The sequence below is a fragment of the Crassostrea angulata genome, chromosome 9 (genome assembly GCF_025612915.1).
Source record: "Crassostrea angulata isolate pt1a10 chromosome 9, ASM2561291v2, whole genome shotgun sequence".
NCBI classification, from domain to species: Eukaryota; Metazoa; Mollusca; class Bivalvia; order Ostreida; family Ostreidae; genus Magallana; species Magallana angulata.
In genome coordinates, this window is record NC_069119.1 from 2,252,250 (window position 1) to 2,324,338 (window position 72,089).

Below are 72,089 nucleotides of genomic sequence, written 5' to 3' on the forward strand. Positions count from 1 at the left end.
CTAAACACAAGAAAGACATCACCGAGTTCTCTTGCTCAATTTGCAATAGGTCAAACACGAGACTGAGGGGCGTAAGTTCCAAAGGCTTAACTTGGCGAAGAAGTAAGAATGAAGCTGGAAAGTGAGTTACGAAATTCTAACAGACTCCACCAGTAGTGCCCCCATCGTCAACCGGGGTCCCAGACCTAACCACTCGGGACAAAATGGACTTGCCTGTAACCATCACGGCGCTTCATGGGTATAGCGTGCGTCACGAACAATTCAACCAACGTCATGTCATTTGAAGTAGAGTGGTTTGTAGTAGTGACAGACTTCCAACCGTCTACTGACATCGATCTGGATGTTAAAACTATTTATTAGGTATTCCTAGAATTATTACCGTTCTGTAAAATGTGTTAATGACAATGTATTTTTCCTGGCCACTGCCTTTTTTAAAAATAAATATCCTTGGATGTAAATGATTATACTATGCTATAGACTAAAAATAGGGAGTGAAAATTAAAGATTATATAGCTTGCCTTGTCATCTAACTCCTGACGCGCATGAATGGGTAAACAAGTCCCATCAACTGATGTGTCACTTGGTCTCCTTGATTTCGCAGCTTCAGACTGCCATTTCTCGGACTAGTCGCCTCGCCATCTATGAGATTGATCAACCCAATATATTTCCGTAGTGAGTCAGTAACTAACCTAATAAGTAATAGTATCATATGATACAATATAATTTGATACAACATTTTATCATATCTTCTGATACAATATCATGTAACATAGTAAAATATTATCTAATACAATATCATGGTATACATATTATATCATAAAATACAATATTATATATTACAAAATCATATAAAACTATTTCATGTGATATGATAATTAATCTTACAAACCAATATCATATTATACAATATCGTATGATACGATATAATGTAATATTAAATATCATATAATACAATTTCATGTGATATAATATACAATAGAAACTTATATCATATTATACAATATCATATGATACAATATTATGTAATATACAATATCGTATCATACAATTCAATATTATATATTGCAATATCATATGTAAAAGAATCATGTGATAAAATAATGAATTAATAATACAATATCATATCATACAATATCATTTCATAATATATAGAAAAAAAAATGATACAATATTATATCGTATCGTATCAAATCCTATACTTTTTACAACATAACATATGATTTTCTATTGTATTATATTTAACAATAGTGATTATATCATACAATCATCAGTTAATTATATCATTTAACAACAAACACAACTATCTCTCAAGCAAGTTTAAGTAAGGTAGGATATTTTTTCAGCATTTTTGATAATAGAGATCAGGCTCTGCATCTGAAGCTACCTCTGAGTTACATTAATATTATAGTTCAATCAACTATGCAAGCTATTATCTATAAAACATGTGACCTCATCCAGCATCCAAAACCAATGGCTCAGATTCAGCATTCAAGCCTAGTGGTGCATCAGTATCATAAGACACAGCATTCTTGTAAGTTTGGTGAAGTTAGAACAAGTAATAAATAAGATATCATCATCAGAGGTCACCTGTTTCAAAAACTTTAACCAGCTCTAAAAACTTTAACCTCCTCTAACATCCAAAACTTATAGCTCAGAGCCTGTCTGGTGCATCAGTATCATAAGACACACCATCCATGCAAGTTTAGTAAAGTTAGACCAGCAACAACTATTGCTATCAAAGGACACCTGCAACAAAAACTTTAACCTGCTCTAAAAACCTTAACCTCCTCCAGCATCTGAAATTTAGGACCCAGATTCAGCATCCAAGTCTTTAGAGTCCATAAGTAGGTCCAGATGCATCATCCATGCAAGTGTCGTAAAAATAGGACAAGTAGTAACTTACATGTAGATACGGGATCTGTAACAAAAACTTTAACCAGGTCCGGACGCCGATACCGACGTCGACGCCGGGGGTCTTAGCATACGCTCCCCCTGACTTCGTCTCAGTGAGCTAAAAACGTCAGTCATTCGACCTACCGGAAGATTGGTTTTGCTAAAAAGGACGTTGTATCGACCGTAGAACTTTCAAAATGATGACTTTAATCTTGCTTTATCAACTTGTTTGTCAGTAGCCTGCTTCGCATTAGAAATTGTTCATGCGCAAAGCATGCCCTTACGTATCAACTGCTATACAAAACATAGGTAATCACAGATTACAAAGCTCACCGAGACGAGACGTCACCCTTATGAGACTTCACCTTTTTGAGACCACCTTTATCATATCAAATGAAAATCATACTTTATGATCTTGGATATTCATGGATTCTGTTTTGACACAATATCGTATATCATCTGTTAAAAAATTGTATGATAATCATATGTTCATATGTTAATCAATACAATAATATAAAATTAAATATTGCATCCTATCATATTTACAACATATATCATATAATACAATAAAATACCATAATAAACAATGATGAGATATGATATCGTAACGTATGATATGACATTGTATTGTGTTATACATAATTGTATTTGATCACATAATACAATATCATAATATATAAAACAATGTAGTATTATATTACAATATCATATTACATAATACATCATAACATTGAAACATATGATATTATATTGTATAATATAGTATGATTTTGTATGATACTGTATCATTTTTGAACCATAATATGATATTGTATCATATGATACAATATAATTTGATACAACATTGTATCGTATCAAATGATATAATATTATGTAATAAAGTAAAATATATTAATAATATTAATAATACAATTATCAATATTAATAATACAACATTTTACAATACATATTGTATCATATGATACAATAATATATTTTACAATATCATATATGCAATACATTTCATGTGATGTGATAATATATCATATTATAAACCAATATCATATATAACAATATTGTATGATACAATATTATATAATATTTCAGTATCATATTATACAATTTCATGTGATATAATTCTATATTACAGAAACTAATATCATATTATACAATATCATATGATACAATATTATAGAAGGTACAATATTGTATCATAGGATACAATATTATATTTTGCAATATCTTATGTAATAGTATCATGTGATAAAATAATAAATACAATAAATACAATATAATATTATACAATATTGTATCATAAAATACAATACTATACATAACGATATCATGTTACAATATCATAACATAAAATATCAAAAAAATTGATACAATATCATATCGTATCATACAACTTTTTATCATATTACATATGATATTATATTGTATCATATTAAACAATATTGTTTTATACCATACAATTCTCTATCATAGGAATCATGTTATATCATTTATCAACAAACACATCTATCTATCGAGCAGGTTTGAGTGAGGTAGGAGATTTCTTTAGCATCCTTGATAATGGAGATCAGGCTCTGCATCTGAAGCAAACTCTACGTTTCATTTATAATATAGTTAAATCAACTATGCAAGCTATCATCTATAAAACATGTGACCTGTTCCAAAAAAACTAAACCTCATCCAGCATCCGAAACCTATGGCTCAGAATCAGCATTCAAGCCTGTCAGGTGCATCAGTATACATAAGACGCATCTCCATGCAAGTTTGGTGAAGTTCAGACCAGTAATAACTAAGATATCATCATCAGAGGGCACTAGCAATTAAAATTTTAACCTGCTCCAGCTTCCGCAACCTATGGCTCAGATTCAACATCCATGCCTGTCAGGTGCATCTGTATCATAAGACACACCATCCATTCAAGTTTGGTGAAGTTAGGACCTGTCATAACTAAGATTTATTTTTTAGCATCCTTGATAATGGAGATCAAGCTCTGCATTTGAAGTTTCCTCTGTGATTCATTTATATTACAGTTAAATCAACTATGCAAGTTTGAAATAGTACTATTATCAATTAAACATGTGACCTGTTCCAAAAAACTTTACCATATCCAGCATCTGAAATCTATGGCTCAGACTCAGCATTCAGGCCCGTCAGGTGCATCAGATTCATAAGACGCATCATCCATGGAAGTCTGGTGTAGTTAGGACAAGTAATAACTAATATATAATTATCAGAGGGCACCTGTTTCAAAAACTTTAACCAGCTCTAAAAACCTTAACCTCCTCCAACATCCGAAACCTATGGCTCAGATTCAGCATTCAAGCCTGTCTGGTGCATTAGTATCATAAGACACACCATCCATGGAAGTCTGGTGAAGTAAGGACAAGTAGTAACTAAGATATACTCATCAGAGGGCACCTGCAACAAAAACTTTAACCAGCTCTAAAAACCTTAACCTCCTTCAGCATCTGTAACCTATAGCTCAGATTCAGCATCCAAGCCTGCCTGGTGCATCAGTATCATAAGACACACCATCAATGCTAGTTTGATGAAGTATGGACCAGTAGTAACTTAGATATTGCTATCAAAGGGCACCTGCAACAAAAACTTTAACCTGCTCCAAAAACCTTAACCTCCTCCAGCATCCGAAACCTATAGCTCGATTCAGCACTCAAGCCTGTCGGGTGCATCAGTATCATAAGACACACCATCCATGCAAGTTTGGTGAAGTACGCGGACCTGCAGTAACTTAGATATTGCTATCAAAGGGCACCTGCAACAAAAACTTTAACCTGGTCCAACAACCTTAATCTCCTCCAGCATCTGAAATTTAGGACTCAGATTCAGCATCCAAGTCTTTCAAGTCCATAAGTAGGTCCAGATGCATCATCCATGCAAGTCTGGTGAAGATAGGACAAGTAATAGCTTAGATACAGGACCTGCAACAAAAACTTTAACCAGGTCCGGACGCCGACGCCGAGGGTATATTATAAGCTCCCCCTGACTTCGTCTCGGTGAGCTAAAAATGTCATATGCAGGTGATGGGGGTATACTGCTACATAAGTAAGGAAAGGATACGTTAGAAAAATTGAATTTAGAATTGTGGGTTACCTTCGATATTTTTTTTATCTTTCTAATATAATTAAATTGTGTAATTGCCAAGTACATGTAAATCGAAAGATTATCATGTCAATGAAACTAAAACAACAGAATCGGTGTCACATTCTAAGAGGAACATCAACTCGAAAAAAACAGTTGGCATTTAACAGCAGGATACAAAGAACAACAATACATATCCGGATTTGTATGAGAAAAAAAACCCCGATACTATAATTACCAAAAAATCGGACCAAGCAGCTTTAAGCAATTAAAAGACCTTTGGATATTGATTTTAAGCTACACTTACCCAGCATAAGTGATCAAATTGCTCTGATGATTTGTCAGACCTTGAACGAAATCAGTCTGAAATCGGGAGGGGGCATATTATTTAACAAACAACACTCTAAAGCTATCTTTTTTTAATTTTAAATGGAAAGAGAACGCTTGTGCATTCCTATTCATTATTCAACCAGTCATGGTCAATAACGTGACGTTAAAACCCCCCACAAATTTAAAGCCCAAGGCATGAATAAAAAGACAAGTTTAACTTTGTTTAGCATAGTGAATGACTGACATGAATGACTAACTTGTTCATATTATTTAACAAAACGCAAGCTTCATTTGTAACCTACGCATGCAGAGATGATTTGCCAAGGAAATAGGCCAGTTTAAAAATCGGAGGAAGGAATAGGATAAATCCATAGCTATTTTAAGCGGTAAGACAGTTTTACTATATCAAATAGTTTGTTTAAGGTCATTTCATGCATATATTTTACAATTCTATTTGTGTGCCATCTCAATGATATGCTATGAGAATTCAAGCAATGCAATGAGATCTATATGCTATGCTATGAGAAATCGAAATTAAGGACCTAATGATATGATATGCTGTGCTATGCTATGGTATGCAATGAGATTTCAACAAAATCACCTCCATACACAGAAGAGTTCCACATATTTAGAGGTAAAATGATAAAAAGCCAAAGTTTACCACTAATCTGCAATTTATAAGAGCATTAAATATTTCAAATAAAAACATTTATATTTATAATCAAAAATAACTTTTGTATCTTAAAAATAACTTTTCTGGAAAAAGTTGATCAAGCACAGTCCAGTTTCGAGAAAATAATCAATTAATTAAACAATAATTAACAAAAACAGCAAATGGGCGTTCTCATATCGCCAATGGGAGTACTTAAATAGTGTTAATTGTCAACTTGAAATCAAATATTTATACTATCATACATCCGAAACTAAAACTTATCGTGTATTACTTCCTTAAAAATAATCATGTGTAAAGATTTTGCAGTCCATAAACGTTAGATGTATACATGTAACTTACATCCGCATTGAATATCAAATACCACAGCATAGTCATGTCATCACATTTTGGAGAAAAAAGTAACGTTTTCTGTAGGTTTTTAATATTGCCTAAAATATAACATGAAAAAACAGATTTCTGGGAACAGCCCTTAATGTTTTATACAAACAGTTTTAATAGTACTCTGCATTTGTAGATCATTTTAAATTTAGAAAAAATACATAAAAACAAAGCCTGATTTATTAAGGTGAATAAAGAGCGTATCCCAAATATCAATTTTTTGATATACAGGTGTAAGTTCTTTATATGAATATCTACATAAATGTGTATATTATAAATCAGGCAGCTAACTGTTTACTGGCGTAAAATGAGAAAAAACTGATGCTTTGACAACATACTAAAATACAATTTATTCTAATCAGCTGGTAATGGTTCCTCGGTATGATCTCTGCATAATGTTTGAATTATGCAATGTCTTTTGTTAAGATTCTTAGCATTTTCTCGAGTCATATATATATATATATATATATATATATATATATATATATATGTGTGTGTGTGTGTGTGTGTGTGTGTGTGTGTGTGTGTGTGTGTGTGTGTGTGTGTGTGTGTGTGTGTGTGTGTGTGTGATCCAAAAAGAGTGAAAGGTTATATCACACAGAATAAATAATCCAAAAAAAAAAAAATGCACAGTTTCAAAGTTTTTATTTTTTAAGTGAATATCTTACTTATTTTATACTTATAGCTATATGTGGTTTCTACTCTTTTTTCATCTATGCTAAAGCAGTAAGACCTTCATGTATAGCTACCAGTGTGATGCATGCTTTAAAGTAAAATAAGATTAAAATCCAGCTGGATAGCTACGTGGTGATAATATAATTTTATGAAAAAATGTTAAAATTTTACATATGCTTTTCTAAATGTATTTAAAATAAATAATGTAAATATTTATTTTTCTTGTTCATTTTAAAAAATAATTTTCGTAGCAGATGTTATTTTTACGTACATTTACATATCCTACATGTTAATTGAATCATAAAGTGATATTCAACTATGTACTAGATATATCTAACTTTATTCATTATAACTTATGGACAGAAGAAGCAAGGGAGAAAACATGGTTTAAAAACAAACAAAATTCTGTTTTCTATGATAACTGTGTTTTATTACAGTAACAGAAACAAACACATTTGCTAGGGTCATAGATACCTTCAGGGTAACTGTGATGACTGCTCTTTTGCAGGGCAAAATGACATTGTTTGGTGAAACATGACTTAGCATTAACTGTTTAAACTACCTACGCCATTAGTTTTCTAAGTATACTTAAATTTTGCCAATATTGATCAATGGTCCCTGCAAGAGAGCAGTACCACCCTTACAGTAAAGGGGTCTATCTATGAGGTGTATTGAAAACCTACTCCCTCTAAATCCATTTCATAATTTGAAATTACTAATTATTGGTTTAATGATAATTCTTGCAGTTAATCATTTGCATTTATTATAACTTAATTACGTTTATTGATCTTTTTTTTCATTAAACAAAATATGGATTCATGGCGATTATGATTTTATTCGTATCAAACTGACACATTAAATATCATAAAAAAATTAAAAATCATATAATAAATCCAAAAATTGAAATGAATAAATCTACTATTTACTTATATGATATATATCATATGTTAAATTTAATCCAGGCTATATGACATTGCATTCATCTAAAGTTTTGGATTTGTTAATGATGCAAAATAATCAATCTTATGAGTCTAAAATATATTCAACATTCTGGGATGTATTCATCATTAAGAAGCAAATACAGACCAGTTGAAGTAATAGGGTCGGGGACAGGGGTTAACTCCAAGGGAGGGAGGGTGAAAACTAATTTTAAGAGGTAATTAGCACATTAAGGGGAAGGGTGTGGGGTGTCTTTAGGTATCTTAATTACATGCACTTACACTGGGAATTATATGAAATAGGGTGTCCCAGAAATTGGCAATGTAAAGTCGTCACCTTTCACAGTAGTTCAAATAGTTTGCAGTTACTGCTATAAGACATATCTAATTTAAAATACCATGTTAAATGTCAACGTACACTTGCCTCGAAAGTATATATCTTTACCACACTTCGCACTTGTATACAACAGAGTTTATGACTACTGTGCGCATTCCTCCAATACATGTTCAAGGATACACCTATACACTTATGAAAAAAAAAATCAATCATTTTTTTCTGAGACAACGACCGTCACCGCTGTTCTGAGGCCCTTGTACATGTACCAATATTTTGATCTATTTCTAAATTATTTTAAAATATTTTTTTAAAAATGAAATAACTTCAAAACAGACAGTATCGTGTATTAGATTCCTCAAATTTGCATGTTCTGATTTTAGTCAACACCTGTCATAGTCGTAAAAGCGCTTACTGTTACGTTATTATCAGTCTGGATGGAACAATCTGAAACAAAAATGATGCAACATTTGAACAGTGTTCGAACTGAATCATGCGTTCGTAAATTGTTTCTCGTGTTAATAATTTTCCGTGAATCTAACTTTCGATGCCGTTAATCAGCTCACTAAACATCACTTTCAAAGAAGTACAAAATAAGGGATTGTAGATTTTTACGTGTAATACTTGCTCTCGTAGTTTATACTCATAATATCATGAGTTCTTCATCTTGACGACCGCAGAACCCTAGACAGTATATATATGCTGTAGATTAAATAGGCTAATTGGCCCAGTTTTATTTTGCTGTTTGGGATTTTTTCCTAATCGTTTTGCTGTTGAAATATGTTCATGTTTTAAAAATTCATTGCTAGCAAAAATTTTGATTGCAACATTACAGACTACATGTGCTACTGGGATGCTGACCAAATCTTGATTCTTGCCATTGCAATGTGAAAGTCACAATTGATCTAGGCTAACCTATGAAATTGATTAAGAAGTTGTGAGAAAAACTGAACAAGTACTTTCTAACAATTGATAATAGGCTAGTTTAGTTTTCATCTGGGCTGCTATATATTTTCCTTGATTTTTAAATGCTAATTTTAAGCATAAATATAAAAATAACTAGCTTGAAAGATCCATCATAAATGTGATAAATAAATTTAGCTTTAGTTGTAAATTGCACTGCATGAAGAAATACATAAACAAAATTTTACAGCTTAAGTAAATGAACGTAAATGTTTAATAAAAAGCAAGGTTACCTTTACTTTAAATTTACACACAGTAAAGATGTAAAGGTCATTTTTAATAATCTTTACAAAATCTTAAATATATAAAGGCTATCTTTACTGGAAAGTAAAGATGTAAAGGTCATATTTAACAATCTTTACACAAACTTAAATTTATAAAGGTTACCTTTATATGATGGTAAAGATGTAATGGTCACATTTAATATTCTTTACATAGACTTAAATTCTTAAAGGTCTTATCCTGAGTATGACCTTTCTCATAAAGGTTCATAAATGTTACCTTTCTATAAAGATGTAAAGGTCATATATTTAATATTCTTTACATAGACTTAATTTCATAAAGGTCTTATACTGAGTATGACCTTTTTCATACTTATTTTTGAACCTTACTTATTCCTTATAAGCTCTTATTCAAATTATCAATCCTATTACTAATCATGTACTGCTATTGTATGTGTAAATTAACTTTAACAACAATCAATTTTCAATAACAATGAAAGTTTTTAATAAACAGAAGCAAATTAAAAGTTATTCTGTGCAATTTTTATATTATAATTGACAAAATTTGCATAATATAATAGTTCATATCAAAATAAAAAACAATGGATATATTTATTTTAAAATATTAACGTGAAGCATTGAAACTTTAAGTGTTTTATAAAAAATTCAACATCTAATAAAAAGTCATGATGCATAATAAATGAAACACTATAAAAATGTAGAGTATGCACCTTGTGCAAGTGAGTGCATTTTTTGCGCATGATATGGCTTTATATATCAATACTGCATGTGCTCGACTTCACAAGTTTTTGCTGTGTAGAATGATGATGAGATAAGTGTATACCTATGTGTCCAGCTTCACACAAAATTGCATGTACTCGACTTCACAAGTTTTTGCTGTGTGGAATGATGATGAGATAAGTGTATACCTATGTGTCCAGCTTCACACAAAATTGCATGTGCTCGACTTCACAAGTTTTTGTTATGCATATAAAAATGAGGTGACTATGAACCTGTTACAATGTGTAAAGCTTCACAAAATATTGTATGTGCACAACCTCTGATTCTATACTATATATATACAACAAAATTTCAATGGATATTATAAACAATGGGCAAATAATTTTGATATTTGTGTACAAATCTAGTTGTCAGACAAAAAATGGACATCTTTAATCTACATAAAAAAAAAACATCAGCATAAAGCATATATATCTTTCTGACAAACACAAACAAGCATGTTAAACCAAAAAAAAACTACAAGTTAATAAAAAATAGCATATAGAAAACTTCACAAACTGAACTTCATATTCAAAATCCATTGTACAAATGAAATGCATTTCAAAATTACATACAATAATTTGTAGCATTAATTGTTATACAACTCTATAACACTAATAACCATAATGAAATAAATATGATTTGTAGTGGTGAAAAAAAAAACTAAAACAGTATTAAAACATGCTTGAGCCTGAAATCCAATACAATTCAAAATAAAAATCTCTCTCTTGGTATAACAACAATTCCGTTAACACCTTGAAAATTCTGATATGCATGAACAAATTTGGATTTTATTCTCTGAATTGGAATGAAGCTAGCAGGTCCCCCATTCTCATATACATCTGCTTTCCAAATTTCAATAGGTTTACCATAATAATTTTGTAAAGATTCATTAACAGGTGAAAACCATTTAAACCTTGCAAGACAATGAACATGTGATACTCCCTCAATGAGATCATTATGTAGAATTATGTCTCTCCTTTCAAAGGGGAGACATATTGTTTTTGTCGACTTTCTTTTTATTCTTCTTCTTATTAAGGTCTTCCGTTTCCAACGGAAGACCTTATTGTTTTTCTTCGGTTTTTTTTTCTCATTCTTCTCCTTTTTTTTCTTACCGATTTTGTGTCAGCGATTACTCAGAAACTCTTTGATCAATTTTGATGAAATTTTCAGATCTTATTGATATTAATTTAAACTTGATCGGAAATTTTTTTGGTTGATGACGTCATTTCCGTTTTTGAAATATCGACGTTTTCTTGATTTTCAGAGGGACGGCTTGTCCAAGAGAGTTATGAAAAACTATAAAAGATATTTAGTTCAAATTTTCAGGAATGATAGACAAAAGATTGTAGATATGTAATAAGGCATTAATCACTTTCAGGCACAAAAGGCGCTAAAGCTCGGTAGGGCTCGAAAAATGAGATTAAAAAAGTGTTGTGATTTTGCCTGGTTTTCTTAGATTATCTTTTTTCTCACAAATATTTTGTAAAGACATGTAGAAGAAAAAAAATTTATATTTACAAGATCTTTTCTTTGACATCTAGAAAAAGGGGCTGGCCCCTCAAATTAAGGGCCTAGAACCCTTCAAAGTTTTCACTTTATAACTCAAAATTGGTTAAGATTTCAATATGGCTGTCGCTGCAAAAGTTGTTCATTATGATCTTATTAATGTCGTAACAATACTATTTTGTTCGGGTATTGCGTAATATGAGTGTAAAAAGCCAGACTTGTTACCATGTATTTGTGTTTTATTTGGCAAGTAAACGGGGTATTTGTGCGTATAACTGACATAAAGGATACCAGTTTATATACGGAAAGTGTTTAAACATTTTAGTTATTTTCTAGTGAAACACATTATGGATGAAAGAACTGTTTCTATGCAATTCATTTGAGTCGCATTTTAAATCTAGCTGTATTCCGAGCTGTGTATGTGAACAGTTACGTATCCACTCTTGCCCGCAGCCGAGGAAGTAGGTCACGACTGGACTAGCGAGCGGGTCTGCCGTTATCAAATACACAAGATTTGTGTCTTGCTGTAATGCACACATGAATTTTTATATGTAGCTGCAAACACAAAACTTCCGATTTTAGTGATTTTAATAGAAAATAAAAAAAGATTATACCTTTACCTACTACCATAGACAGTGTACTAGCTTGCATTCGGAAAGTGTTGAAACATTTTAATTCTTTTCAGGGGAAACACATTATGGGTAAAAGAATTACTTCTATGCAATGTATTTGAGTAGCATTTAAAATCTAGCTAGCTGTTTTCCGAGCTTCATGTATGTAAACAATTATACGTATCCGATCCTTGCCCGCGGCCGAGGAAATGGGTCGCGGCTGGACTAGCGAGCGGTCTACCGTTATCCAATACACAAGATATGCGCCTTACTGTAATACACACACGGGTTTATTTATTTTGCTGCAAACACAAAGAATTCAGATTTAAACGATATTAAAGAGTGAATGGAAAAAGATTATACCATTACCTACGAAGTATAGCTTTTTTGCTCTCGTAATAAAAAAAAATTAGATTGTATGACTGTCATTGAACAAGGGGCGTTCTTTGTGATCTTGTCTATGTCATGAAATAGTTTTATTGTTGGAAAATAAAATTTAGTTATCAAACTGCAAACATTTCAAACCCACCACGTTGAGTGTACATTTTCATCACACGGGCCAAGGAGAAGCCGCGCTAGTGGACAGCCGATTCGCTGTATGACACATGCTTCTCGTGTTTATACGTTATCACACATTTCAATGCTCTTTGATTCGTTGTTATTTTCATTTCCAATGATATCGGTTAACGATGCATCAAACCATTGATTTAAATCATAGTTCGTAAAATAAAGGAAAAAATCTGCCATCAATTAATATAATACGTTTTACAGTCGTAAGATTTGAAATGTAAATGAATTCACCTGTTTCTATTTGTGACATTTTGCTGCTGAGAATTAAATGCATTACACTACAAATTTCAACAAAATATTGGCGATATTCACATAAGTATCTGTAATCTATGATAATGTGATTCTTCATTTGTCTAACAAAGTATTAGAATTTTTTATGAGTTGAGAGAGAGAGAGAGAGAGAGAGAGAGAGTTAAGCAGGATGTAGTAAGTAAAAGTTAAAATATATTTAAAAAGCGTTTGAGATAAGGCAGCTTAAGAAGTACAATTTTACATGCTTGCGGTAGGTGCGGGCACGTTAAAACTAACCATTTTATAGAAGTTGAAAAATTATTTACATTCAGGCCGTAAAATAATAAGGGTCACAATATTGGTATAATAACCTCTTCTCAATGGTGGTCAGATTCATTAAAAAGCATACTCATTGCTGATTTTATTAATTTATAATTAATCAAATTTTATTTTTTTTTTGATTCTGAAAGAATATGTGAGTTATAAAAAGTTTATGTACATGTGCATTCATTGTAAATATTTTGATTGTATTCGGATAGTTAAAAATCGAGTAGAGAACACATGGTTAAAAATACTACTTAGTAGATTAATTATCTAATACAAATCGAATGGGCTTTAAAATTTGCATATTCAAGCACACTTAAATAGTTAATACATAAATTATATATATATCTTAATAAAACCGTCTGTATGCTGTATTATGTATTTGCTGTCTGATTAGGACTATTTTTCCCAAAAAAGAAGCGCTCGGCAATCGCGTAATTTTTTAAACGTTCTGTAAAGTACAACACCTGATTGGAGTACATGCTTATATATGTTTTTTTTAAAAATGTTATCGTTTAACTAAGCGAAATTGTAGATGTCATGGAGTCAATAGGCAAATCAAATTCGCCAACCAGGCAATAGCAGTTATCTAATGCCTATGATTGATAATTTTACACGGTAAATTAATACATGTCAATATGAATTTTAAAGCACTCCCTGCTCCCCTGTTAAAAGCTCCCGTTACCTGCATTCTTTTAATATACGATTTTTGTGCACACAGTTATTCGGAAATGGCTCAAATTTTGTTACACGAGCCCGATAAAAAGATGAAAGGATGACCCCTAAAATTTCTTTCCCAAATATTTCAAGAACGGTCTTAAATTTCAAACACTGGTTGAATAACATATAACTTATTTTGTACAAATTTATGTGCATGAATGACAATGTTCCTGTAACTTAACAAAAAATGACACTTTTTGAAATCTATAAGTTTCTGAATTCATCATTAAAATTAATAATGTTAGATGGCCCATGCAGCAAGTTTTTCTAGTCGAGTCTTTCGTTCAACAGCGAATCGATTGTAATCATTTCAGCGGGGTTTACAACAAGACGGTGAAACGACCACGAATTTTTACAGGTTTGGCTAAAAAGAGATGGATACAAAACACAGGTGCGATTATATCTTGTAGGAGATAAAAAATGATTAATCTATGTTTGCCAAAAATACAATTTTTTATCATAAGAATACTTTAACGTTTATATCCGCCGAATATTTCCATTTCCCTTTATTGTTTGGTGCCTGATTTGAAATAACGTTTCGAGGTATAAAATGTTGAGAAATTTCTTTAAGCTGCATGTTCCGATTTGTCGGCCATTACAGTATCAAATAATTTTCCTTGCAAACCAAATGAATGATCTTACAAAGTTATAGATGTATTTACACGGAATTGCTCTCCCTTCAACGTTAGAAATATTCAAAGTAAATAAAAATAAATTTTGGGCATACAAAAAAACCCTCAAAATACATCATTGGAATGTTTAAAAAAGGAAACCGTTGGGTTTCATCCTTCGAGTGATTGTGTTTATTCATCCTGCATGTTTTGCAATGATTATAAACAATGTAAACATAAAACCTATAAACGAACAAATGTACACTGCTTTATTTTTGTTTAAATAGTCATGCTGTATATTTCATATGTTATAATAGATTATATAAAAAAGACAGATGTCAAAGTCGTAATACAATCATGTTAGCTTCAACGTAAGGGGCCAGTTTAAACACGAGGCGAAATTACGCAAAACCCTTTTATGTCGATTATTTTGTGGATATACACCAAAAATTGTCTAATCCGGCGGAGGGTGGTTCTGAAAAAAAATGGCCGGATTAGGCAACATCCGGTTTAGAGGACATTGTTTGAAATTAATTTTAGTATTTAATGCAGTAGCTCCTGATCGTGTATTCTTGTAAAATTTTCAATTGTTCTGAAATATATTAGATTTCATCGATCTTATCTATACGGTACCAATTTTCATTTTAAATTATTTTTTTGAAACAATAAATCCATAACGGAATACATACGATGGAAATACTTTTTGAATCAAATCATCGTTATTGATAATTTTTCAAACATCCGATCTACCTGTAAAGTGCATGCTTAACCGTAAATTGTTAAACAAAACATTAACAAGTCAACAGGTGGCTGAAACACCTGATGGCGAGAACTGTTATGATACAGGGAAACAATGGATGAATATTAATATAATGAGAATTTTATTTAAAAAAAATAGCATTTTGACAGATCTAGAATAATATGCAACTCTGTACGTGTAGCCATACAACGGGGATAACAGACAATATCGGCAGTCTTACTCTCACAGTATCCTGAATCACGGCCTGAAAAAATGGGGTGAATTATAATCTAATTATCTAATTTTTGCAATTCATAACAAGACTTTACGGTATTAACTGAAATGAGTTGCTAGTTTGGATCTATATTTACAGTTATTTAAATCAATAGCAACGACAGTAAAATTGGTCGATAATTGAGCATTTAAAATATCTCGCAGAAGGCCGACCGATCGATAAGTAGACGGACTACGGGAGATAACTCTCACTAATTATAAGCAGTATGTTTTTTCATTTCGCCGGTTTACAGAATAGACAGGATCGGGATTGCACAATTTTTTTAAAACAAAAATGATGGGAAAATGTCAAGGGGCTGAATAATGTCGCCGGATTGGGCAGCATGCCGTAATACACAACATCCGGATTCAACGAGTTTCAACATGTACATAATTTTTTTTATTTAAATATGGCTTAATTGACCGGGAAAACTACTGCAACGTATATTATTGCACACATACTTAGCATAACCATCGTTTAAAAGCATACAATTATTTTATTGAAAATTGGACCAAGCAGCTTTTACATTAAGATTTACATGTGTAAGACACTTTATTTGTCATGTGCATGATCATGTGCATTAATTATGTTCAATACCCGCTTATTCTCCAAAATGATCTACAATTCCATTCACAACTATGGTCATTCAAAATCACATGAATTAATCAAAATTTTAAATTTTGTGTCGATCTCAACTGTTTTGTATCCAAGAAATCTATTGATTTTATCATGTGTTACGTAATTAGGTATTAACGTTTTTAGGGGGTCAAACTTCATTCAGAAATTACTATTTTTCCTTCGTAAACATTCACAGGATCAAAAACAGATTTCCTACGGAGATTTATAATGGGGAATGTTTACATCTTTTCTCAATTCGGAAGTCTCACGGAATATCTAGCACAATTTTTCAACGTTTTCATCCGGGCTTTATAATGGCCGATGCAATGCAAAATCCCCGTAGACATTCTTTTTTTAGCCGTGTATTGAAACCTGACAAGCTAGAGGGGACGTTACAAAAGGGAAATCTTGGGATTTTTTCATACTATCGAATGAACCTCGTCTGAATCAAGAGATATTTACAAATATCGAATAATTTGAGAAAATGTGTGGCAAAAATATCTTGGGACAGACTTTATGTATAATACGTTTATATATCCCAACAATATAATGATTTTCTCATGCGTTACCTAACTAGGGATATTAGGGGCCAGAGGTAAAATAGTTTAATCTTTTCTATTTCAATTGGAAAAATTTTTTCTATTTGAAAAAGCAACGTAAAAGAACTTATAAAAAGCAATACAGGAAAGCATTAGTTCTTCGCCCCTATTTCCATATCATGTTTTGTTGTCGATAATTAAAGTCGATGACGTCATTTCACCTTCTAAAAATCGGACGGAAGACCTCCTCGTTGCTCGCAACGAGATCGTGTCTAGTTCTTCTTATTCTTATTCTTCTTCATCCAAATTTGTCCAAGCCGTAACTTAAAAACCTTTTGACATTAAGACTTCAAACTTGATACATAGGTAGATGGTATTGAGAAGGAGTGCACGCCACCAAAATGTTTGACCTTGACCTATTTTCTTTTTCAAGGTCAAGCATTTTATAAAAAATAGAGTTTGGACTATAACACAAGATTCCTTAAACATACAAACTTTTAACTTGTATCATAAATAGATGGTATATTGTCCAGTTGAACCTTACCAAAAATTTTGACCTTGACCTTAAAATTTTATTTCAAGGTCAAATCAGAAAAAACTTCATTGTTCACTTCCTAAATATTCTTTGACAGAAGGACTTCAAACTTTACACAAAGAACAATTATAATACACTGACGTGTACTATTGATAAATATTTGACCTTGACCTTGTTTTACTCAAGGTCAACTTGAGAAAAAATAATTAAGTTTTGTCTGGGTGGTAACTTAGATACCTTTTGACATTAAGACTTCAAACTTGGAACATAGGTAGATGGTATTAAAAAGAAGTGCACGCCATCAAAATTTTTGACCTTGACCTATTATCTTCTTCAAGGTCAAGCGTTTTATAAAAAATATAGTCCGGACCATAACACAAGACTCCTTAATCATACAATCTTTTAATTTGTATCATACATAGATGGTATATAGTCCAGTTCAACCTTACCAAAATTTTTGACCTTGACCTAAAATTTTATTTCAAGGTCAAATTAGAAAAAAACTTCATTGTTCACTTCCTAAATATTCTTTGACAGAAGGACTTCAAACTTTACACAAAGAACAATTATAATACACTGAGGTGTACTATTGATAAATATTTGACCTTGACCTTGTTTTACTCAAGGTCAACTTGAGAAAAAATAATTAAATTTTGTCTGGGTGGAAACTTAGATACCTTTTGACATTAAGACTTCAAACTTGGAACGTAGGTAGATGGTATTGAGAAGAAGTGCAAGCCATCAGAATTTTTGACCTTGACCTATTCTTCAAGGTCAAGCGTTTTATAAAAAATATAGTCCGGACCATAACACAAGACTCCTTAATCATGCAATCTTTAAATTTGTATCATACACAGATGGTAGTTAGTCCAGTTCAACCTTACCAAAATTTCTGACCTTGACCTAAAAAAATTATTTCAAGGTCAAATTAGAACAAACTTCATTGTTCACCTCCTAAATATTCTTTGACAGAAGGACTTCAAACTTTACACAAAGAACAATTATAATACACTAAAGTGTACTATTGATTAATATTTGACCTTGACCTTGTTTTACTCAAGGTCAAATTAAGAAAAATAATTAAATTTTGTCTGGGTGGTAACTTGGATACCTTTTGACATTAAGGCTTCAAACTTGGAACATAGGTAGATGGTATTGAGAAGGAGTGCATGCCTCCATAATTTTTTACCTTGATCAATCTTGTGTCTCAAGTTAATTCATTTTCTAAACTGTATCATATATGGATGATATCTAACATATAGCTGACTTCATTCTTTTTCACTTTTTAAATTTGCCCCATATTACAATCCTTGGGGAGAAGGGGAGACATGTGTTTTTTTGTATAAAAAAACAATACCCACTAGTTATTTTCTCAACTTGTCCCGGTCTAGGTTTGAGATTCATATTCTCAAATGATGAAATATGTCCATTTTCACCTACCCCATGGGCAGTGATCATTGAGGAACGATTGCTTCTACCTTTCTTAGTTCCAACAAGATTTTTTTAAAAATTGACACTGTCAGTTGATCTACATGTGTTGCACACTACAAAAGTTTCAACATTCGCATATATAACAGCATACAGATCCTTCAAAAAAGAAATATCTCCATCATTGACAAAGGAATTTCTTAAAGTAGAATGGGAAAAACCTTTAGTAATGAATGCGTCAATTGACCAATCAAAATAGCAAAAATCTACATTTCTAGAAGACAAGTGAAGAAAACTTTCATACTGACACATCTGCATTTCCGCTAATGAACCTCTATCTTTTCCATCAATCATAGACACAATCTTCTTAAAATCTGGTCCAAAGTTTTGAATTACACTTTCCTCACAGTCAATATCAACAACATGCAAAGTTTTTAAAAAAATTCTCATAAGTTGTAGCTCAACAAATCGATTATTAGATGGAATAGCACCTAATATTCCATTTTCTCTTTCAAAACTGAAGAGCCAAAATGCATATACAGGACCAAAATCATACAAACACTTATGTAAATGAGCATGCAAATGCATATGTGGTGTAATAGCCTCTTGACCAAATGCTTTTTCTACAGATTCACAAAATGACAAGAACAACTTGTGTGCTACCTTAACATTGCTTTTGGCTAGTGATCGAGTACACACAATTTTACATGCCAAAACAAATTTCCGCCAATATTCTAAATGATTATCAGGGAGAAGACCTTTAAGTGCATAAACTGAAAATATAATGGTCCAGTTTTTCCACTGGTCAGCATTAAATGAACCATAGCTTGAGGAAAACTTTTGAGGCAATTTGCCAATATCTGAGGGACAAATGACCATTGAAATTTTTTCTTGTATTTCATCAAAATGTTCTGGCAAAAGAAGCTTCTGATCTTTCTATACTGTTAACATGCGTTTTGCTGTTCCCAAAAACAAATTATGCATTGGGTCAATTATCGTCATAGCAATAGGATCAAAATAATCAAGCTCTAAAAGTACTGAATATCTTATCCCATTCTTCTTTTCTATCTCTTCTCTATGGGATTTGGTTTTACATTTCATAATTTCTTTGACCACCTTCATATGGGAATCTTTATCACGTTCCACCCATTCCTTCAAATTAAATCCACCATAATTTTGTTTACCGAAATCTCCTTCAAACCTTTTAGAGCATTTGTTACAGCCAATTGTAGCTGAATGACCAAGAAACCCACACAACTTTCTGCTTGCTGGGATATCACACCCTACACACAAAAGGGCGAGCCTGTATTTTACAGGATCAGAGGGGGATGTATAACTATACAAATAAAAACCATCCCATGCCTCTTGCAACTCATCCATTAAAGGTTCCAAAAAAGTATTTGTATTTACAATCTGGTATTATACCCACTAAAATAATGTTGTTTCTATAAAGCGCTCTTCTCGTGGCAAATTTAAAATTGATAGATAAACAGCACCGACAGAATAATTTGAATATTTAAAAGGTTGAAACCAATCTACATTTAACATAAGTCCAAAATTTCTTCCATTAAAGTTTTTCCAAATATTGCCATTATAAACATCACTTAATACATCTTCAGAAGAACTTTGATTTCTCCAATTATTACATAATTCTTCAAATCCCTTTTTTCTTCACAAGTCTATGTACACTTTCCTTCAGACTTTTGTAACAATATGTTTTCCGTGCTAAAAGACTTGCTTTACCATTAACTGTGACATTATTTAGTAGTATTTCACCACAAGGTTTTCTGAAATGAGCAAGTTCGTGGTTGGGTTGAACTATGTTGCTGCATTTCTTTGAAATATTTCTACCTTCAACTGATTGAATACACTGAGAAAATTCATACAATGTAAAACATTTTGGACATACAACATATTTCTTAAAATTATCTAATTTTAAATGCAATGCATTATTTGCTTGATATACAGTTGATGGAAATTTCCTGTAAAGCTTGTCAAGAAAAGTGGAAGAGAATGAACACAGATAAAACACAGACTTGAGCAACAAAACTATAAAAGATAATGCAAGATCTGAAACAAAAAAAGCTGACTGCCACCTAAAGAGTAGTTTCAATATTGTTTGAACATACAAAGTTTCTTGGTCTTCAGTTTCTATATCTGATGTCGACTCTCCTTCACTGCTTTGAATAATCATTTCTAACAATTCATCATCAAAAACTGTACCTTCACAGACACTTTCAGTGTCGGACGATAACTCATTCCTTTCAAGATCACTTGCGGCACATGCTTCCGTTTCTTCTGTTTCCATAAAGCAGTCAACTGTGGCTCTGGATGTAGACGGAGTGTCCGAGATTTTGGTTGTTTGCACATCTTGATCACTAGCAGCACTCGTCTGGTCATGAATGGGTTTCTTTTTACATGTATGTCTTGCAAAGTACCTGTTTGAAAATTCCTCATTGCAGGGCATACAGAACTTTCTCTTTCGCTTTTGATCATGAAGGTCCATCAAGAAACTAAAAAAAAATCAGCGATAAATTTCAGAACATATGTACATAAAATTTAATTAATCAAACATAAAATAATATTTGCAAGAAAGATTTTTAAGGTACTAGAGCTCTCTTTAAGATGCCCCCTCCCTCGGGTTTATATGTAAACTAGATCTTATATAGTAGTACATGTACTAAGAATGGATAAATTATAGAAAAAAAAATAAAAAATGGATATTAAAAGCATTCAATGGCTATGAAAAGTAGAAGGACAAAAATGACAATTCTTAAACTTTGTTTGCTTTAGGTATAACTGTGTGCCTCAGAAAACTTACACAATGAAAAATTCCTCATTCAGACTTGACAGTTGACATTCCCCATTTCCTCGTTAATTTGTTCTTTGTTGCAACATAAGATTTAAAGTCCTTCATCAATGGGTCCTGGAAAAGGCTTGAAGATAAAGGTGTATCCTCTTGGGCACTGACCGGGGGATTTGGATTTACATCTATACATAGAATTAAGGGATATCATGTTCATAACAATTGAACTTACGTTTAACTGCTAAATTAATGGTTGAAAATTGGATTTAGAATTTTTTTAACACAATGTCATTAATATAAATTAAAGGAACAGAAAAATCTACATATTAGAATGAAATATTTTTAAAATCAATCAATTAAATTACATCATCATTTGTGATTTAAATATTTCTAAAATATACAAACATACCTTTCTTTGTGTTCTGTTTTCTTTCATATCTATCGCAAAAAGTCCCTGGAGATTCATCTGAATCAGACGCTGAAGAGGCACACTTAACTTCTTCCTCAACTTCATGTGTGTGAAATCTCCGACTTCTTCAGGGGTTCAAATTTTTTTTTATCATGGTCAAGTCCAGGACTTAAAGAGTCAATTTTAGGCAAGTCCGAGGAAGAAATTTCCAAGTCCATATTTTCATGATAGATAAAATATATTTACCTAGACATCATTAAATTTATGTTATAATTAATTTTCATTTGTTGCATTGAATGAATAAAGACTATATCTATGAATATATGTTTTATTTTTCCTCCATACACTGTCATATAGTCATACATGAGTATTTCAACACAATACCAGACTGATAGATTATTGGTACAATAACTTTTACAAATAATCACTACTGAATAGACTGGTATCTGTTACAATAAATAGACTGTGCTGTAGGTCACAGCCATGACTCATTGACTGTTTACAGTTTTATCATCAGTGTCATTCTATATAATACATGCATTATTTTCCTGAAATAAGAAACGTCTCAGATTCATCTTCTCTGTTTTTTAACTTATGTCCACTGGAGTGAGGTGTGCCAACAGAGGTTTCAAACCAGTAATCTATGCACTTTCCAGCATGAAATTGGTCAATAGTTGGACCATTTGTCATTAAGCATAATTGATTTTGCAAAGATTCAGTTGTTAATACAGTTCTCAACTTATTTTTAATAACATTGCATATTGAGAATCCCCTCTCACAGCTACTAGTAGATGGAGAAACTCTAAAGAGCCACAGCACAAGTTTTTCTAAGGCTGACATTTGTTTGCCTTCACCAGCTCTCTCTCTGTAACCATTTTTCTTAAAAAGAGAGAATAAACATCTAACATACCATTTGTTCTCAAATGACTAATGTACATTTTCATAGCAGTAAATTGCTCATTTATTCCCAATTTCTCATCTTCAGACAATATATTCTGAAATTGGGGGTGTGAAACTAGCTCCAGCAATTCTTCCATCCCATGCTCAGCTAATTCATACCCCCTACCTAAAGGCCAGTGATGAAAGTTGAAAATATTTAGGAGTGAGAGGGGCTTCTCATACATGTTGCTAAACCTTGATTTGACATAAAAGATAACAATTGGTGCAGGTCTTTATCTTTCCTAAAATCTACAGATTTGAAACCCCTACTCCGCAATTTGATAGTTGTACCAAACATTCTGTTCTCCAAATCTAATTTTGTAATAAACTCTTTCATATGTTTGCCATCAGACTTTTTCAATTGTTCCAGCTGTGCCAAAACAATATCAAAATGTTCAGAAATCTCAAAAATAAGATATTTCTATTCTTGAAAAACTCTTGATAACTTTGCCAATATAGGCAAAAAGTCTAATAGAAAATACAACACTTTGAGGTAGAGCAAAGAGGTGACTTCTGTGTGGTAATCCTTTGCCTTATTGGCATCATCTGCCCTACCATCTCGTACAAAAGTGTTCCAAATGTGCAACAACAGCCTCTAAATTTTTTACTAATGCTTTTAAAGCTCTCTCTTTGCTTGAAAGCAACCTTACGCCCTTGATGTGCCCAAGATGGGCAAAGTCATTGTTAAACAGTTCACTGATCTCTTTTAGTTCTCTTCTGCGCTTTGGGGAAAAAAATAAAATTTGAATACACCCTTAACCGTTGCTTCAAATGTTGATATGTAGCTGATTTTTTATAAGCATCAAGCACAGTTAACTCTAACTTGTGTTCTATACAGTGTATCCCTATCACCTCAGGAACAAACTCTTTGATTTTTTGAAACACTCCAGATTTCGAACCAAAATTTACTGACGCCCCATCAAAATTTGCACATACAAGTTTTGGCCCATCTGTGTCATGTTTTAAGCTATCTTTGTCAAACTGTAAATCTGCCAAAGCAAATGAAATTGCATTCAATACACCTTCAGAATCTGCACTTTTAAGCTCTACAATATTTACGAAAGTAGTAACAGGAATCATTTCTTTAACATCTACATATCTCACATACACAATTTCCTGTTCTAAAACACCTGTATCTGTACTACCATCTGACAAAATACTCATCAAAGGCGAGTTTTTGATTTCTGTGACAAGCTCTTGTTTCATTTGTTTAGTTATCCACCTAATGAATAGCTTACACCCTTTTATATTCATATATTGTTCAGCAATGTCAACTTTATTCTTTCTTTGAATCTCCATTACATAAAGAAAATCACTGAAAGGTTTTCCTTGCTTGGCCACACCATAAGCTGTATTGGAAAGGACAGCATATCTGTTGGCTTGCTCTGGTGTACACTTCTTTTTTATTATGGCCTTTCCTAGTGCTGTGTCAGCTAGTTTGGCTTTTGGTACATCAAACCCCTTGTTCTTCAACCATAATCTGTAAAAATTTCAGTATTATAATAATAAATATTTCATTATTATAATTTGGTTTATTATGTTTACTAATCTAGAACAATAGGTTAATATATTTTAAAATTTAATTACAAGTCACCGTTTAATAACAACCGCCAAACTGTCACCGGACAACAAAGTACACACTACACTGACTGACCTGTGACAAGAAAAATGTTCAGGGGTACTCTCGTGGATTTTTATAGGTTCGATTCTCAGGTTTGTTGTTCCCCTAGTCAGTGCGTTTGACCTGTCCGCTGTAATCGGAAAAATTTTACAAATTGAACAAAACATAGTTTTCGTATCGTCATTGTAATCAAGCCACGGCTTATCATCACGCCAGTGGCTTTGAAATTCACGAACTCTCTTCTTGTCATAGGTTCCGTCTTTGGAATTGTTATTTTGATCACACCCCGAGTCCCCAGCTTCCTGTTCCTTGCGCAGTCTTTTATTTGTCGTTCCTTTTCGAGCATTATTGCTGGTAAAACCAAAATTAAACAAACTCATTCCGTTTGTTTGTCATATGGGAGGAAACATGAGAAATTGCGTAAAAGCAGGTGTCTAACCGCAACGGAAAATAAAGACGGATTGTATTTTCGAAACGTTCGTAATGTTTTATGGGTATATTAACACCAAAAAACCCACATTTTTATTAAATACATTTGAGAATTTGCTTTATTTTTGTTTTACGAACTTTTTTCTTAACTTAAAAAAAAAAATAAACAATGCCAAGTCCAAGGACTTCCGGCGATTCTAAATGCCGAGTCCGGACCCGGAATTTGTTAGCCCGGGACGTCGGGCTTGAGGAATTTTGAACCCCTGCTTCTTTTTAATTTTCTTCTTTTCTTTGATCGCTGCTTCACATGATTGGCTGTCTTTGTCTTACTGATATCTTCTTTCTCCATGCAAACTGTTAAAATAATTTTTTTTAAAGATAATACAATGTCTCAAAATTTAAAATTATTGATATTTCCCCACTTGCATACAACTGTAACATTGTGGATTTCTGATTATTGTCATGATATATACATCTATATATGCTGCCTTTCAAAATACAGATTTAAAATTACAATATTGCAATCGCTACAAGCCACCTACGAAGAATACATATGTATTCTGAAAATTCTTGGGCCAAAATAAAATTATTGTTTGCTTGGAACTGCCTCCTGCAGTGTTTCACTTAAATACTCCCTGCTGATCAAGTTTTCATAAACCAAAAATAAAGCAATTATTTTTTTATTGATTTTTTTTTATTGTACAATGATTACATATAGAGGCGAGTAGTACATTTGTTCATGTTTTTTAGATACTATTAATAGCATTTAATTTCCACTGCTTATGGAGTTTTTTTTTTAAACCAAGTTTTAATTAGGTAAACTTCCAGTGTGAACAAAAAAATATCCATCACTCCCTCATGAGTCTGAAAACACCAAGATGGCAATTCCAAACAAACAATTTTTGTAAGGGCCTTATTTACATAATATCTTTACCACTGCTGCATATCAATGATCAGCATCAGGTTTACATATTAATAATCCTAAATCCTTCCCTATGGTGTTCAGATCTTCATTGATTGTAAGCTTTTAGTGCTGGTATGTTAATGTATGTAATTATATAACTACTATTAACAAGTAAATAAGATGAAAAGTTAATTTCGTTTACAACTGGCAAGTGGTAAATCATTAGCTTTGTGTAATCCATTATCTGCTGATGTTTGTACACTATGGTTAGATTTACTACTGAAATGACAGGTCAAGAATGCTTATCTTTATGAAAGATCACTGGGAGGCTTCATTACAGAGTGAACTGCACAGCATGATTTGTGTATATCTATGCAAATACAAATGCCATGTGCCAAATATGAGTTTTGACACAATGGATACATTCAATTACTTTTAATTAACAAATGAATGTCAAACTTACAATATTTCATGTAGATTTATCAAAACTTCTGAAGTAGCTATATATATAAAGTGCATTTCTTAAAGAGCATTAGTACAGCTAGAGTACAGGGATTTTAAATTTTCTAATTCAACTGTTCAAAATGTAATCATTTGAAAACAATTTTCAAAAGAAATTTATAATTGTACATGTTTTCATAGAAATCAATTTTCAAAATTTTAAATATTCCCTTTAAGATTAAGTTTTGTTTATATAGTATATATTAAATCTTTGACACTGAGTGGTGAAAACACCTCTCTCATGGATCAACAAATATACATCACGTAGTCTATCTGTAAATGTTAGAATGAAATTTAATGAATTTACTGACCTGTTTTGCATATGTTAGGCCTTTGCCAATTATTGGCTAGGACCACAACCTGAATAACCATTGGAATATATTTACCAACCCCCATCCCCTAAAATTACTGGATAATTTAATTTACATTTGACATTTGAAGACATTAAATGTTTAGAGTATTGCACAAGCTTTGCTGAGACCTAAGAGATCTTTTACTTCTATTCTTTCATATTGAGTCGATGTACGTAAACAAATGATTATAGATTTAAATGTATGGTGTCACAGTGAACTCGCTCAATATATTCCGGCAATAAATTTTAGAGTATGGATCAAACATATGTTATGTGTGTACTAGCTATTTCAAGATAAACTGCGATACCTAGCTGCCTCAGATGATTAGTTTTCAAAATTTCTTCTGGCTTCTGCTTAGATATGGAGATTATGTATATACAAGCAAGAGCCAGATTTAGTGTCTTATTTTTCCAATTTTAAGCTATATTTGCAAAGTCAATACATGTACAGTTACTGTCAGTAAACAACAGTAAGGAGGAAATTTAAAAAAATATAGTGCTTTTAAAGTTACAGCCTTGTCATTTTGAACCCAATTAAAAAAGAATAAACAGTTAAAAATCTTTGTAGATACTGCATATTGTCAAACCATCAAATGGGAAAATGGGAAATTATATATCTACATGTACAAACATGGACTTTGGGCAAGGATACAATGTAGGTATTTAGAATGCAAAAATAGAATTTATTTTTTTAATTATGAACCACGAAAAAAAAAATGAAGTCAGAAAACAAATAACAAAAGAAAAATAATATCTATCGCTTACACCTTTCATCAAACTACACACAAATTACATTTTACAGTCTGATCAAATCCCCCCAAAAGTAAAGAATGGTTTTATGGGGAAGCAGATTTATGTATTTTGTAAGAATTTTTTAAAACTTTGAAAATAATTCTCTCTCCTCTCTCCCTTAAAAAATTATTTGATGTCAATTGATAATTGTCAATATATCAGTTAGTTGTCAGTGATGCACGGTATGTGTAATTCTTGCTGCGCTTAAATTACATTACATATATCTTCATGCATATGAGTTTAAGATGGCGAATTTGTACAGAAGCACCCCCATCTCTCTCTTTACCCCCCCCCCCCCCCCCTTCCTTCATCTACTAGCTGCAACATAATGAATTTACAAATAATAACATAGAGACAGGTCGTTACTGATACAACAGAGACACCAACTGAAATACATACAGGAACTACATACCGATGATCTTAAACTGTTCCACTGGCTAACATGTATACACACATAATCTTAGCAAACTGAAAGTTGTATAGGTATAGCCTAACGTGCGAGTACCCATTATTGCCGAAAAAAGCATAAGTTTTCTTTATTATTCTCTTCATGTAAGCTGTCATGTAAAAATTTCTAGGCAAATCTCTGCACTGTCCATTTATTTAATTTGAGGAATAAGTTTTATTTTATTCTCATTAATATCAACTTTTCTTTTCGTTGTCCCTGCATGTGGCCACATGCACACAAAGGAGGAACATGTGCTTCACATGTCTCGGCACAAATGATTACAAATTAAAGATTTGCATTGCTTATTTATTTAAAGCTATTTTAAAATAAGTTTAAGTGTGTCCAGTTAAAGAAATAATGTGTGTGAAAGTTAATAGCAACGCCTGTGATTTACACCGCAAGTGCGTGTGATAAATCTTTGATCCGCCTCAGGTTGCAAACAAAATGGCGTCGTACAAGCAAACAGACGCTCAGTTTTCTTTCTTAAATATTGTGTAGTAGAAATGGTATCTTGCTTATTTTTTTCAAATATAATAACACGGAGGTAAATATTCTTCGAATTTAGACCTAAACAAAAAATGCTCTGTCATCAAAGAGGATTACAAGTCAAACATTCAGTGGCATGTGTCATCCCACGGATAGAATTGAGATACGTTTTCATAGGCTTACGTTTGTTATGGTGAGTTCCGAGATACGTACTTGAAGTAAATTTTCTTCATTCACACCTCTTATAGTGTCTAAGAAATTCTATTATTTATTTTGGTTTGTAGCTAAAAACAACGAATAGATAGCGGAAATCTTGCTATTTTTATAACAATCCTCTGACTCTAACCCCCGCTTTTATATTGTGACTTGACCTTCAAGTCACAATATAAAGACGGGGGTTACAGTCAGAGGAATCTCGGATTATCGGCAATAATGGGTACTCGCACGTTATGTCTAAAAGAATATTCGATTTTCATGCATGTGCACACATTTCTAACAACTTTACTTTAAAAAATACTTACATAAACTTCGATTTCCTTTGTTCTTGACCAGTTGATCGAAATGGCGTGGTGCGTCTCATATTACAACTACGTCAGCATGGTCAGCATCATTAACTTTATCAATAGCGTATTCGATGTTGATCAGAAAGTGTAAAATCGTGAATTTTTACGAATAGGCCTAGCTATTCTGCAGACTTTTAAGATATGGCATTTTGAATAACATACTAAACGATGATCTATTTCCTTTCATAAGCTATTCATAAAATGTGCAATAAGTAAAGTACAAAACTTGGTACGATCTGTCATATCAGTTGCTGATAAAAAAAAAATAGCCAATAGAATCATCCCTCTCAGCATGCACTTTGCGCGGTCAGTTTCTCCGAGAGTTTAAAAAGGAGTTTGGATGTGCGGCTTGACCAAACACAAAGTAAAGATGAATCGAGATTCTGACGCCACAGAAATTGAAGATGAAAGTCTGCATCTTTACTTTTCCGGTGAAGATTCTGCATCCCTGGGGATCTATTCACAAAAAATTGTACGTCTACGATTACACCTTAAACTTACGACAAACGTACGTTTACGTTTATGGTGCTATTCACAAAAGCTGTCGTAAGATAATAACGTTGTCGTACGTCTGTTACAGTCGTAAGTGCATCTAAGTTCTTAATTACCGACAATGCTCATGCGCAGTAGGCATTATGGAAAAATGACGTCACGCTGTATTTTCGCTCATTTACATTCGCGGAACTTTTTTAGCGCTTTTGAGCACAGACATATATAAGAAGTTACTTTTTTTCTTTCCATACGCCTATTCTAATATAATTATATAATATGTTTACAGTTATCGACAGAAAGAAAATCAAAATGTGCCTGACGTTAGAAATGTTTCTTATTATAATAAGATAATTCCCTGTTTTTTAATGTAGTGTGTTATTATATTACTGGGAATAATTCTGTTACAAAAAGAATTATTTTTAACGTCAGACGCATGTGATAATTACAGCAGAATTTGTTTGTAGTAAAACGTGGCATACTTAAAATACTGTTTAAAAAAGTCAGTGTATCACTACACGTACATTCTAAATATGTCGGTTTTTTGTTTTTTTTGGGTTTTTTTTTTGGGGGGGGGGGGGGTTGCTGTTTCGGCGATAATATAGTAACTAAGTATTATCACCCACGTTGGCGTGTCCATTTATAACTTTCCTTTCGATATTGTGAATTTTTTTAAAGGTCGTCTGGAGAATAAATGAAATAAATATATCTGTACTACTATATTGAAATAATAGACTCGAATGTTTGGTCTTTAATTCCGATAAATCAGAAGAGTACTGTCTTTTGTTTAAACATCATAGGTACTTGAAATTACCAATTTGTTTCAATTTTTTCTCAATTAAGCTTCGCTAATTAATAGTCAACGAAAATTTCTCAAAAAAATCCAGAACTCATCTGGATTTTTTTTTATTTTTACAGACTTGCGCGTGCGCAAAAAATTCACCAGCTGTCCACGCTAAATCACGGGAGGCTCTTTAGCATGATTAATTTATGTTTCCACAATATAACATTCCCACGCATAAACTAAGAAATCAAACGATAATACAAATACGTGTCAATATTCATTGGAAATTTGCTATCTATTCTGTTCATATATCTATGATTTCTTACGAGAGAAATTATAAAAAACCAAATATATATCAACTTATAATAGTACTTATTTTTGTCTTCATGATGGCAAAGAAATATTTGGCGCTGTGCAAAAAATCACATATTTCTTAGGAGAGCGTAGATGGATTGTTTTATCGTTAAAATGATAAATGTCCTAAGGACCCGGTGTAACGATAGAATGCGTTCCGTGTATTGTCCTGTAGCAAAGAAATAGGGGAGATAACTCTAACACGTGCATCCCGAGAGTTTGAAACGAATAAAAAACGCTCGTGAAAAAGTGGTGAATTCTTCCATTATATAGAGTGAGTAAATGTCAACAATTCAATACGGTGTTTCAATGTATCTATTTCGTAAATGTTTTTCTATAAAAAAAAAAAACCAATAAGAATTTATTAAGTTAATTAATTGCTGTCATTTGATTTTTATAAAAATTATGACCTAACATGACAAATTTTTTGTGCATAATTTAATTGATTTTGAGATCATGCTTCATTGTATTAAAATTTGGCGGCTGGACCTTGTGAGCTAAAAAGAATTGTGCATAGGTATATATATTTTGGTCTTTTTCATGCGTGTAAAAGTTGTTTCAAATTTTAAAAACAATTGGTTAGAAACAGATTTCTTAAAGGCTGGTTCTACCTTAAATAATTAAGTTTTTTAGGGGGACCAGACTGAGCCCGGGCCCCCAGATCCGTGCATGATATGTAGTACGTTGATTACATTACATACTGATAGTTAATTAGTGTGTTCGCATATGACTCTCGTTTTACTGATTTAATGCATTTGTAGGAATAAAGAAAACTATATTATCAAATAATTTTCGTAGTTTTACCTAATACTGATTTGATATACCCGGAATCGATGGCGCGCAATATATCTCTTTTCCTATCTGTGTAGGGTTTGTAATGGTGATTATCTATTGTATTCTTGAATTATTACAATTGTGCTTCAAGTATGATTAAGAAAAATAAATTACGACCACCATAAATATACGAAGGTTGTTCGGAAATTATTGAGACAAATCGATTATTTTCTTTTTAAGTGACGAATTTTGGTGAAAATTGGCATAGACACTGAAGAAACACCAACACATAATAAAACAAAGTAATATTATAAGAATATTTAATATTCTGTTTACGACAGTAGATAAATAAGTCGGTGGTCGGGGTACCCAGCGCAGCAATGAACTCGGAGATTAAACAACTTAAACATCTACTTTATAAGTGTCCGTAGAATTACAGTTAATAATAAAAGAAATCAAATTAAATATGTTCATTTTGCTATTCTTTGCGACTAACTGTTGATTAAGTTTCACTGATGTTCGAGTTGAAATACAGATATGGTTCACATATATTTACCAAACAATAAAAATCTGACAACGACTTTACATTGAATTTTGACGTCAAGGCGGCGCAACGAAACCCATTAAACTGGTGGAAATCTCTGAAGAAGACCTTTTAAAGCCACGAAATTGCGTAAAATACGATGACAAGACAAGGTATAGAACTTCAGTTCATCATATTTTTGGATTAATTAACAACTTTTGACACACTAACTGTTGTCAACAGTTCTTAAATATGTAAAAAAAAAATGACTGCAGGAGACATTCACAGTAATTAGACTTTCAGGTAAAAATATCTCGATTTTTTCTCTAAAAAACAAGAATGAGAGAAAATGTAAATGATGACATCTTGAAATTAGAACAAAAGATGAGAAACAAAGAATAATTCTTATTTCAGTTCGTTTGTAAGGTGTTTAAAACAAGGAAGCAATAAGAAGCGTGCGTTAAAATAACGTTGCGAAAAGTTTGCAGTTGCGCCGGGTTACTGGAAGAAGGCACGTTGGTCAGCTTACTGGGAATGATCTATTCATGCTATGAACAAGAAACTTTTCACATTGATAAATTCTATCCTGATTTACGTTTTGGTGAAATTCAAGAGTTTATCTTTTTTACTAAAAGAATTAGAGAAAATGTCTCAATAATTTCCGAACAACCCTCGTATTTTGCTACACGGGATACAAAAAGAGCTCTGGCATTGTCGTTTCAAGATAAACCATAGCGCGTTATCAAATAGGAGTTTCTTCTTTTAATTTTGCTTATGGTAAAATGAAGGTAGTCCTAATATAGAACTGCCATAACTTAACTAAAAACATATCAATTATAGACTTACGTCAACCCAATAGTAGACGTAAACTTAGGACTGTTTTTTGACGTAACGTCAAACGTACGACATTTTGTGAATAACTAAAATCTTTTTAAAAAAATCTTACGTCAAACTTCCGTCTACGATTAAACGTACGATTTTTTGTGAATTGATCTCCAGTTATCTGGAACTCCAAAGGTAAGCTCTTGTTTTGTTTTGTTTTTCTTTTTTGTTTCAAACGTTCAAAATTCTGATCTGAACATCAACAGTCTCTTTACTGTTCTAATAGTGACGTTAGTGTTAAAACCAACTTCGTCTAAATTATCATTATAACAGTTAACTAATTGAAAAAAAAATCACATAGGGAGGAGGGGGAAGTGGTTCCGGGAGATTATTTTGTTTGCCCATAATGGGGAAGGGCAAAGGCACTAGCTCATACCTTTAACTTTATGTGAATTCAGAAGTTTTCCCATGGGGGGGGGGGGGGGGTAACACATCTTCTGAGAAATTTAACTTTTAATAGTTCAACAAAGGTAGCTGGTCTATAAATAGGCAAATTTCTTTCATAAGGATCCTTAACATCCCATGACTTCTACTCTTTTAATTTACGACAGAACATCACAACATGGCGATTTTAGCGCTTTGTAAAACAGTTATATTGCCTAAATTTGTCGTCCATCTCTGCGGTGCAGTGGGTGTTGCTTCGATCTACTAACCTGCATGCAGGTTCAAATACTGCAGGGACTTTTATTTTCATAAATAGCATTAAAATTTAAAAAGTTTTTTTTCTACAAAACTTGAATTTTGCTAAAAATCCATATCTTAAGTAATGTAATTTAGACGAATCTGCTTGCATGCAGAACTTATCCCAGGTGTGTGGAGGACCCTGAAGGAATATACTTCATTTAAAACAGGGATATCAGGTTATCAACATTAGCTGAAAAATCTCTACTGGTGTGCGACCAGTTTATGTAAATGATACTATTAGGTATATAATTTTTTTCTACAGAAACAAAAAGTCTGGATTTGATAGGCAAGAGCCCTGAGGGTCATCTTTGAGCTCAGTACAAATCCCCAACTAAGTTGATTTTATCTGTTTCCCCATGCCAATCATATCTCTAAACTTTACATGCTATTAGTTGAAACATTTTAAAACGAAATTAATTTGTTTAGGGAACTTAGAATGGGGAGAAAAATGTTTGCACTCTTAGACGATCTCCCAGAAAAACTGTGAAAAATGTAAATACTCAAAAAAGACAGCTATCTTCATCAGAGTCTGGAGATTCAAATGACAATACAGAAGTACAAAAGCCTGAGCAAAGACAAAAGGTAAGACAAGCATGACATTTCATTAGTTGAACTGTTCTAGTTTCAGGACATGCTAATTCTCTGATTTTTGAAAACTTATTTACCTACTTTAGTAAGCTGGAAAAAAAGTGCAATATCTGAAGATAGGTTATTAAGAAAAATGCAGAAAAAATCTTCTCGACAGCTGATATCAACAGAGTCGGAGGATTCAGATAGCCTTTTAAGGAGATCAACATTTCAAACTCAGAAGGAATATTTATAACTGCATGATATTTTCTTATCAATTGTAAGTTTAATTACCCTTGTGCGTTTATTTTTGGACAGTCTTAATCCCTGGGTTTCCTTCAGAAATTAAATGAGCAATGATTTTAAAATTTGAACAGATCATTAGGAGTAGCAATGATCATAGCTTGCTTTTTTTACATTAGCCGATTAATCTTTTTATACAGTTATATTTATGCTCTCAACATAAATACATGTTTTTTATTAATGAATCTTTAGTCTTAAAAAAGTTTGCAGACAATACATCAAAGGGTTCATTATAGCATTTTTATGACCGTAGTTCAATTTTTTGATTTTAGAGTGGTAATTAACAAAATTAGCTTTTTTTGTTGGGATAAACTTATTATTTACTTTTTGACTTATTTGAAGCACATTTTATTAAAATCTCAGTCGATTGATTGTTAGTTTACTGTAGTATCATATGCATACAGAAGTGCATGTGCTTCTTTGATAATGAGCAATATGTAAACAGAAAATATTTTAATCGCATTGAGAGGCATAAAAGGGTTACTCAGCTCTACAATGTTCGCATGTTTTCCATGACATTTCGGCAGATTTGGATTATCCTAAATGTCGGAAAAAAAATAAATTATTACGATGAAAATGTTTTATTGATCTGAGTTGTTTGGGGTCCTAACAAACAAGTTTTATTTTGGCCCAATATAATGAGTCATTTCAGTCTCTTTTCCGTTGAATTTTTCTAGAAAAAAAGTTTTACTCCACGTGTTGAAATTAGAAGATCGCCAAGGAAATCTGTCAGAGAAGCTGCATCGCCTACTGCAAATGCAAGTTTTCAAGAATTGTCATCATCGGAGTCTGGGGATACAGAGGACTCTTTCCACCTCCAAAGGCCCCACTTTACCAAGGTTAGATATAGTTTTATGGAAACCTGTAGGTTTAACATGATTTATATATAAATCAATAATAAAACTATATTTATAAAGGATGGTTCAAAAATTGGTTTTCTTCTAAATGTAATACATTTTAACTTTTATTTTTGTCATATTGTAATCCCTAAAATGTATTGCATCAGCATATCAACTCTGTATTTATTCAAAATACTTGGGTTAAAAATTCGTCACGAATTTAATTTTGTTCAATATTACTGCCAACAAAAATAACGAAATTTAAATCCTCAACGAATATTTCTGCTTCTACAGTATATTAACATGTAGATATACGTCCATGAATAATATATTTGTTTATTTGTTTAATTTCAAAATCATTAAACTTAAAGTTTATTTTTAATTTTGTTGTTAAGACACCAGGAACATTTTCAAGGAATCAGCCAGCAAGTGTGTCAGCTGTAAAAACTCCCATTAATGGTAAGATCACTAATTCCCCTGTACATAGTCATACGTAATGAATATATTTACTCTTTATATGGGATATTTGATATTTATTTTTAACAATATTTTACTACAGGAAGTGGAAGTGTGTTGAAAACACAAATTCAACAAATATTGGCAAATCAGAATGAGATAATTCAACAGCTGAACACTGTCAAGAAAGATGTGAAAGAAATTAAAGGAGAAATGAAAAAAAAGAAAACTGGAAACCAATGAACCTATTCAAGTTCCAAACAGAATAAGAGTAAGTTAATATATATTCTTTACTCGGGATATTGCTGAAGCAAAAATAATGGTGTATGCTGCAGTTGATAGCTTTTAATGGTTTAGAATACCTTTAAAATTAAATTTATGTTTATCCTCTTCACACACGTACACACACGTACATGTATATAAAGGAATATGTTCGTAACATTTCAATTACTATCATTATTTTCAACAAAAAATTATTTATTTACCATCTTAATAATTACTGGTATTTTCTTTCCAGAGTGCCGTGACGGACGCATTTTTAAATGGTCAACAGAGCAACAATCTCAGCTGGAACTGCAGCACAAGGTACCCAAACATTTTTTTTGTCTGTTTGAAGAATTTTTTGAACTCGTATAAAGTATATACATATACTTTGCAGATTTATGTTCATTAACATAAACTTTAATTGAACTGCATGCCAGATAAATGGAGGCGTCCGAAGCAAATTGAAAGGAGGGGGGGTGCTAGTCTAATCATCGGAAATCTTGACAAGCAAAAAAAGAAAAAAAATTCCCCAAATCATGGAAATCCTAATGGGGGGGGGGTTGAAAGTACCTAGAAAGTACCTACCGAAATGTTTACCCCCAAATCATGAAATTCCTAATCCTAATCCGTAGTATACCTATGACTCCATTTTCAATATCACTATATTATTATTTCAATCTTTTTAATGTAAATTTAGGAAACCCCCCAACCCCAACCCCCGATCCGACACGCCTATGATAAATTGGTATAAACCACAACAATAATTAATCAACTTGTGCAGAGCATTTTTAATTAATAGATTTTAATGTTTGTAGATTCATGGATGAAGAGAATTTGGAGTTGACAGACTTCATCAAAAAAAGTGTTCAGGGCAAAGCTCCCGAGGAGAAAATTGAAGTGATAAATGGTAAAAAAAAAATAATTCAAATGAACTTTTTAAAGATTTTATGTATACAGCTTCATTCCTTTCATATGTCATATCATATAGTGAAATGAATTATATTTCTAAATTAATGAGTGAAGGAAGAGTTCTTTAGGAAGTAATTAGGTGTATTCTAATTATTCATGTAAGGAATTTAAGACAGTGGTGAAGCCTGCAACAATAATTTTAATTTATAATCTTCACTATATTTCAATTTGATATTTTTAGCTGCCATTAAACGATACTTCACTTCCCAAAAAGAGGCAGAAAACAAACAGAAGAAGAATGAAACAAAAATTCACAAAAAGAGACAGGCGACGTAGGAAAGAAAGAAAGAGGTAAGAACAGATAAATATTAGTGCCAAAGAACGATTATTATTATTCCTATGTTTTGAAAGGATATCTATAAGGCCATCTTTACTAAAAAAGAAAATTACCCCTTATTTTCAAAATGGGTCAGTTGCATCAGGGGAAACAATTTTTTTTTAACTTTGTCATTACATACTTTTAAGTCTTTTTTGAAAGGAAATTTATTATATGTTTTTTTCTTATTTCAGAAATTAAAAAGAAGAAAAGTAATGCTCCCAGAGGCCCACAAATACATGAGCAGTGATGAAGAGGTGGACAATGGCTTCCTGTTCCATCCTTATTCATGGGAGAGTGAGGAATGGAGAAAAATTAAAGATAGCCTGGACAAATAGTTTCTAGAGACATGCCCTCCACGCAGCAAGCGGCTGTTGGCTAAAAGAACAAGGGGCTCCGTCAAAAACCAAGAGCCACCCAATGTTGACCCAACTCATTCGTGGGTTTTAAATGAAGATTAAAGTGTTTTTAATTATGAATATATTGATAAATTAAAATATTATTTTTGTTTCTATGAATAAATAATTTCTTCACACAACGTTTAGTCTGATTTTTTTGAAAGTCGGAATAAAGCTACAAAAACATATTAAGTAAATTATGAAAATCCAGTAAAATTTGTAAATATATATACCTTTAGTTTCAAGTAAATATCAACTTTACTTGCATTGATTAGAAGTAAAGTTTTGTAATGGTTAATATTTAGAACCTTTAATGTTCAGTAAAAATGATTTTACTTGTAATGACATGCTTATAAAGGCATTGTTAAAGATGTTCTCCTTTAAATCCATTCATTACTTTCCAAATGAAAGCTGAATACTATGATACTATAGTAAATAACAACACATTGTGTGGAATAAGCAACGACAAGTGCAGCTATTTAATATTTGGCATATTAAATGTACACATACATAATTATGGCATAAAGTTGGATCACATGATTTATCTATTTTAATAAAACAATTCTGAAAATTTAAACTTTCCGCTGTACGTGTCGTCCTAAACTGGTATTTAACACCTGAGCAAGTCTTTATATAGCGGTTCTTAAGAACCAGGTGACACTAACAGGTATTCGAATGAAAACCTTATATATCCGGATAATTAATTCATTATTATACCAAGTAGAAATTGATTTCTGTCTAAATCGTCCCTCAAACGAAAGAAATCATATTTCTCCTTTAAATCCATTTATTACTTTCCAAATGAAAGCTGAATACTATGATACTATAGTAAATAACAACACATTGTGTGGAATTAGCAACGACACGCTGCAGCTATGTAAATATAAAGAACGGGGAACTAATGCTATCATTAATATAGGATATAATAACGTAATCCAACTTCATATATATTCAGAAAAATCAATACAAAAAGATACAATATAATCAATAAACAACATGATCACAACTATTATAAACCAAGTTTTTTCATCTTCGCCAGCCAAGGGTTTTTGGTCCACTTTGCTCCCCATAAACCCTTGGCGGATTTCATTTCGAAAACTCGGTGATGTGGTGGCGCTATCTAGCGAGCAACTTGAGTTGCGCCCCTTGCATATTTACATTTTAATCGAATTAAACAACGGGTTTTATATACACTACGGCATTATTACAACTTGAAAACATGTTGACTACCGAACATCAGAACATAATTAACGATGCTATTAAATACGAATTAAGTTATAACCATGGGAAAGCACGGAATGTTTTATTCATAGTGTTTTGTAAGGATCTGTACCGGGAGTGAAAAAGTCGCCGATTTATATGAAAGCTTTCATGCCATAAAACCAGGTATCGTTGTCGTGAATAATGCGAACCAAACAAATAAAATAAAACAGAGCTCATTGAACCTTTAAAAGCAATAACCATAAGCAAGAACGAATTTACTAACTGGATAGGCAACTTCTACATTCGCCATGTTTACTTCCCATGCATTCACGCGAGCCTTGACAAGTTTGCAGAACTATGTATAATCCCAGTAAAATATATAGGCTTTTAAAGCGATCTGGTTAGACCATCGTTGGTGAAGCACTGTACTCGAGAACTTGTGCCTCAACTTGTTAAAAGCACCGAATGTTTTACCAAATATCACACACGTGTTTTCTTTTAAAGTTTTTATTTACAAGCACTGCGATTAGATCAGCTACTCCCAGCTGCAGCCAATCATAAAACGGAGCTTGTCACCGAGTTTTCGTAATGAAATCCGCTAAGGGTTTATGGGGAGCAAAGTGGACCGAAAACCCTTGGCTAGCGAAGATGAGTTTTTTGGAAACACTTAAACGTTCACTAAGCGGATCCTGGACATATCCATCCTTAGCAGATTCCGAACGCCAACGTCCATGTCTCTTGAATATCCTGTCCGGAATTCCCCTCACTACCGACGCAGTCGCTCCACATGACCGCAAACTGTGAAGTGCATAGACTTTGATGTTAGCTACAATTCCTGTAAATGCTTCGATGAATAATTCACGAACCCTGGTGTAAGACAGAGGCTTTTCATGATTACGCAACCGGTAACCACTTCCCGATTTCGAAATAGCACAAAATACATATTCCTCTGAATCGTCTTGAATCCCAGCTAAACGAAGATACAAATCGAAATTAGAAACAGGACACATATATGAAAATGTTCTTGCTATAACAACTCTAGTACCATCTCTGTAGATATCAGTCTTACTAGACTCGATGAATATTTCAATATGATCAGGGGAAAATTGAATATCAGATCTCTTGATATTTATGAGTTCGCTGCTACGTAAAAATCCAGCGAATGCCAACAAGACCATACAAATTATTCTTTGATTATAAAGATTATTACATTCAAACAGTTTCAAATACATTCATCGTAAATTTTCAACAGTTATTGGTTCTTTCTTTTGAACAGATTTTGCCACTATACGTTTTCCACCTTCCATAATGTTTTTAACAAACTGATTGTCAGTCGGAGAATTGAATCCCACAAGATCATAAGCCCATTTGATTCCATATAATGCGTCAACAATAGGAGATGGAGAGTTTGAAGGCAACTGAATCAAATCTCTTTCAAATACCTGAAAAAACAAATTTGTAAAGGAACACCAATAAATAATTTGGCTTTGAAATTATCTACCGGATATGTATAAAAATACATATATCAGCTTAAGATATTCAGCACATTTTCTTCAGAAATGAAAATATCAGTTTGATAAAAAACCAAACTTGCCAAATGGCAAACCACAAATGTGGTGGAAGAAACTTCAGTAAAATCCATAGCGATGAAATATTTATCTCTATAACAATATAGCGCAAATTGCCTCATACAAGTTTATGGAAAATAATTCCCAATTAATCAATAGATTTGTTTATTTTGAAAAATTTAAAACGGCCGAAAACAATTTTGAAATCAAACTCTGAAATCAAATTCTAAACTTTAGGGTAACTCGCGGGTTTACCTGCTTGTGAGAAAACCTACCTTGAATATTTGTCCACGTGATCCCTAGGTTTCAGAGTTTTATTTCTAAAATTTATTTGAGATTCGTCTGCGCGGTAATAATGTTATCGTGTTTCAAATACAGTGTCATTGATAAAATCAAGCAACGCCATTTCAATGAAATATATAGTAAAATGCACATCTTACTCGAGAAACGCATTACAAAACCATACTCCAAACTTTTAAACGATTCAGACGAAATTAATTATACTCAACACAATAACAGAGGAGATAATTTTGAATCAATTCATAAAAAATAATCAGTATGTGTTCTCGGCCAATTTTTTGCAAAACAACTTTAAAGATTTAAAAGATTTCTCAAAACCTTATATTTTCATTACGACGTTAGCCCGACGTCATCATTTCCTTACGTCTGAGAACCCAAAAATAGAAATGCATTTATTGACAAGACTAACTGATTAACATATTTTAGAACATGTAAATACTAATTATACATTATTGTGAATGTTATCAAATGCACAAATGCAATTAATGTAAGGCTGTAAAGATACAGAAAATTGCTATTTTTGTTTTCATGAGACTCCGTGTCAATCAATGCAAAAAAAAAAAAAATGCCAGGCAACTACCGACATAATAAGTTTGTAATCGTATAAAATAATTAGCTCAAGCTAAAAGAATTTTAATAAAATTTGATCGGTAGTTAAAATTACGGAAGTTATAATTGTAAAAAAAAAAAGCGAAGTTAATGCATATGTTCAATTAATTTACTTGTCTATTTTAAAATATGATTTTAAATGGAAGAATTCCAACGCACACTCATACTTTATAGAACAAAATATGACAATGTATGTGCCATCTTTAAATTTTCAGCACTTGATAATTATAAATGTTTGTATGAACAGTGATAAACTGCATTTAAGCTTTTTAAAATATTTCCTTTTATGCTTGTAAATATCTCATTTCTCAATGTATGAGTTTACTATGACGGTCAACTCTTTACGTAGATTCCTATTGTGACGTCAGCAAACCCGCGAGCTTCGTTAAATCTTCTTTCCCAAAAATACCAGACCCGAGTTTGCCACGTGTGTAAAACTCCTTTGCAACTGGAAGACCCTTCCAATCTACAATATGTGACCTGTAAACTTCAGATATTAAAATTGGCCAAAAGGCTGATGATTCCCATAGCGGAGCTACTAATGTTCCATATCCTTTGCATTCGTTCAAATTCTCCAAAACTCTTGGAATAAGATAAAATGGCGGTACGATCCACGCATTCCAACCTGTCCAATTAAGAGTAAATGCATCAACTGCATATGTAAAAGGATTCCAATACCTGGAACAGAATTTATCTACCTTTGCATTGTAATCACAAGCAAATAAATCAATATCATACGGACCCCATTCCCGTGATAGGTCATCAAAAACAGTTTTCACGATACCCCAATCATCAAAGTCGACAATTCTGCTCAAATAATCTGCTTGCTCATTGAGTTCTCTTGGTATCCATTCAATTTCAATACCAATCTTATATTCTAAACAAATTTGAAAAATGTTCATTGCAAGATCTTGTAAGTTATTTTTTTTACTCCCTTTTTGAACAATGGAAACAACATTTGCGTTGTCTGTAAACCATTTTATATTCTCACCTTTGAGAAATTGTACAAATGACCGAAGAACTCTATCCACTGCGGCCAATTCTCTCCATGTGGAACTCATAATTCTCTCAGATTCTTCCCATAAACCATGATAAACAGTTTTACCTATCCGTACGCAATACCCGCCATAACCAGTATCACTTGCATCGGTGTACACTACCAGATTGGAACTTGTTTTAACTTTCATATCCCTTCTATTCAACATATCTAAAGACGATTTCCAGAAACTTATCTGTTTTTTACTTTCCTCAGAAATTAAAATCATGCTTTTCCATGTTGGAACAGACACAATGTCAATACTAAGACATTTGGTCATTAACTGAGCTACACTTCCGATAACAACAGACATAGATATGATTTGTCCAACTAAACTTGCTAGTCGTCTTACCTTTATTCTGCAATTCTGGTTCATAAAATGCTCAATTTTGAAAAATGTTTTTTTTTAATCTTAAATACACGCTTTTCAGGAATGTAAATATTCCCCATATTACAATCCAAAACAACACCAAGATACTCGATAACTTTACAAGGGATCCACATGGACTTTTCCACTTCAGGCACAAACCCTGAACAAACTAAATCATACTCTACCTCTTTGGATATTTTGCATGCTTCGTCATACTTACTATGTCAGCCAAACCCATCATCTAAATACATAAGTACAGTTTTACCTTCTCTACGCCATTTCTTAACTTAGGGTCGTGTGAGTTAAGTAAAAATATATGGCGCTGACGTGACACCAAATGGCAAAACATTAAAACAGAAATATCGATCTTGAACACCAAATTTCCATGAAAATCCTAAATATTTTCTATGGTCAGTAAAAATATCTATATGGTGATATGCACTTGAGATGTCAAATTTAAAACACCAACTATTTTTATTTGTATACATAAGGGCGGTTCTTAAATCGTCATTTTTCACAGACTGTTTCCATACATGCTTATTAACTTCCCTTAAATCTAATATAAGCCTTCTTTTCCCACTGGAGTTCACTGAAACAGAAAGAGGATTAGTAACCAAAAACTCTGTATTTTGTTCGGATATCAAACCATTTTCTAATAGCTCCATTATTGCTCCCTGTACGAAAACATCTTCCTGTAAAGCAGATTTATTATTATGCGAAAAGCTCTGCTGTGGTAAAGAATAAAAATGTATTTTATAACCATCCTGAATAGTATCTATGATATAATGACAAGCATCAATGCATTTCCAAAATTCAATATTTGATTTTAACCGCCCTCTAACAGAGACTTTGTCACCTTCTTTATACTCATAGCATTCGTTAAACTCATCAACACAACTTTTTCCATCATGATACTTATCTTTTATCAAAAATGATTCTTTAGACTGTTTAGCCTCTCTATTTAGCGGACTTGAGCTCTGGGCATACTTTTCTTTGGTGATTGGGTTTTCCGCAGTGGAAACAGCCAATGGGAAATCTGGATGCAGCTGGCATGATGGGGAAGCCAAAGGGCGTTGGGCCACGAAAAGGCTGTCTAGCTGGAAAAAGAAAATAAGGAGCACTGCTCCTAACATTAGAATAGCTACTCTTAGATTTCAGATTTTCTTTTTGCTTCTCCTTTTCTTTCTTTTCTGTCATGGCTTTATTTTACGCTTTAAACATCAGTTTTTCGTCTTCGAATCATCAGCCAATGGATTGGTTACATAATTTTTCACTGTACTCCACCCTCAAGGTGTTGCATCAGCCATTTTGATAAGTTTGTTACGCTTTTTACAAAGTTCAACCGATTCATGAATAAGTTCCTTGCAATAATCACATTTATTGTTATTCAAGGCACACGAAGCCTGCGTCAACGTATCAATAATCTTCTCGTTATGTTCAAATTGATCTTTGTTACCTGGATGTTTCCAGACTATCGCTTGTTCTGATTTTTACTTTCTTCACTTCAGACGATACGGAGGAAGTTGCTCCCTGTAATTCTCTTTTAAAATTATCAAGTTGCATTGCCATAGTATTCTCCATGTCCACTTTCTGTTCATTCATTTTGTTGAGAATGGCTTGTAGCATGTCTGCCTGAGCCCCGCCCGACATCTCCTCGTTCTGCATGCCGAATTTAAACTTTCCGCTGTACGTGTCGTCCTAAACTGGTATTTAACACCTGAGCAATTCTTTATATAGCCTTGCTAATAAACCGGTTCTTAAAGCTGACATGAATTCATAAATACGCATTACTTCCCTTTTATCTCCGACTACCGCCATATTAGTTGTCGATTTCTATTGTTCTGCTCATCGCTACACACCCCCTATATAAGGCCGAGAGCCCTCGTCATGCTTCACCGCATTCAGGAATTTCATACACCCGAACTCGTTACCTTGGACGAAAAGACATGTAAAAACGCGTTTTGAACAAAAATAATATGACAACCACTTCACTGGCAAGATATATCCAATAAACGACGAAACAAGACAGACTGAAATCCAGGCACAGATACTTCAGAAATTCCTCAATAATTGTAGACCGTTTTCCTGTGTATGTTATAACATCGCACATGCGCAAACTACACACTATGGCAGATCGAGCAATGTCAATTATCGCATGAATTTCATAAACGGGGAGTTTTTGTAGGAACGGATAGAAACGTTGTTACTTTCTTGGATTTACTATCATTTAGCTACTGTGTTGGATGTAGTGTCTCCAGGGTTTTCAAGAAGATGCAGACGTTATGCACTCTGTATGAACGACATTCGTGTTCGATATGCATGCGAAGTAAGGCAGCACTGTCTGTGCAAAATAATACAGATACCTTGGATATCCTTTCAAAGAATACATATATTTTGTATTTCATTGATTGTTTTTTTCTTTGTTCTTTATTACTACATTTTACTACATGTACAATGTGTAGTTCATGCATTTAGAAGTCCGTGCAACGTGAATGCCTCGATCGGAAAGCAACCGACCGTAACTTTCTCAACCGGTATATATACCCCAGTGGCAGTAGAGGAGCGATCGAAACTAATATGGCGACCACATGCTTTTATGAATTCATGTCAGCTTTAAGAACCAGGTGACACAAACAGGTATTCGAATGAAAACCTTATATATCCAGATAATTAATTCATTATTATACCAAGTAGAAATTGATTTCTGTCTAATTCGTCCCTCAAACGAAAGAAATCATATAACTTAACTGTTGTAAAGGAATATTTACTTTCGGTAAATGTAAGTTTTACACAATCTGTAAAGATGTTGTAAAGTGAGCCATTACAAACATTTACTTGTGTGTAAATATGAGTAAAGATCACATTTACCATCTTTGCCTTTTTTAAGTAAATAGGAGTAAAGGCAATTAAAGACAATGTAAATATGACTTTTACCATAACTTTTCTTGCTTTGTAAATACAAATTTTCATGCAGTGTTGCTTAGTAATAATTTGTAAGATATATCATCTATTCAACTGTGCCTTAAATCAGACATTAAGCAGATTTTATTGATTTACTTCAGACTAATATTTTTTGGTGTAATAACCCCATTATCATTACCTGAGTAAATATGGGGGATATCCCTACATTAGCATTAAATATGGGGATAAAAACACCATCTGATTTTTTCGGGAATGGTAGTTTTCTTCCACATATATAATTTCATGGGGGTTTTGGGGGGTTACGGCAAAACCCAATGGGGTTTCCATGGGGCTTTCTGTCGGGTACTTTTTCCAAGCTAAAATCTCAATGGATTTTATAATCGTATAAGATATTATATTGATGAATAGAAAGAATGTGGTTGGCTTCATTTAAAACACTGGGTTTTTTTTTCATTTAACAGATTGTGATGTTGAGATGTAGTCCCTCAATATCATGGAAGCAGCAATCGCTCCATATCAAGTACATCAATGTTCTAAGTGTCCGGGGGACACAGAGTATTATTGTGTGTCGTGTTCATGTGATCTGTGTCCACAATGTAAAGAAAACCATGTAAAAGATCTCAAAACAATAGACCATGATGTTGTGTCACACCGTTACAAATTCAACTACATCCCAACAAAAGAGATCTGTGTGAGACATCAAAGTAATGCTTATATAAATTACTGTGAAATTTGTCAAGTTCCTGTATGTTACCAATGTACACAGCATAGAAGTCATAGACAACTAGATGTTAGAACATCTTATGAAACAAAGCGACAGCAACACAGGGCAACCATTGACAGCATCAGAAGTGATGCTCTCTTTTACAGACCAGTTCTCCTGCTACGAATCAAAGCTGATTTCAAAACCTGTCGTAAAGAATTATTTACCCTCTATCAATCAGAGATGGTAACAAAGGCCCACACACTGAAACATCTCATTGACTATTTACAAAACGATTTAATGCGCGATATGTTTTGTGACTTTGATTTCAAACAAAGATTGTTAAAACAGAAGTTAGAAATGCTCAGACATATTGCCGGTCTACAGAGATATGTAAACATATATGAACAGAGGAGAGTAATCAGACCGCTACAATTTCTCTCATCCATAAAGAGAGCCCTCTCCCAGATACAGCTTACACTCCACACAAGCCAGCTCTCCATGACCGAGTCACTTAACAAGGTGGATGTGATGGAGTCACTGAGTTCAATCCAAATCACGGAGAGAGGAAACCGACGCGTAGGAGACCAGTGTCTGCTGAAACTGATGTCTGGTACTGAGTCCCATCAATCTCTCACACTGACAGGTGTTTGTTGTTGTTATCACATTTCTTGTGTGACATCAGACCGGGTTTGGGTCAGTGATGTGTGGAACAATCTCATCTTGACAGACAAAACAGGTATCCCCCTACATCATGTGGATGATTTATGTAGAGGTTTATATAGAGGTTCCCATAGTGATTTTACCGATTTACATGGCGGATTACACACAGTGAACAGTGATAGTCAACTGATTTATATAGATAGGAATGATAACATTAACAAACTGTCAAATGATTTAAAAACAACCACCACATTTATAGAGAGATCAAACTTCAAATGGAGACCACGATGTGTGTACTGGTCCCCGTCCACTGGGGATCTACTGGTCGGGATGTATCATATACATACAGAGACAGGCAAGGTTACCCGGTACAACGGAAGTGGACAACTGACACAAACCATACAGTGGGACAACTCAGGGCGGGTAGTGTATAGTTTACCTAACTATATAACAGAGAACAACAATGGGGATGTCGTGGTGTCTGACTCTATCTATTTGCACGGTGCTGTAGTGGTGACAGAGCGTGGGGGAAGACATCGTTTCTCTTACACAGGACATTCGCCAGGATCAGAACTGATGCCATGTGGAATCTGTACTGACTCGCTGTCACACATCCTGGTGTGTGATAATCAAACCAAAACAGTACATATGTTACATATGGACGGCCAGTTCCTGTCACATTTACTGACAAGATCACAAGAGATGGGTAAACCTAGGAGCTTGAGTTATGATATCAAAAGTCACCGTCTTTGGGTCGGATCATGGGACAACAACAAGGTGTGTGTCTACAGGTATATCACCAGACAGGACACTCTGACAGGTAGGTCTGAGTCATTATCATTGATCAAGTCATATCAAATTGTTAATTAATTCATATCACATTGTTTCATTGTGATTGCAATTCATATATTAGTTATATATGCATGTAATGTAAATTCATTATTACATGTATGTACATGCAACTATATATAGTTAATTACTGTTTTCTATATATGCTTAAACTTATTTAAGTAAAAAAAATGCAAACATTATCATGTTTATGAAAAAAAAATATACAAGAGCAATTCATTTTAAGTAGGTAACTATGTTTGGAAATTGCGTTAATCAGAGTAATAAATTAACATTATTTACCCCATGTAACAATACAGAATTAGAACTCTATGTTTGATGTTTGTAGATCAAAGTCGTGTGATGGAGTCACTGAGTGGAATCCCAACCCCAGGGACAGAAAAAGCACAGTATGGAAACCAGTGTCTACTGAAACTGACGTCTCCTCTCGATTTACTTCATTTTCTCATCGTGAAACGTGTTTGTTGTTGTTGTGATCACATTTCCTGTGTGACATCAGACCGGGTCTGGGTCAGTGATAGATACACTCTCATCTTGACAGACACAACAGGTGCCACTCTACATGCTGTGGAGGATTGATATAGTGGTTTATATATAGGATCACACACAGTGAACAATGAGAGTGAACTGATTTATATTGATAGGAAATATAACATCAACAAATTGTCAAAGGATATGAAAACAACCACCACATTTATAGAAAGAACAGACTTAGCATGGAAACCACGGTGTGCGTACTGGTCCCCGTCCACTGGGGGTCTACTGGTCGGGATGCGTTATATACGTACAGAGACAGGCAAGGTAACCCGGTACAACCAGAGTGGACAACTGACACAAACAATGCAACGTGACAACACAGGACGGGATCTGTATAAAGGACCTAACTATATAACAGAAAACAACAATGGGGATGTCGTGGTGTCTGACTATAGGTCTGGTGCTGTAGTGGTGACGGAGCGTGGAGGAAGACATCGTTTCTCATATACAGGACACTCATCAGGATTACGACTAAAGCCAAGAGGCATATGTACTGATGAGTTGTCACACATCCTGGTGTGTGATGATGAAACCAAAAAAGTACATATAATACATAAGGACGGTCTGTTCCTGTCATACCTACTGACAAGATCACAAGAGATGGGTAGACCATGGAGCCTGAATTATGATTTCAACTCTCACCGTCTCTGGGTCGGATCACTGAACAACAGCACTGTGTGTATCTACAGCTATATCATCAGACAGGACGCTCCGACAGGTAAGTGTACGTCAATGTCATTCACATTAATTAGATAAAGATACCCAAAACACACAGTCTGTTTTAATTATCAGTCAACAAAATACATGTAAGACATGTTTATCTGTGTGATTGTTTGTCAATATAAACAGACAATTGTTACAGGTTTAGCTTTATCTACCAGTCATTGGGATTAATTGATTATAAAAAAAAAAAAAAATTAAACGTTTTCCCAATTATGGTGCACAGTCACATGCCACTTTATTTTAATAATATTTACACTTGCAAATGTTTCCCTTATATAACACTGTTTGTGCAATCCGCTGTTATTTCTGCATAACATCATTATGGGTCAAGGGGTCAAAGTAGCGCATGAATAACCTATATATTATGGGTCACTTCTTTGTTCTACACATGTGCTCAACCTAACCGATGCTGATACACACCTATTAAATATCGTAATGAAAACATAATTAAGGCATTAAAAAAATAACGTATCTGTCTTTTGTTATCCGAAGTGTTCTTAATTCATTTTCTAAAAAATATAACATTAATTGCGGGGGATAGATGATTCAGGTAAGATAGGCAGAATAGAAACAAAATAATGTTTATGGATCGACATCGAAACGAGGTGTTCTTGATATTTACAATCGCAATTTGTCAAAGGAGTTAATTCAGTTAAGTTTATTTCTAACCTTTTTACAAGCCTTGACCAAAATCGCAAACGCAATATCACAGACTATTCGTGTTTTGTCCATTCAGGATCACGGTCAAATTTAACTCCTTGTGCTTCTCTGTCCGTTTTGTTCCGTAAAAAGAACATAGAAGTTGAAATAGCTTTCCCATATAATGTCGGAGGTAAATCATATTGCTTTTGAATCTGATTGCGATAGAGTTTCCCCTGAAAATGCTAAAGTAGACTCTATCTCAACTTTCAATCGCTTTGTTTTCAAAATTCCAACCGCTCTGCGACTTCAGCCAACAGAAGTGGTACTATTCCGTCAAGCTTCAATCGTTTTTTTTTTCAACTGTACAAATGAATTTTCTTTTCTGTTTCACTTTATTATAATAAAAAAGGGTTGTTTTGTCAAAGTAATGTCATATTTATTTATCATGATAATCAAATACTTGCAACATTGTTGTACTATTTTTTGATACGTCATCTTAATCGAAGCGGCTTTCTAGGACTAGGTCATCACAAGAGAGAAAGTATGGAGTATTGTTATTGTCATTATTAGCAACAAATTTAAATATAAGAAATAAGGTATCACTTTTGAATGTATATTGTGATATAAATACGGGTTGGTTACGTGAACAAATCCCATAAAACTCTTTTGGGTTATTTCTTAAATGTATTTTCATTTTCCTTTATTTCAATTGACATAATTGAAATTATTTAATAAATAAATTAATTAATGTATTTATTTGTAGTTGCTAATGTATCATTATATAATTTGTATGATATAGATAAATAAATGGTAAATAAATTAATGGCTTGTTGTAGATGAACATATACCCCGTACTGATGAGGAGGACATGTTCGGCTTAACACCAGGCAGCCGTTTAAGGATATAGCTTGGATATTGACAGGTTGTAAATGTTTCTGTACAAATCTAGTCAGCTCTCAAAACCACACATGTTGTTTTTCAACATCTGCAGCTGAAATTGTCCTGTGTATAATTCACATAAACTGTTTACTGTCTTTACTAAGCGCTGAACTCGCAACAATCAGTACTCAAATTCAAGACATCGTAAAAGCTGAAGTTCACAAAGCCACGCAGCCACTGAAGGAAAAAGTTAACGTTTTAGAAAAACAAATGAAAGACCTCTTTCAAAAAATCGATGAGCTTGAACAATACGGTCGAAGACCTTTGGTTCGAGTGGCTGGTATACCAGAAACCGCTGACGAAAACACCAGTGACAAAATTCTAGAGGCAGTCTCGGCAGTATCCCTCTACAGAGAGAAGATATAATTGTGTAACACCGAGTAGGCAAACCAGATCGAAATCGAACACGCCCAAGACAAATTATTGACAGACTAAAGTCGGTTGATCTTAAATTTCATCTCGTCAAAAAATTTAAAAACAACCCAAGTCCTAGAAATGTGGCCATCAATGAGGACCTGACCAACTACCGGGATAGACTCTTGTTCCTTGGCAGGCAATTGTGCAGAAATCACAACCTGAAATCGGTTTCTTCCTCCTATGGCAAAATTAAAGTTGACGATCTCAACAATCGCGCCCATTACATTCGGGAGGAGACAGATCTAATTTAATTCGGTCACGTGATAAAACTCTGATTAAACATCACCATGTGTATTACAGCTACCTTCCACACCTGTATATTTGTGTAACCAATGATCGGCATATTGTTATGTGCAGTTTTGTTGACTCACGTCCACACGCTCGACACTCAATGTTGGGTGTATAAATACTCTGTAAATATTTACTACATGCTAAACGCAGCTTTTGTCTTCAATAACAGTGTTTCGTTTCTTAATTATTTACTTTGTGTTGTCTATTCTGTCTGTGCAGAGTTTGCCTTACTCAAAACTCTCGAAAAAAACGACTCATTTTTTTGTATTTATAGTGTATTGTGTTTATTTTCTTTCATATTTTTTTGCATGTTATAATATTACCCATGTATATACACCCTATACATGTACTACATTTATTTTCGTTTCTATGTCTTGTTTCCATTTTTTGTATTCAAATGTGAAATTATGTATCGACTGTTCTTCATTGTTACAGATATAATATGATACATAAATATTTCGATATAATCACAGGGGTCAATATATGTTATATACTTTTTGAACATTTTCTCCGTCATGCTAATAACTTTACACACACTCCTGATTTTGCAATTTATTTAGAAGCAAATATTTCTTTCGATTGCAGCCCGTTTTTTTCATGTTTAGTCTATCTTAAGATAGATAATGGGTAACTCGCTCGAGCAGTATCGAGCTGTAATCGGCTTGTTTTATTTTACATGTAGAGGTGTATCAAAAGTTTATTTATTTCTGCATTCCCCACTTGCAAATTTCCTGTTTCTTTTTTATTATCCATGTAACTCATTTAGCCACCTATTGTTAAGCATTTAGCAAATTTCTGTCTATATTAATTTTTTTCCCAATTTTTTATGTTTATCCTTTTACTGCTGTGCGGAGATATTGAACTTAAACCGGTTCCGTCTATTGTAAATATTCAGAATATTCTACATCTCAAAATCCGCAGTATCAGACACAAGTTAGGTCATTTAAACTACTTTGTTCACGACTTTGATATACTATGTTTCACCGAAACCCACTTAGATCCGAGTTTTAGTAACGATAACATTATTTAAGACGGTTTCAGTCAAATATTGCGTAAAGATAGAAATTGTTTTGGTGGTGGTGTAATGATTTGGGTATAGTCCACTAATGCATTTTCCATAGGCGGTTATGTTAACTATTGGTTCATAGCTCCGGCCCTAATTTTCGTTCAGCAACGAGGGACCTCTTGAATGAAAGCTCATCAAATTGTCTCTTTCCTGTTATAGTTTCGTTTGAAGTCAGATTCGTTTTTCGGCAAAAAAAACTCTGAAAATGAAAGTAAAAGTGAGAATTTCTCAGTTTTGGAAAGGGTGTACATCAAGCAATTTCATTTCTTTTCTTCAAATATTAATTCAATTTTGACACTTGTTATAATAATTGCAAATCCTCTTTTCTGACATGTGTCAAGCAGTCTGATTTAAAATGTCCCAATAAATGTATATACACTCTGCAAGTACAGGGACTATTTTGCTTAAAGGCGCGCACTACTTTGTTGTCCTACCGATTCTAAAAATAGTTAGAGGGATATACCTATTTACCTTTCGGATCAAATACGTGCTACTAGACGTCCTGAATTTGAGCCCGCTGACGTTGAATGTATATGGGTAGAAATAGACAACCATACCTTTAAATATTTTCTTTGCTGTCTATATCGCCGACCAAATTCCGATAGCAGTTTTTGGACTAAACTTTCTTTGAGCATAGACCAAGTATAGGCGAGCACTCAGATAAAATAATAACTGCTGGTGATATCAATGTAGATCTCTTTACAGTTCCACGAACGCACATTATCCTTCAAATTTCTTCTACGTACAACCTTGTTAACAATATCCATGAACCGACCAGAATTTCACACAGACCCACCGCCATTTAGGACTTTTATCATCACAAAATCTCAGCTGGTCTGAATCCATTGATGGTATTGTAAACTTCTGCATACCAAAAATTAGGACTTATAACAACTTATAAACATAGGTAATCACAGATTACAAAGCTCACCGAGACAAGGGATATTCTTTATGAGACCTTATGAGAACTTAATCATATTATATGATAGTCATAGTTAATGATCTTGAATATTCATGGATACTGTAGTAAAATACATCATTATATAATAAAACATAATATGTATTGTATCGTGTTATCAATTATTGTATTTCATCTGATTCACATAATACAGTATCAAAACATAATATTATAATTAAAAGAATCATTTAATATCACATCACATAATACATCACAATATTGTAACATGATATTATATTGTATTATATAATATCATGTAATAAATAATATAATAATATAATGTTATATTGTATCATTTATGTTTTTTGTATAATATTGTACGATATACAGGGTTGTCAAAAAGATCCAGGACGCGGGAATTCCCCCGTCTATAATACCTTAATTACCCAGCTATTATTGCATTTCAACACAATGTAGCTATAAGCAAGACCCCCAGACCCCCCCTCTATTTTTCTATTTCTACTTCAATTTTTAGAGACAACCCTGGATATATGATACATAATATGATTTAGTATCATGAATACAATACAATTTGATACAAAATTTTATCTTATATATGATACAATACTATGTAATAAAATTATATAATATCATATCAAACGATATCATGTGATACAATACAATATCTTTAAACAATATAGTTTCATGATATACAATATCTTATATAACACTATCATATGATACATGAAGCAAGTTTGATTGAGGTAGGATTTCATATAGCATCCTTGATAATGGAGACCATAGATGATGGAAATCACACTCTGCATCCGAAGTTACCTCTGCGATTCACCTTCATCATAGATAAATCAATCATGCAAGTTTTGAATAATATTATTATCTATTAAACATGTGACCGTTCTAAAATAATAAACGTCCTACACATCTGAAACCTATGGCTCAGATTCAGCATCCTTGCCTGTGAAGAAGAGTGAACCAATAACAAGTAAAATTTGTGTATCAAAGGGCACCTGCTCTAAAAACTGTAACCAGCTCAAAAACCTTTACCTCATCCTGCATCTGAAACCTATGGCTCAGATTCAGCGTTCAAACCTGTCTAGTTCATCAGTATCAAAAGACGCACCATGGATGCAAGTGTAGCGATGCTAGGACTAGTAATACCTAAGATTTGTTTATCAAAGGGCACCTGCTCCAAAATCTATAACCAGCTCTAAAAACATTAAGCTCCTTGAGCACCCGGGACCTATGGCTCAGATTCAGCATCCATGCCTGTCAGGTGCATCAGTGTCATAAGATGCATCATCCTTGCAAGTTTAGTGATGTTAGAACTATTGATAACTAAGATTTGTTTATCAAAGGCCACCTGATCTAAAAACTTAGAGCAGCTCACGAACCTTAATTTAACCCAGCATTTGAAACCTTTTCCATGAAGTATGATATTAAATCAAGTGTAAAATAAGAGTTTTGTATAAATTATACAATTTCATTAATAATCAATAATATGTTTAAATAATTGCTTTATTTAAAAACTATTAGAAGAACTTATAGTACAAAAAAAAAATTGTAAAATAAAACTTATATAACATGTGTTGTGATAATTCTCCTATTAAGTTACATAATTAATGAAAACTAATATTTTCTTATGATGAACAAATGTACACTGAAGTTATAACATGAAATAAGGGTAATTTTCAGGCACATGCACAAGAAAATCATTACAACCCCTCTCTCTCTCTCTCTCTCTCTCTCTCTCTCTCTCTCTGTCTCTCTCTCTCATGATCAGCTCGGTTGAATGGTAATAAACGGAGTATATACATTTTCTGCCTTAATGTGTTTGATCATAACAAGAGCGAGCAATGGAAAAAAGAAGAGAAATTCATGAACATAATTGAAAATCAATGTGGCACTTCCATATTTATATTTTGGAATCTCACAATATTCAGTGTCTTTATTAAAAAAATATATATATAAAAAGTATAATTATGACAATAAATACAATTTCACACATCTATATATATAATAATAATTTATAAAATAGTGTTATATATTAGTATTTGTTAATGTGTCATTTGAAGAAATTTTGTTACAGTAACAATGAATACTATGTGTATCTAAAAATAAACACATGTACAGAGAATTGTTTGCATGAAGTTATTTTTAGTTGGATGTCTTCAACTCAAAGTTCTGTGTAAGTGAACTGTATTCAGTGTATACATTTAGATGCTATTGTAATCAAAACAATACATGTGGCAAGGGGTATATAAGGCATGTTTTTTAAAGACACTGTCCCTTCAACTGAAGCTTCAGAGCTGTTGAAAGCAATTACAAGGTTTTCTATAAGGTGAGCAAAATATCATTTTACTACTTCAATGGAGTAAATTTAAATATGAATGATGAATGGATTATTTCTATATGTACAGTAACAAAACAAACATGATGCAATTGCATCTGCACATGCAGTATTTAAATACAGTTTATAATAAGGTCATCCTTAAACAAATGTTTGTTTGAAATTGCTGCCTGGATGTCTCTAGACCCCAGAGGATGGCAATTATTAAAATTTGGAGTTTAAGAAAATGTGGAAATTATCTAGATTTTTTGGATTTTACAATCTTGCGCATGCGCATTACATTTATGCTAAATCGGGGGAGGCTCTTTAGTTTATGTTTTCCACAATATAACATTTGCATGGATGAACTCTTAAACAATATTACAAATACATGTACATTTTCATTGAAAATTTATCATATATTCTCTTCATCAAAGGAAATATGGGAGACAACTCCAACTCAGTGCATTTTTATGAAAAATCCAGAGTGTTCCATATGTCAACATGGTGTGTAAATAAGAAGGGAGTAACAACGCGGTGGTGAAAAAGTGTTGAATTCTTCATTAATATGAATTAAGTTTTTTAATGAAATGTATATATAGGGTTATATATCTGACCTCTGGGGTCATCCCCCATTCTCCCCCCCCCCCCCCCCCCCCACTCTCCCGTGTGTGAATAACTTTCATAAGCAAAATAATAAGAATTTTTTTCTTATAAAGGGGTTTAAATTTCCAGTTATAATTGCTTAACATTTTTTTAAAGGAATTTTCGTTGACTATTAATAAGCGAAGCTTGATTGAGAAAATACAAAAACAAATTGGTAATCTTCAAGTACCAATGATGTTTAAAAAACAAAAGACAGTACTCTTCCGATTAAAGCCCAAATATTTGAGAATTATTTAAATATACATATGGAAGTAAAAATGAATATGAATAAATTTCTAAGTGGCATACTATTTTTTCATCATTATAGAAAAGCATAGAGACTTGGATCCGTATTGAACTGTTTGACAGAGGAATCAGAAGTGTTCATTATTGGTGAGTAGATAGATGTAAAGCTACATAAAGCTCGTAAATAGGCACAATCACACGGGTATACAAGATATAATATATACTAGACTCTTATTGCTATAGCAACAAAAAGGTCTTCCTCATTTGCACTCATTAGCAGTATACGACTTCATAAGCAACGCTATGTATTTTTTTTATAATTTAATCAAAAGCAGTAAAAAATTACATTGGGTTGCCTTCTTTTTTTTTAATGGGAAATGTAGACTAATACTGTGAAGAAGATTTTTTTGGGCCACTCATTAGTATTTTATAAATACATATATGATAATAAATACATATATGATAAAAACAATTTTTTGAAAATTTCATTTTTTTCACTAGTCAAGATTTTTTTGGATGAGGTTACCCTCCCCCCTTTTCAAAAACTTTTAAACATATTTAGATCAGATTATGTAAAATTTACGGAATTAGAAAAGTAATAGGGAGTGAAGCAACTGAGCCCCTTCTTAATTGCCTAAAATTTACTTAATATATTGTACATTACGTAGAACATAACCAACTTTTTTAATGGCTGATGAAAATTTCTGCCCCAATGAAATGGAGAAATTTTTAATGATTAAAAACATCACTTAATAAGATATTTATTGATGCTGATTGGATGAAAAAGTTGGTTATGTTGTAATGTATTTTTGTTTTATATTCATTAAAAATATGTAGCAAGTGGTGAAAAATCCATTAACTGTTACACTCCGCCCCCCCCCCCCCCCCCATTAACTTGCCTAATGCTTTCACAATATCGTAACTTTGATAGATAGCTCATTCTTCTCACTTTTAAGTATGAACTCAGATGAGCTCAATATATAAGCCTTAATGTAATGAGGTATCTTAATTTTGTAAGACAAAATACCGGTAGTCTTAAAACAAGAGGCCAATAGGCCTTAACGGTCACCTGAGTAGCATATAACCCATACACAAACTTGTCGAGCAGTATCATATATGCATTTAATAAGTTATCAATCTGGAGTAGAAAACTTATAAATCTGTAACGACGTTCACCTCTCTGCCTGAAATCTTTCAAAAAGAACTATGAAACCTATAATTTTGGCGAAAAACTTAAAGATCTATTCTACAAAATCATGAATTCAGTGTTCCTTTCAGGTGTGTAGGAGTAAAGAAAATAATTTTTAAATATTATAATTATTAACACCTATATTCATTTTGGCCCTGTCCTAGAGTCAAAACCCATACTCCAGGGTACATGAAATTCAAAATTTTAGCAAAGGACTTCCTGGTAAACATAATTAAGAAATCAGTTTTTTATACAGAAATGTGCGAATAGAGAAGATTTTAAAACATTATATGCATTAACACTATATAGCCCCCCCCCCCCCCATGTCCTGAACAGGGGCCATGAATTTCACAAATTAGGTATAATAGTTAGTGGACATCATAACCATGTACTGTATTTTCATTAATATTCAAGGGTATCAATTTTCGTGGATAAAGTGAAAATCACAGTTTCAAGGATACATAAATTCGTGGCCAATGCTATATCAATATAAATTTTGATAAAAATTGCACTTCAATGAACATTTAATTTCATGGATCAACTTAAGGTGGCTCACTACACTGTGAAATTTTTTCTTAAATCAGCAGAAAAGTACTTGATTATGATAGATATCATTATGGATAAGAAGTACTTAAGTCTAAATGGCAAAACAATTTTGCAATTTTGGATGAAAAATTACAAAAATTGAATTCAGTTAACATGAACAAAAGCTTTAGGCGGATTCGAACCCATAATCTGCGGTTCAGAAGCCCAATAGGATTCGACCCATGATCTGTGGTTCAGAAGCCCAATACTTTAACCAATGAGCTACGACAATATACAACCTAATTGAACGATAACAAAACATTTAAATCACCATCTTGTGACGTAGTGTCTTAAAAGTATAGGTGTAAGTGTAGTGAAGTACTTAAACAACGAAATCCACAAAAATTGGTACTCAACGAATATTGATGAAACCACATTATTCAGTTTTTTGCCCATATGTTTGAGAGTAAAGAAGATTTTCTTAGATTTAATACACTTTTTAGTATATGGCTATCTTGGCCCCACCCTAGAGTCAGAACCCCTGACCAAGAGGCCATTAATTTCACAATTTTGGTAGAGGGCTTCATGGACATCATAACCATGCAACCAGTTTTTTCCTCATATATGTGGGAGAAGAAATTTTTGAAAATTTGGTTGTTTTTTTTTTCTTCTGCATATTTGGCCCCACTTGTGGTGCCCCTGAGGGTGGAAGAGCCATGAATTTTACAATTTAGATTCCTCTTACCATAGAGATGCCTCACACCAATAATGTTAACAATTAGCCTTGTAGTTTTTAAGAAGAACGAAGACGGACAAAACGGATAGCAATAGGTCACCTGAGCTTACTCAATTAAAAATTAAAGATACAATACAATTAAAATTGACATTTAAAAGGAAAAATCATTAACTGATGTAAAAACTATTTATCAAAGATGCATTCCAATTAAAGTTTACACTTCAAAACAGTGCATTTGAAAACAATTATTTACACGAGATATTTGAAAAATATGAATAAAAAGAAGTACTATTACCCTGATAATTTTATATTTATTCACAAGAAAGGTCTCTTTCGTTAAATTCAGCATAGACTGCATTTGTATCATGATCTACAGTAAATGAGTCTCATTCAACATAAATTAAATGATACATAGGTATTGAGAATACTTGTTTAAAGGATATCAAAAGGAATGCTAATACAACATTTTATTTTCTACATAATTTATAATAGTTATATAGAATGGGAAAGATCTGTATGAAATAAATTATGATGTAATAATGGGCATGATGGATCAAACAAGAAAACGACAACTATGAGATAATATGCTAGACCTTGTGATGGATCAAGGAAAAAAAACGACAACAATAAGATCATTTGCTAGACCTTGACCTTAACTAGACATCATTGAGATGCTGACTATTTGAAAATGCTTCATCTAATCTTTGGAAAATAGGATAAAAGAATTTAAGTAGGAGTCAAATTGAGCCAAGTGGCGAGATGATGTGCATTGGACAAGTAATCTCGGATGGACAGACCGATAAGTCCAATGGATAGACAAATTACTATAGTGCGCCTGCAGAGAGAGACTCCTAAATATGTACTTTATGAGATATAAGATAATTATCAGTACATTAAATCTTAATATTAACATTTTCAAGTGTCTTTGCCTGTGATAACACTACGTATCAATTTTGTACTATATAACACATAATTTCAAATAACACCAAGTTGAGGCGCCAGCGGTAGTTTACTTTTTTATATTTTTAAAAAAAATATTTAATCGTACGTTGCCTTAAAATTATATAAATATAAGTAATAAGGAATCATTCTTTAAATATTATGAGGTGATATTTTTGGTTGGGGCATGATCAAATCTATCATAAAGCCCTTCAGGCTTTATTGAATTTGATCTCGCCCCCACCGAAATTATCACCTCATAATACTCAAAGAATGATTCCTTATTACTTATATAATGACATCAATCACACAATTTATCTTTATATAAATTTCCGAAGCACTATAAAAAACTTTGAATTTTGGGTATAAAAATACTTTATACTGCACATAGTTCTTTCATTTAAGCATTATGACACATAAACATGATTTTAATTTATCAAATTGAAAATTTCAATTAAAGTGTTAGAATTGCAATTAAAAGGAAAATAAATTTTAAAAATGAAAAGGAAGGTATTCTGTCATTAAACATAGAACTTATTTTGAAAGTTATATTAGTTTGAATGAATATATTTACAACTTGTTTTCAGAATAAAACATGGAGTTGAAAAAATCTGTTTCCTGGGATTGCAAGAAGTGTGGGAAAAGCTACAAGACCAATAAGGGCCTTATTGGTCATAAATGCAGTGTATGTGTTGATTGCGGCCAACATTTTCCTTCAAAATATCAACTGAAAAAACACAAATGTAAGTTATTTAGTTCAGAGCATAAGTGCTCTAATTGCCATAAAATTTACAAGAGCGAAGTAAATTTGAAAAAACACAAGTGTTCTTTTTGCACAAAATGCAATATTATATATAGTACCTATCAAAAGTTCTCAAATCATACGTGTAAAAAACAGAAGAATTCTTCAGAGAATATTCTATTAGAGAAATCAAAAAAGGAAAAGGGTAATTGCAAAGAAGATTCTTCAAATTTAGAACAACTACAGAGCAGCAAAAATGAATCGGAAGAGAACATCAAATCAATAGATGAAATTCAGGACATCAACAAAGAAGTATCCATTACAAAAATTTCAGAAACTCAAGAATTTACTTACAATCCAATAACCGTGGAATTACAGAAGACATTATCTGCTAATTTATCCATTCAAAATAAAAATATACCAGAAACATTTCCAAAAAGAAGTAATGTCATGTTAGGAAAACCTGTTCAAACATCTGAAATCATATCAGATGGAAATTGTTTTTTTCGGGCCATTTCATTTGCAATAACAGGGTCACAGGATCACCATCATGAAATTAGAAAAAAAAACATGCGAACATATGATTAAAATTGAAAGGAAGTTATCATCATTAATAAATGAACCAATAGAAAATTACCTTCAAAGAACAAGGATGATGGAATCCAGAGTTTGGGCCACTCAAGTGGAAATATTTGCCATGGCACATTTCTTAAAAACCAACATTTATGTATACAGTCTAAGTGGTCACAACTGGACATGGATGAAAATTTCCGGACAATTTATAGATGCACATCTTCATACATATGCAGGAGATATTTATCTTTATCACAGAAACTTGAACCACTATGAAGTTGTTTTGGATTTTCAAACTATGCATTCAGCACCAGAAAAACCTTTATTGCAAAATTATTTCAAATTTCAATCAACAAAAGAGAAACTCTTTCAACAGATGACTGTAAAAGAAAAAGACCAGGAACGGAAAAGAATTTTAAGACTAGATTCAAATTACAGAGCAAAAGAAAATGAAAAAAAAAGTCTGTCACTTGAAAATAGATACAAAGAAAAGGTTCAGAAAAAAATTAAGAGAGAAGATAATGATGTCAGACAAAATGAAAACAAAAGAAAAAGGGAGTCCCAACACAATAGAAAAAAAGAATGCATTCATAAAAAAGAAATCCGAATCAACATTAACCAAAGAGAAAAAGAAAATTTTGACAAACGTTCATCAATTTTAAACAGATTAAAAGAAAAAGATCACAAGAGAAACATTCGAATGGATGAGGAATTAAGAAATAAAGAAAATCAGGCAAAGCGGTCATCAGATTATAGCCGTAAAAATAAATGCGACCATAAGAAACACAAGAGAGCATCTTCTAAGGAAAGAGCAAAAGAAAACCAAGCAAAAAGATCATCAAAAACCAGCAGAAATAATGAAAGAGAACATAAAATAACTAAGAGGAAGAGCGAAGAGCACAGTGATAATGAAAATGAAAAGAAACGTTTATCCAATACAAATCGACAAAAAGAAAAAATCAACAAAAGAAATAAACGAAAAGATCCAGATTATCTCAATAAGGAGAAAAAAGCTAAAAAAACACAAAAAGATGGGAACGTTGAAAATATGATTTCAAACTTTCACAATGCAGTTAAAATTGGTCCTTTATATGTGTGTACAGTTTGTCTTCAAACATGGTACAGGGAAAGCGTAAAACTTGCAATTAGTAATGGAAAGTCAAGGACAAACAAAACTTCGTTAATGAACAATATAAAGAGTTTCAATGACCAAGAGTGGATTTGTAATACATGCAATAAATACATATCTGAAAACAAAATTCCACCATGCTCTAAATTCAATAAAACATGTTTTGAGGAGAAACCAAATGAACTACTTTTGACAGAGGCTGAAGAAAAATTGATATCCTTACGAATACCATTTATGCAATTACATGAATTGCCCCGTGGAAAACAAATTAGTCTTCATGGCAATGTTGTGAATGTTCCAACTAATATTAAAGATACAGTAGCAAAATTACCAAGAAAAATTGATGAAAATGCCACAATTCCAATGAAATTAAAGAGAAAACTATTATACAAACACCATGTCACCTATCAGACACTGAGACCTGAAAAAATCATTTCAGCTCTAGAGTGGTTATTAGAAAATACTTCCCAATACAAAGAAGCTGGCATTGAAATTGACAAGTCATGGAACAGCAATGAAATCACAGAAGAAAATACAATTGAAAAAGAGGGCGAACACAATGAAGATATGTGGAATGAAGTACCTGAAGAGGAGCTACCATGTGGAACTGTTGACACTCTTATTCATCCACTAGATCTTACAACAGAGGGAGCAGAAGTTTTTTCATTTGCACCAGCAGAGGGGAATACTCCACTGAATATATTTTTTGACAAAAATGCTGAAGAAATGAGTTTCCCAACAATATTCTGCGGGAAAAATAGAGCAGAGAATACAGAGAGAGAAGTAAATGTGTCTTATGGAGATATTTGTAAATCAGAGTTAAGAAATGTAGACAGAAGAGTTACCAGTCATATTCCCAATATTTTTTTTAAGTTTAAAAAGCTACAAACAAAAAGTGTTTTGGATAAAATGAACATATGTCTCAGAAAAACAAAAAAAACAAAAGATCTATCAGCTGGTTATTTAAAAAATTCAGACAATATTCAAAATTTATGCAGACTGGATGAAGGATTTCGTTTTTTCCGTGATGTTCGTGGATCTCCCCCATACTGGGAACAAGCGAAAAAGGATATTTTTGCACTTATACGGCAACTTGGAATACCAACATGGTTTACCTCTTTTTCCGCAGCAGAAACACGTTGGGTTCACTTACTGCAAATATTGGGACAGACTGTTGATAAAAAACAATATACTACAGAGGAGGTAATGGAGTTCGATTTCTTTAAAAAAGCAGATCTTTTAAGAAAAGATCATGTTACTTGTGCAAGACACTTTGACCATCAAGTTCAAGTTTTTATAAACCAAGTTCTAAAAAGTTCAGTTTCCCCTATTGGAAAAGTGTTGGATTTCTTCTACAAAGTAGAATTTCAAATGCGAGGATCTCCACACATTCACATGATATTATGGATTGAAAATGCTCCAAAATTTGGTGAAAGTGAAAACAAAGACATTGAAAATTTCATTGATATGCATGTTACATGTGCAAAGAATGAAGAAATTGAAGAACTCGTACAATATCAATTTCATGCACATGGGCGGACATGTAAAAGAAAAAATAAGAACGAATGTAGATTCAATTTTCCTCAGCCACCAATGGAAAAAACATGCATTTTAACACCAATGGATGAGAGCATCACAGAAAAAGAAAAAGATAATCACAAACAAAATTGGGAGAAAATCAGAAAATATTTGGACGATATCAATAAGGGGAAAGATTTGAATTTTGAAGAATTTCTGAATGAATTAAATCTATCAAAAGACCAATACATGGAAGCAGTACGATCATCGATAAAGACAACAACAATATTTTTACAAAGAAGGCTGAATGAAATAAGAATTAATAATTACAATAAAATTCTTCTTCAATCATGGAGGGCAAATATGGACATCCAATTTATACTTGATGCGTATGCTTGCGTAATGTACATCGTAAGTTACATATCTAAGGGTCAGAGAGGAATGAGCACATTGCTTTACAATGCTTGTAAAGAAGCAAGGGAAGGGAATCTGGATCTAAGAAAACAAGTTAAGATGATAGGTGACAAGTTTTTGAGCCATGTGGAAGTTTCTGCACAAGAAGCAGTTTACTACATCTTACAAATGCCTCTTAGAAAATCATCAAGAGAAGTAGTTTTCATCAATACAGCCCCAGAATCAGAAAGGGTTATCTTACTGAAGAGTGCAAAGGCTATCAACAATTTGCCTGATGAATCAACAGATATTGAAGAGTCAAACAACCTAAGAAGATACATTCATCGACCAACAGAATATGAAGATTTATGCCTGGCTGATTTTGTGTCTTTATATCGGTCTGCAGAATGCAAGAACGACACTTGTGATGAAAATGAAAGAAATTCAGAGAATATTTCAAGTAATTGCAAAACAAATACCACTCTCAAAAAACGACGCCAGCAAGCAGTTATAAGATGTGTTGGATATAATGAAAAGAATGACCCAGAAAACTTTTATCGTGAATGCTTGTTTTTGTACCATCCATGGAGAACAGAAAAGAAGATCATAGGAGACAGAGAAACACACCATCAAAGATTTACTGATTTATTAGAAAATACAGATATTTTGGAAACTATGAAAAATTACAATCACACATGGAAAGACCTGGATGCAGCAATGGAAGAACTGAAACAAATTGAAGAAGACACTCTGAACAACAAATGGAACAATGTAGCTCCTTGCACTGAGGCTCAAGAAATAGCAGACATAGATGAAGGCAAAAGAGAAATAGTGGAATACCCCTCTTATGACTCTCCAAATATATCACTTTTAGAAAACGCGTCCACAGAATCAGAAATTATGACAAAATTCTTAAAAGACAACGAATACTTTTCTTTGGTTCAATCTCTCAACAAAGAACAGTACATCTTTTTTCAGCATATTCTTAGTTGGATGAAAAATGAAGATAAACCAATCTATGCATTCCTGACTGGAGGAGCTGGAGTTGGAAAAACAATATTGGTCAAATCTATATTTCAAAGTCTAATTCGATATTTCAACAAAGAACCAAATAGCAATCCTGATGATCCAAAAGTTTTGTTAGCTGCACCGACTGGAAAAGCAGCTTTCCTTATCAATGGAAATACTATACACAATTTATTTCAGATACCAGCAAATCAAGGATTTTCTTACAAACCTTTAAAAAGTGACCGCTTAAATACTCTTCGCTGCAAATTTCAAAGTGTGAAAATGATAATAATCGATGAAATTTCAATGGTTGGGAACAGAATGTTACAATACATTCATCAAAGACTACAGCAGATTACAGGTTCCAGAAAACTTTTTGGTGGAATTTCAGTCCTTGCTGTTGGGGACTTATTTCAATTAAAACCAGTTTTTGATGGATGGATTTTTGAAAATCTAAAAGACGATTATGGACCTTTGGCTTTAAATCTTTGGCGTGACAATTTCCAAATATATATTTTAAATGAAATAATGCGTCAAAAAGATTCAAAAGAATTTGCATGTATTTTGAATAGAATCCGTGAATGCAAACATACAAAGGAAGACATTGATGTCCTAAGAACAAGAATGATCAGCAAAAATGAACAATCTCCTCAATATCCACTGTTACAGCCTCACATTTTTTTGCAAAATAAGGATGTTGAAAGTTTCAATTCACAGATTTTTGAACTGTCAAAAGAAGAAAAATATACAAATGAGGCACAAGATTATATCATTGGAGACGTTGATCAAGAAATAAAGCTTAAAGTTAGAAAAAGCATTCCAACTGATACCAGCAAAACTATGGGCTTGCAGAAAAATCTTAAATTGTGCAAGGGAATGAGATGTGAAATTTCTGTTAATATAGATGTAGAGGATGGACTTTCAAATGGGGCTTCTGGTGTGTTGATGGGTGTTAAAAAATTTTCAAAAAATAATTCAGGATTTGACATAATTTGGATTAAGTTTGATGACGAAAATATAGGGAAAAATTGTAGAAATAATGGGAAAAAATTTTACAATTCAAAGATAAATACAGTATGGACACCAATACTCAAAGTAAAAAGAGCATTCATGGTTGGTAGATATAAATCAGTACAGGTTGTCAGAGAACAGTTTCCGATTCGAGCAGCTGCTGCTAAAACTTGTCACAGATGTCAAGGAGATACCATGGATTCAGCTGTTATTGATTTCAATGGACGATGTTTTCCACACTGCCATTATGTGTCTCTTAGCAGAGTGAAGAAAATCGAAACACTTTTTATTAGAGATCTAAATGAGAAAAAAATTCATATTGATGCAACTGTTGTAGAAGAAATGCAAAGACTACAGAAAAACATGAAATTAATACCATCATTCAAAGTTTTATCAGAACCATCAAATCATTTTACAATTTATTATCAAAATGTTCGATCATTTAACAAACATTACAAAGATGTTCTCCAAGATATTCATATCTACCATCCAGATATTATGATTTTTGTTGAATCAAAACTCTGCTTAAAAGATCAAGACCAAGATTTTACCATCAATGGCTACATCATGCAAAGATTTGATATAATCAATACAGATGGATCCAGGTCCCCTTATGGAATCGTAATTTACATGAAAGAAAATCTTCTTCCTGAAATACAATTACAATGTAAACATATAGACCTACAAAAGGGGGACGAGTTTGTGGAAGCTGTTTTTTTGGAAATCAAACAATCCATTACAAAAACCTGTCTACATATTGCAGGAATATATTCATCACCAAAAACTAAATTCAAAACCCTTCAAGACTTTCTGAAGTTTGACTGCAAAAATCTTTTTGAAGAAGTTGAAATTGTTGTAGGTGATTTCAATATGGATGGAAACAAAAATGGCATAATTGAAAAATTTCTTCGACTTCTTCAAGGCTTTTCACAACTTATTTCAAAACCAACAACAGAATATAATTCACTGCTAGACCATGTCTATGTCAAAAATGATTTGAAGGAAAGTGCAAATTGTCATGTTTTGGGAACATTTTTTTCAGATCATTTTCCAATTCACATCTCTCTAGAAACTTTCATGAAAAAGACTGCTGCAGACCCATAATATACATTATAACTGCATGTACAATATACGTAAAACTCTTCATCTACTTTGAGCATCAATTTATTTAAAAAACCAGAAATGTTTCAGGAATGATGCATGCCTGACGAAACCAAAATGTCTCATAAAAGTTAGCGAACTATTTGTACCACAGTTTATTAACCTTTTTCATATAAGGTTTTATCATACTCGTACTCAAGTGTTTGACATACAATACAGACAAGCTGCTTCATTTTTTAAAAACAATGTCATTTACAACATATCGGATGACTTTCATGTGTGTTACCTAGGGAAACTCAATTGCTCAGTTTTGGCTTGAAGTATACCAGCTGATTGGATTTTTTACAGAATGCTACATGTATTTACCTCATCAGGAAAAAACTTCCATGTGTGTGACCTAAAAGAACTACTCCTAATAGTGAATTTTCATCATCATATCTGCCAGATTTACCCATTATTAATCCATGTTATCAACTTGCAAATTGTCAGGTGGCATCAGAAATAACTTCCATGTGTGTGAAATAAAAGAAATCACTTTCACAGTAAATTTTTATCATCATCTTTACCATATTCATCTATTATCAATCTAAGTTATTAAATTGCAAATGGCCAGGAGACATCAGAAGTAACTTCCATGTGTCTGACCTGAAAGAACTCCTAAAAGTTAATTTTCATCATCATCTTTACTCGATTCATCCATTATTAATCCAAGAGATATCAACTTGCAAATCATCCATTTTCATCAGAAATAACTTCCACGTGTGTGACCTGAAAGAATTCCTAACTAATAATATTCATCATTATCTCTGCAAGATTCATCTACTATTAATCCAAGATATCAACTTGCAAATCGCCAGGAGACATCAGAAATAACTTACATTTGTGTGAACTGAAAGAACCCTTGAAAGTTTTTATTCATCATCATTTTAACTAGATTCATCTACTATTAATCCAAGAGATATCAACTCACGGATGATCCAGTGAATTCTGAAATAACTTCCATGACACCAGAAATAACTTACGTGTAAGTGACCTGAAAGAATTCCTCCTAACAGTATATATTCATCATCATCTTTACCAGATTCCTCCACTATTAATCAAAGAGATATCAATTTGCAAATTGCCAGGAGACATCAGATATAACTTACATTTGTGTGACCTGAAAGAATTCCTAAAATTAAATTTCCATCATCATCTTTACTATATTCATCTATTATAAATCCTACAAGAGATATCAACTCACCAATGATCCAGTTACATCAGAAATAACTTCCATGACATCAGAATTTACTTCCGTGTAAGTGACCTGAAAGAATTCCTCCTAACAGTAAATATTCATCATCATCTCTACCAGATTCATCCACTATTAATCCAGTTATCAACTTGCAAATGGCCAGGTGATATCAGAAATAATTTCCATGTGTGTGACCTGCAAGAATTCCTAAAAGTTAATTTTCATCATTATTTTTACTATTTGATTTTTATATGGTTTTAATTGAAATAAGTCCCCAAAAAGCAAGGATTGAAATTCCACCAATAATCAACTTGCAAATCGCCAGGACACGTCAGAAATAACTTACATTTGTGTGAACTGAAAGAACCCTTGAAAGTTTATATTCATTATCTTCATAACAAGATTCATCTACTATTTATCCAAGATTATCAACTCACCAATGATCCAGTGACATCAGAAATTACTTCCATGACATCAGAAATAACTTCTGTGTAAGTTACTTAAAAGAATTCCTCCTAACAGAAAATATTCATCATCATCTCTACCAGATTCATCTACTATTAATCCAAGATATCAACTTGCAAATCGCCAGGAGACATCAGAAATAACTTACAATACATTTGTGTGAACTGAAAGAACCCTTGAAAGTTTTTATTCATCAGAATTTACTTCCGTGTAAGTGACCTGAAAGAATTCCTCCTAACAGTAAATATTCATCATCATCTCTACCAGATTCATCCACTATTTATCCAAGTTATCAACTTGCAAATGGCCAGGTGACATCAGAAATAACTTCCATGAGTGTGATCTGAAAGAATTCCTTAAAGTTAATTTTCATCATCATCTTTACTCGATTCATCTACTTTTCATCCAACAAGAGATATCAACTCACCAATGATCCAGTGACATCAGGAATAACTTCCATGACATCAGAAATAACTTCCTTGACATCAGAAATAATATCTGTGTAAGTTACTTAAAAGAATTTCTCCTAACAGTAAATTTTCATCATCATATCTGCAAGATTCATCTACTATTAATCCAATATATCAACTTGCAAATCGCCAGGAGACATCAGAAATAACTTACATTTGTGTGAACTGAAAGAACCCTTGAAAGTTTTTATTCATCATCATTTTAACTAGATTCATCTACTATTAATCCAAAATATATCAACTCACAAGTGATCCAGTGAATTCAGAAATAACTTCCATGACATCAGAAATAACTTACGTGTAAGTGACCTGAAAGAATTCTTCCTAACAGTATATCTTCATCTTCATCTTTACCAGATTCCTCCACTATTAATCCAAGAGATATCAACTTGCAAATGGCCAAGTGACATCAGAAGTAACTTCCATGTGTGTGACCTGAAAGAACTCCTAAAATTAAATTTCCATCATCATCTTTACTAGATTCATCTTCTATAAATCCTACAAGAGATATCAACTCACCAATGATCCAGTGACATCAGAAATGACTTCTGTTTAAGTGACCTGAAAGAATTCCTCCTAACAGTAAATATTCATCACCATCTCTACCAGATTCATACACTATTAATCCAAGTTATCAACTTGCAAATGGTCGGGTGACATCAGAAATAATTTCCATGTGTGTGACCTGCAAGAATTCCTAAAAGTTAATTTTCATCATTATTTTTACTATTTGATTTTTATATGGTTTTAATTGAAATAAGTCCCCAAAAAGCAAGGATTGAAATTCCACCAATAATCAACTTGCAAATCGCCAGGACACGTCAGAAATAACTTACATTTGTGTGAACTGAAAGAACCCTTGAAAGTTTATATTCATTATCTTCATAACAAGATTCATCTACTATTTATCCAAGATTATCAACTCACCAATGATCCAGTGACATCAGAAATTACTTCCATGACATCAGAAATAACTTCTGTGTAAGTTACTTAAAAGAATTCCTCCTAACAGTAAATATTCATCATCATCTCTGCAAGATTCATCTACTATTAATCCAAGATATCAACTTGCAAATAGCCAGTAGACATCAGAAATAACTTCCATGTGTGTGACATGAAAGAATTTCTAGCAGTAAATTCTCATCATTATCTTTACTAGATTCATCTTCTATAAATCCTACAAGAGATATCAACTCAGCAATGACCCAGTGACATCATAAATGACTTCTGTTTAAGTGACCTGAAAGAATTCCTCCTAACAGTAAATATTCATCATCATCTCTACCAGATTCATCCACTATTAATCCAAGTTTTCAACTTGCAAAGGGCTAAGTGACATCAGAAATAACTTCCATGAGTGTGAACTGCAAGAATTCCTTACAGTTAATTTTCATCATCATCTTTACTCGATTCATCTACTATTCATCCAACAAGAGATATCAACTCACAAATGATCCAGTTACATCAGAAATAACTTCCATGAAATCAGAAATAACTTCCATGACATTAGTAATAACTTCCACAACATAAGAATAACCTCTGTGTAAGTGACCTAAAAGAATTCCACCTAACAGTCAATATTCATCATCATCTCTAAAAGATTCATCTACTATTAATCCAAGATATCAACTTGCATGTGGCCAGGTGACATCAGAAATAGCTTCTATGTTTTTGCCCTGAAAGAAGTTCTAACAGTTAATTTTTCATCATCATCTTTAGCTTTTTTATCCACTATAAATCCAAGATATCAACGTGATCAACTCACAAATGATTGAGTGACATCAGAAATAACTTCCATGACATCAGAAATAACTTCTGTGTAAGTTACTTAAAAGAATTCCTCCTAACAGTAAATATTCATCATCATCTCTGCAAGATTCATCTACTATTAATCCAAGATATCAACTTGCAAATAGCCAGTAGACATCAGAAATAACTTCCATGTGTGTGACATGAAAGAATTTCTAGCAGTAAATTCTCATCATTATCTTTACTAGATTCATCTTCTATAAATCCTACAAGAGATATCAACTCAGCAATGACCCAGTGACATCATAAATGACTTCTGTTTAAGTGACCTGAAAGAATTCCTCCTAACAGTAAATATTCATCATCATCTCTACCAGATTCATCCACTATTAATCCAAGTTTTCAACTTGCAAAGGGCTAAGTGACATCAGAAATAACTTCCATGAGTGTGAACTGCAAGAATTCCTTACAGTTAATTTTCATCATCATCTTTA

General features: G+C 32.8%; 1 protein-coding gene, 1 long non-coding RNA gene and 2 pseudogenes across 2 annotated transcripts in view; 2 read left to right on the top strand and 2 right to left on the bottom strand.

Moving 5' to 3' along the window:
• Positions 1–20,359: 20,359 nt before the first annotated feature.
• Positions 20,360–21,493, bottom strand: LOC128163211 (uncharacterized; annotated as a pseudogene).
• An 8,084-nt stretch (positions 21,494–29,577) lies between these two features.
• On the top strand, positions 29,578–37,902 carry LOC128163215 (uncharacterized; annotated as a pseudogene).
• Positions 37,903–46,793: 8,891 nt separating this feature from the next.
• Positions 46,794–48,641, top strand: LOC128163216 (uncharacterized). Its single transcript, XM_052826759.1, has 4 exons — positions 46,794–47,163; positions 47,473–48,033; positions 48,391–48,465; positions 48,562–48,641. Exons 1-4 carry the CDS (start codon positions 46,794–46,796, stop codon positions 48,639–48,641), a joined length of 1,086 nt encoding a protein of 361 aa, XP_052682719.1.
• Positions 48,642–69,597: 20,956 nt separating this feature from the next.
• LOC128163916 (uncharacterized) overlaps positions 69,598–72,089 on the bottom strand; it is a 4,640-nt gene continuing 2,148 nt past the window's right edge. Inside the window, exons 2-3 of the long non-coding RNA XR_008240877.1 lie at positions 70,366–70,531; positions 69,598–70,281 (exon numbers count right to left, since the gene is read on the bottom strand). This is a non-coding gene — a long non-coding RNA (uncharacterized LOC128163916). The remainder of the gene's footprint in view (positions 70,282–70,365; positions 70,532–72,089) is intronic.

Coding starts and splice junctions, on each gene's coding strand:
- LOC128163216 (XM_052826759.1), top strand. CDS start 46,794: ATGGTAACAAAGGCCCACACACTGAAACATCTCATTGACTATTTACAA. Junction 47,164..47,472: donor TCTGCTGAAACTGATGTCTG/GTACTGAGTCCC, acceptor CCACATTTATAG/AGAGATCAAACTTCAAATGG. Junction 48,466..48,561: donor AGCACAGTATGGAAACCAGT/GTCTACTGAAAC, acceptor GTGTGACATCAG/ACCGGGTCTGGGTCAGTGAT.